Below are 72089 nucleotides of genomic sequence, written 5' to 3' on the forward strand. Positions count from 1 at the left end.
TGAAAACTGGCTACAAGGGCGAGTTCAGAGGGTGGTGATAAATGGGGATTACTCGGAATGGTCAGGGGTTGGAAGTGGGGTTCCCCAGGGTTCTGTGCTGGGACCAATCCTATTTAATTTGTTCATAAATGACCTGGAGGATGAGGTAAAGATCTCAATCTCTGTATTTGCAGATGACACTAAACTATGCAGGGCAATAACTTCTCCGCAGGATGTGGAAACCTTGCAAGAATATCTGAACAAATGAATGGGGTAGACAACTACATGGCAAATGAGATTTAATGTAGAAAAATGTAAAATAATGCATTTGGGTGGCAAAAATATGAATGCAATCTTCTCACTAGTGGGTGAACCTAGGATGGAAAAGGACTTGGGAGTCCTAGTAGATGATAGGCTGCTGCTAACAAAGCAAACAGAATATTGGCATGTATTAAAAAGGGGATTAACTCCAGGGATAAAGCGATAATTCTAATACTCTACAAGACTTTGGTCTGGCCTCCCTGGAGTATGCTGTCCAGTTCTGGGCACCAGTCTTCACGTAGGATGTACTGGAAATGGAGCAAGTACAAAGAAGGGCAACAAAGCTAATAAAGGGTCTGGAGGACATTAGTTATGAAGAAAGGTTGCGAGCACTGAACTTATTCTCCCTGGAGAAGAGACACTTGAGAGGGGATATTATTTCAATTTACAAATATTATACTGGTGACCCCACAATAGGGATAAAACTTTTTTGCGGAAAGGAGTTTAATAAGACAGACACATGGCCACTCACTAAAATTAGAAGAAAAGAGGTTTAACCTTAAACTGCGTAGAGGGCTCTTTACTGTACATCGATAATTTAAAAAAACTATTAGATAAGCACTTGATATACCACAACATACAGGGATATACAATGTAATACTGACATAGAATCACACACTGAGCAACACATTCACTCTACACCAATGTAAATGCCCTTTGTGGGGTCTCCAGTAATGGTTGTAAAACTCTATTATGAATGTACAGATCGATCATTATCAATATGTCCTTGTTGAACTGTATATCTGTTTGTGTTTGTTTACTTCACTAAATAAATTGAATGACATTTTAAGAATTTTGTATATTATATTCTGGTACCGTAATAGTCCCTAGTGTCCTGTGTGCTCTAAGGGTACCTTCTGGAGTAACCCTGTTTTTTGAGCCTCCTTCTCTTCTCATATACTATTCTGGGATGATGGTACCTTTTTCTATTTCTGCTTAATATTTTTTGAGGCGATACTTTTCGTAACAGAATCACACACATAGGTTGGACTTGATGCACTTTTTTCAATCTCACCTACTATTTAACTGTGTAACCCCCGCAGTGTGTCAGACAATTCTCATATATTGATTATTCTAATTGTGTCCCCACTGTCTAGGCTGCCTGGGACACCCTGGAAATGTAATGCCTTCTGGCTAAAGCTATTTTTATCTCACAAGGGGATGGAGCGGAGCATACATGAGTTTTTTGTTAATCAGGATTCAGCTGACTCCCCTTTAGTCCAATGGGAAGCATTCAAGGCATATTTGAAGGGACTTCTTATCACAGAAATTGATAAGGTTAAGCAAAATTCATCTGGGCTTAGGGAGGAGCTGGAGAAACAGGTGTATGCATTGGAGGTGCAGTATGTACAGGACCCTACTAATTCGGCCAGGGAGGCTTGGCAGTCTGCTCAGTCTGCTTAAGAGTGGCTGCTGTCCTCCACGGCAGAGAAAAAGCGGTTCTTCTTCAAGCTTGCATTCTTTGAGGAGGGTGAGAGCACGGGTCGCCTTCTGGCTAGGATTGCTAATTCTCAGCAGTGTTCCCCTGCTATTGGAGCTATTAGAACAGGAGGCAAACTGGTGCACTCCCCGCATCAAATCTTGCAGGAATTAGCAGCTTTCTATGTAAACCCGTATTTTCCTACTGGTGAGTGCACCCTAGAAGATTTAGCAGGGTATTTCAATGGCATCAACTCCCCGCAACTCACAGTTGACCAGAGGAGGGCCCTAGACACTCCACACACTTTGGAAGAGCTGCAAACAGCACTTTCTGAATTCCCTAACTGTTAGGCCCCTGGTGTGAACTGTCTGCCCATGAAAAATTACAAGCAGGATGCGGAGTACTTTTACCTAAGTTACTGCTGGTGTTAATATTAAAACTTGGGAAGGATCCAGTAGATCCGGGTTTGTATAGACCCATATCCTTGTTACAGAATGACATTCAACTCCTAGCCAAAAGTTTGGCACTTAGATTGAATGGGGTAATTACACCTATTGTGCACCCAGACCAAGCTGGATTGATGCCCAATAAATCCACTGCGGTGAACCTAAGGAGACTTTTTCTGAATATGCAATCCCCGGCTGATAATGTGGGACAGAGGGCGCTGCTTTCACTGGATGCTATGAAGGCCTTTGATAGCATTGAGTGGATGTATCTGTGGGGGGTTCTCCAGAAATTTGGCTTTGGGAAAACATATATTTCATGGGTCTGCTTACTTTATCGTCACCTGCAGGCAGCTATTCAGGCATCGGGTAGTATGTCACATACTTTTGTCCTGGGCAGGGGGACAACACAAGGATGTCCATTGTTACTCTTGCTCTTTGCACTAGCCATTAAACCCCCGGCAATTAAAATCAGAGACCACCCGGGGATTGACAGCTTCCGTTATGGAGACAGACAGGAAAAAGTGATGCTCTATGCGGATGATACAATGATCCTGCTTGAAGATTTTGAAGGTTCCCTTAAGAAAACTATGTCCGCCATGACAGAATTTGGTACATATTCAGGGAAAAGTCCTCCCCAATGCTCATTGATGCGGGGGTGCACCTTCCAATGCTAGCTCCATACCACTTGCTAAATCCTTCAGGTACTTGGGGGTCCAGGTGATGCCCAGTAACCAAGATTAAGGGAGGTTGAATATTTCCCCACTGCTACAAAGATTCCGGGATTGGATTAAAACATGGAATTCACTCTGCCTGTCGTAGCTGGTAGCGTGAACCTGATTAAGATGATCCTTATGCCCCAGCTACTCTACATACTGCACAACTCACTGGTGGTGGTCCCCCTTAAGACATTTAGCATAGTTAACTCCCTATTCTGCATGCTAATATGGAAGAACTGTCCCCATAGAATTAAACTTGAACATCTGCAGCACCCTAAGGACAATGGAGTTCTAGCTTTGCCAAATCCATTGCACCTATAGGAGCAATGAGTGGGGGTACGGAGCGGGAGGGCGCCAATGGCAGCTCTTCTGAGGATGTGATGTTGCATACAGTAAAGGGCGAGTCAGATCCAGTGGCCCTTGAAGCTCTGGCCTTCGGTAAACCACATAAGATATACCTGACTTATAATCTTATTCAAAAAATATGGAATAAAATCAAATATCTGCAGGGAGTGACTGGATACACGGAATTTAGCCAAATCTGGTCTAATGGAATCTACCTTGAAATTGTAACATGGGAACAAACACTTGCAAGAGCCTGGAAATCCCCTTTATTGATTGTGGATGAGGTAGTGAATGGGATGAACAACACTATTACGCAAGCCAAAATGGCAGCTCTTGAAGCTGACACGCTTATCAAATTTGAAAAAGTATGGCATCCGTGGATAAAAAAATTATTTACCATCAAATTTTAACAAAGAAGTTCTGTTACCACGGTAGCTGACCCATGGGTAAGTGATTACAGTATATGGATTCTGAGTGATATGGCGGCCCTCAACTCGACCCTGTGGACCTCTCTTCTTCCCTTCCTAGTTTCTTCCTTCCTATCTTTCCTTTCTTCTCTATCTATCTATCTGACTGTCTCATCTGAGAATCTCTTCTCTCATCCTACAGGTATGTGCGAACTGAACCATCTCCACCCAAAATATGAAACACTGCTATCTGCTTTTATGTGTGTCTTTAAAAATACTGGTATGTGCTAACTGAACCATCTCCACCCAAAATCTGAAACACTGCTATCTGCTTTTATGTGTGTCTTTAAAAATGCTGGTTTGTGCTAACTGAACCATCTCCACCCAAAATCTGAAACACTGCTATCTGCTTTTATGTGTGTCTTTAAAAATGCTGGTTTGTGCTAACTGAACCATCTCCACCCAAAATCTGAAACACTGCTATCTGCTTTTATGTGTGTTTTTAAAAATGCTGGTATGTTACTTTTGCTCAACAGTCTGTAGCCCTATCCACCTTACAATGCTTTATTATCTCCCTTGTCTTACCCAAAATTATGGCCCGCCTAACTTTAGGGCCCTCTTGCAGTTGCTAGTCTGTTTCTGAAGTTAGAATTTTGCCCTGTTAACCAGCCAAGCTTTATTACCTCCTGAGTGATAATTGAAATTCACCCACACCCCACCCTTATCAGTATAAAGATAAGCTTCTTTTTGGGGGAAGCTATTGCAGGGGGCACATTTGCAACTGGGGCTCTTTCTCAAAGTGGCGATTTCTATAAGTAGAAGCACTTCTGACTCTGCACTTCAGCGAATGCACAAAGCGAAGGGACACAAGAAAATACTTTGAAAAACACCACACAGACACCAGGAGACCTTGTTTTACACTTTAGCTCTTTCTCCTTGTAACATAAACTCTCTACCACTCCTTTTGACAGCTCTGTCCTCTATACTAAAATTATCTCTCCTCCACCCCTCTCCCCCCCCCCCCCCCACAGCATATATATATATATATATATATATATATATATATATATATATATATCACCCTCACTTCTGTCCTTTCCTTATTAGTGCACCCACCAACACCTCCTAATTCTAAATCCACACACACTAAAAATCTCCAATACCCTGGGGCATGTCCCTTCATATAAATCCCACTCCCATATTACCTCCCTCACCCTCCTGCTTCTCCTAACCTCTGGAGATATATCCCCAAACCCTGGGCCTCTATCATTAAACTGTACCCATCACCCTGCACCCTCTGGCAGCAGCCACAATCAACACAATTTAGTTCCCATTTCTATTCTTTCCAAAACCAGACTACCTTTCTCTTGTGCCCTTTGGAACTCCCACTCTGCCTGCTACAAACTCACATATCTCCATGACATCTTTATCGCCAACTCATTTAACCTACTCGCCATCACCGAAACCTGGCTCCACTAATCCTACGCTGCGTATTCTGCTGCCCTATCCCATGGTGGTCTTCTTTGGACTCACTCCCCCAGATCCAATGAACGTAAGTGAGGAGGTGTCGGAATCCTTCTAGCCCCACATAGCCCCTTTCAGGTACTTCAGCCACCTCCCTTTCTGTCACTCTCCTCTTTCAAAGAACACTGCATTCGTCTTTTCACTCCAATTTCTCTAAGGATAGCCGTGATCTACAGGTCCCCTGGACCAGTATCAACATTTCTTGATGACTTCTCTGCCTGGTTACCCTACTTTCTTTCTTCTGAAATCCCCACAATCATTCTCGGGGACTTCAACATCCCTATTAATACTAATGCTGCGTACACACGGTCGAACTGTTTGACGTACTTAGTCCGTCATACAATCCGACCACACACGGATACACAAACAGTCCGACGAAAGCTTGCGCGATGACGTACAGCACGTACGACGGGACTAGAAATAGGAAGTCCAAGACACAGTAAAGCCCTGTAAATCCTTTCTGGGCATGCGCCATTCTTAGTCTGTCGGACTAGCATACTGACGACCGTATTGTCCGCTGAAACCAAAGTACAACGGACAGATTTCTGGAAAAACCGAAATTCTTAGTACTCCGGACTGCACGCTGAAAAAGTCCGCTGAAGCCCACACACAAGCGGATTGTCCGCTGAAATGTGTTTCAACTGACTAAGTACGTCAAACAGTTCGACCGTGTGTACGCGGCATTACACTTCTGCCCTTTCCAAACTTCTCAGCCTAACCTCCTCCTTTGACCTGAAGCAGTGGATACATGCTCCTACTCACTCCGAAGGCAATATCCTTGACCTCGTTTTCTGTTACCTTTGCACTCCATGCAACCTCTCTAACTATCCATTCCCTTCACTCTGATCACCACCTTATTAGTTTCACTCTCTCCCTCTCCTTCATCTCCTCTCCCTCCAACCGCCTTAAAGTTACCCGCAGAAACCCACGTTATCTCAACCCTTCTCTTCTCTACTCTGCTATCGACAACCTCTACGACAAAATCTCACCCCTATCCTGCACCAACCTAGCCACTTCTGTCTACAACGCTTCACTTATAGCCTCACTGGACTCACTGGCCCCCCTCACTACACACAGAATCAAGCCCTGACCCCTTCAACCTTGGCAAACAGATTTCACTAGAAGTCTGAAAAAACATAGTAGTGCTCATGAGCGCCTGTAGCGCAAGACCAAGTCTCAGAGAGATTTCAACCAATATAAATCTGCCCTCCAAAAATACAATTCCAGCCTCCTCTCTGCCAAGCAGCACTATTTTATCACTCTCATCAGCAACCTATCATCCCGTCCCCGTCAACTCTTCTCTACATTCAACTCTCTACTTCGTCCTCGACCGCCTCCACCCGCCAACTCACTCACTGCCCAGGAGATTGCCAATCACTTCAAACAGAAGATTGATACAATTCGCACAGAGATCTCTACTGTTCTGATACCCTCCACGCTTTACACGTCATGCCCACGGGCACAACCATTACTTCCCTCTTTCAACCCCACCACTGTAGATGAAGTTGCTAAACTACTTTGTAATGTCCACCTTACCACCTGCCCACTGGATCCTGTTCCCTCACAAATGCTACGTTCACCCTCTGGCTCTATGCTACACTCTCTAACCCACATGTCCAATCTCTCCCTCTCTTCTGGTATCTTCCCTAACTCTCTAAAACATGCACTTGTCAGAACCATACTTAAAAAAACCCTCACTGGACCCATCCAATCCTAACAACCTACGCCCCATCTCCTTGCTCCCCTTCTTATCCAAACTCCTTGAACGTCTGGTCTACAGCCGACTAAGCGTCCACCTCGCTGATAATAGCCTTCATGATCCCCTTCAGTCTGGATTTCGTCCTCAACACTCCACAGAAACTGCTCTCCGAAAACTAACAAACGATCTACTAACGGCCAAAACCAATCAACATTATTCTGTACTCCTCCTCTCCTGGACCTCTCTGCTGCCTTTGATACGGTTGACCACCCCCTCCTCCTCAAAAAACTCCACACCTTTGGTCTCCATGACTGTACTCTTTGATGGTTCTCTTCCTACTTATCCAACCGCACCTTTAGCGTTTATTACAACTCTACTTCCTCCTCTCCTCTTCCTTTCTCTGTTGGGGTCCCCCAAGGTTCTGTTCTTGGACCGCTCCTATTTTCAATCTACACTTCCTCCCTGGGTCAACTGATAGCCTCCCATGGCTTCCAATACCACCTTTATGCTGACGACACCCAAATCTATTTCTCTACCCTTCAGCTCACTCCCTCTGTCTCCTCAGGTATCACTAATTTACTATCAGATATATCAGTCTGGATGTCGCATCACTTCCTCAAACTCAATCTATCCAAAACCGAACTTATAATTTCTCCTCCCCCATATGCCCCTTCCCCTGATCTCACTGTCAAAATCGATGGCACAACCATAAGCCCATCCTCACACGCCAAGGTTCTAGGTGTAGTCCTGGACTCTGAACTCTCCTTCAAGCACCACATCCAATCACTGTCCAAATCCTGCTGCCTCAACCTCCGCAACATCTCTAAAATACGCCCCTTTCTAACCAATGACACAGCAAAGCTCTTAATTCACTCGCTGGTCATCTCCCGCCTCGACTACTGCAACTCCCTTCTCATTGGCTTACCTCTACATAGTCTATCACCTCTTCAATCTATCATGAACGCTGCTGCCAGACTCATCCACCTTACCAATCGCTCTGTGTCTGCTACTCCTCTCTGTCAATCCCTCCACTGGCTTCTGCTCAGCCAAAGAATTAAATTCAAAATACTAACAACTACGTACAACGACATCCACAACTCTGCCCCCAGCTACATCACTAGCTTAGTCTCTAAATACCAACCTACTCATTCTCTTCGTTCCTCTCAAGACCTCCTGCTCTCTAGCTCCCTCATCACCTCCTCCCATACTCGCCTCCAGGACTTTTCCAAAGCCTCTCCAATCCTATCGAATGCCCTACCCCAATCTGTCTGCCAATCTCCTACTTTATTAGCTTTTAGACAATCCCTGAAAACCCTTCTATTCAGAGAAGCCTACCCACACCTAACAACTGTATTTTCATTTTCTCCATCAGCTCATCCCCCATAGTTATTACCTTTTGTTTCAACTTGACCCTCCCTTCTAGATTGTAAGCTCTAACGAGCAGGGGCCTCTGATCCCTCCTGTATTGATTTGTATTGTAAGTGTACTGTCTGCCCTCATATTGTAAAGCGCTGCACAAACTGTTGGCGCTATATAAATCGTGAATAATAATAATAATAATAATCTATTCCTATTATGATTTTGAAGCTCTTTCCTGCTCCAGAAGCTAATTCCTCTAATAAACCATACCATTAATATGCGTTATTGTTATAGTAGTAATTATAGTTGAATATATAATTTACATTGTATTGAATATATAACTCTGAGCTTCATTACTTCTGTTCTATATTATATATTTAACCTATTGTCAAATACTCTATTGTATGTTCAATAAAATCTTTTTGACAAGGAAATTGTAACACGGGGCCTTATGGAAGAGTTAAGGGGTGCTATATATTAGACAAATTTTCCACAACAGAGTACTGTTTCATTTGAAGCTTTGCAGGGCATGCCTTCCATTAATTTTTATTATATGCAATTTAAGGCATGCTGACACCTTTGTTTAACTTGATCAAGAGAACCTCTACCGCCAAGGTTTTTTTAAAATCACAATGTTATAGTATGCTATTGCAGAATCTTCTGAAGAAACACCCTCTGTGAATGCTGGATAAATGGATGGAGATTAATGGGAGGATGCTCTCCAGGTGGTGGTGCAGATTTATTCACTGAATTTTTTGCAGAGACTAACACAACTGTATATCATAATGAGGGTGCATTACGGGTCTCGTGCCCACCCCGATGTGCACTAGATGCAAACGAGACCATGGAGACCTGATTCATCTACTGTGGAGGTGCCAAAAATTACATTCCTATTGGAAGGGAGTGGTGGACACCATTAACAGGATTTTTCAGATCTCTATTTCTCTAGATCCCAAACCCTGTTTGCTCAATTTGCTGGAGGAGTTTGAATGAGAAGAGTGTACTAGAGTACCAGTTGTTAGAACCCTATTTTTGGCACGTAAGTTAATAATGATACATTGGAAGTCAGAGAACCCTCCTACGATTAATGAATGGATCACTGCAGTGGGAAATATGCTCCAGATGGAGAAAGTTATATACCAACACAGGGGATGCACTCAAAAGTTATGGACAGGTTACAAGGTATGAATGCCGGTTGAAACTGATTTCAATACTTGGAATGGGAAGCATTGGTTATGAAGTTGTCACGGTCAGGAGCGAGGCCGAGATGCTGAGAGGGCTCCCCTTGCGGCCGAGTGCAGCACAACCCTGAAGTTGACACAGGGATGCAGTGCCCACAGTAGCACAGGTTGCCAGGTAGCAGCAGCAGAGGTCAGGTGCCGGGTAAACAAGTCTCTAAGGGCAACCGTGCTAGGAAGTCCAAGAGTGGGCAGCAGAAGTCCAGAGAGTGGTCAAGACAAGCCGGGATCGGGTGCAGGGAGCAGACCAGGAACGTTGGGTACAAGCCAGGAGTCAGAGCCAGGAGAATAACAGGAGTAGGTCGAGCAAGCCGGGTCGGTACACAGGAGATCGGATAGCAGGAAACACGGGTACAGGTTCACAGGAGAGCTGACAATAATCCAGCGATGCAGCACTGTCAGGTGAACGTTTAAATAGGCGAGGTACCCAGGTCACGTCGTGAGCGCGTCGGGGCGATCGTACGGCTATGTCGAGTACGTTGTGTGTTCGTAACATCACCGCGTATGCCCGCCTGGTTAGACATAGCGTCGGCCGTTCGTCTTGAAACTACCTTGCGCTTCCGTAGGCGCCGACGCGCGATAACACAAACGTACCTCGTGAGATTGCGCCTATTTCCCTGACAGTGCCTCCCCCCAAGGGGCAGCCTCCGGATGCCCAACCGAGCCCATTTTTCAGGATAGCGGCTGCGGAACCCGTGTATAAGCTTAGGAGCATGTACGTGACTGGCAGGTTCCCAAGAGTTCTCTTCAGCAGAATACCCCTTCCATTTGATTAAAAATTGGTTAGTCCTACCTCTCCGACGACAGTCAAGGATAGACTCAACTTCGTATTCGGTTTCTTCACCAACCTGAACTGGAGGCGGGGGCACTTCTTCTCTTCCTGAAAACGGACTAAAGCCCCGTACACACGAGCGGACTTTTCAACATCCAAAGTCCGTCAGACCGAGTCCGTCAGACTATCCGATCGTGTGTGGGCTGCAACGGACTTTAGCTTCGCAAAAGTCTGACGGACTTTAGAAATGAAGCATGCTTCAAATTTTCCCGACGGAACTCCGCCGGACCCGGTCCCCTTCGAAAAATCCGCTTGTGTGTATGCTACTCCGACGGACTAAAACCGACGCTAGGGCAGCTATTGGCTACTGGCTATGAACTTCCTTATTCGAATCCAGTCGTACGTCATCACGTTCGACTCCGTCGGAGTTTGGTGTGATGGTGTGTGTCCAAGTCCGTTCGGTCGAAAAGTCCGCCAGAACTCCGCCAGAACTCCGTCGGAACTCCGGCGGAACTCCTTTGGAGGTCTGTCGGACATAAGTCCTCTCGTGTGTACGGGGCTTAAAGGTAACACGTTTAAGAAGGGAAACATGAAATACAGGATGGATCTTAAACGATTCAGGCAAAACAAGTTCAAAAGCTACGGGATTAATCTCCCGTTTAATCTCAAAAGGACCCAGGAATTTAGGTCCCAATTTCCGGGATGGACATGGCAGTTTAAGATTTGATGCTGAAGACCACACCTTATCTCCTGCCTTGAAGGTAGGGTTAACTCTCTTCCTCTTATTGTACTGTTTTTTGTACTCCTCCTGAGCCCTCTTTATGGTATCTTGAAGTATTTGGTAGTTTACACAGTTCTTTCCAAAATTTGGAGGTGAATTGTACCCCTCTGTCCGATACAATGCTGTCAGGTACCCCGTGTAATCGGACAATTTCTTTTATAAAAGTTTTTGCTGTATCCAGGGCAGAGGGAGTCCCTCTTAACGGCAAAAAATGCGCCATCTTGGACAGGCGGTCTAATACCACCAAAATGGTCGTAAACCCTTCAGAGGGAGGTAGTTCTACAATAAAATCCATGGAAATTTATTTCCATGGTTTCTCCGGGACTGGCAGTGGCCTTAACAGACCCCAGGGTCTGGTGTTAGATCCCTTGTTACATTGGCAGATGGTACAGGAGTCAACGTATACTTTACAGTCAGCCCTTAAAGTAGGCCACCATAGGGACCGCTGTACAAGGTCAGTCGTCTTTCGGACTCCAAAGTGGCCTGCAAGTTGGTGGTCATGGAAAGTCTTTAATACCAGTAACCTGGCTTGCCGGGGAACAAAAATCTTGTCCCGATGCCATAGAAGCCCTCCTTGGCTTCTCAGGGAAGAAACTTCAGTTTCCGTACACTGCCTAGTGGCCAGCTCGATTGAAGACCTTAGATCCGGTTGGATCAGTAAGAAATTTTGGGGAGACAAAATTGTACTGGGTGGGACTCCTTCCGGGGTATCAAGAAACATCCGGGATAAAGCATCCGCTTTGCTGTTCTTAGATCCTGGGCGATAGGTTATGTGGAAATTGAATCTTGAAAAGAACAAAGCCCATCGGGCCTGTCGGGGTCTCAGACGTTTGGCTGTGCGGAGATACTCTAAGTTCTTATGGTCAGTAAAAATTAGAATGGGGTGAGCGGCACCTTCCAGGAGATACCTCCATTCTTCAAGAGCGGTTTTGATCGCTAGAAGTTCCCGATCCCCTACATCGTAGTTCCTCTCTGGGGAACTCATCTTTTGAGAGAAAAAGGCTACAGGATGCAGTAAAGCTTTGGAACCTTGACGTTGGGATAAGATCGCCCCTGTGGCCACCTCCGAGGCATCAACTTCTAGCACGTAGGGCAAGGCGGGATCTGGATGCTGCAGGATGGGCGCAGTGGTAAAGAGGGTCTTGAGCTGGTCAAAGGCGGACTGAGCTGCTGGGGACCAGTGGAACTTGGTGTGTTGGCGAGTGGTCTGAGTGATGGGGGCTACAATGGTGGAGAAGCCCCTTATGAATCTTCGGTAAAAGTTTGCGAACCCGATGAATCTCTGTACACTCCTTTTGTCAGAAGGAGCGGGCCAATCCAGGATAGATTTCACTTTCTGCGGGTCCATGGCAATTCCACCTGTGGTAATGATGAGTCCCAAGAAATGAATGGATTCCTTCTCGAAATCACACTTCTCGGCTTTGACATATAACCCATGTGTTCTAAGAATACATAGTACCTTTTTAACATGTACCCTGTGAAGCTCTAGCGAAGTTGAAAAAATCAGAATGTCGTCAAGGTAAGCGACAACAAAGTGGTCTAAATGCTCCCGGAAGATGTCATTAATGAAATGCTGAAAGGTTGCCGGGGCATTACATAGTCCAAAGGGCATGACTAAGTACTCGAAATGCCCAAATCTTGTTCTGAAGGCGGTCTTCCACTCGTCCCCCTCCCGGATACGGACAAGGTTGTAAGCCCCACGTAGATCGAGTTTGGTAAAGATACGTGAGGTGTGGAATCTTTGGAAGAGTTCAGGGATGAGCGGAAGTGGGTAGCGGTTTTTAAGGGTAATATTATTTAATTCCCTATAGTCCACACATGGTCTTAGAGTCTTGTCTTTTTTTTCCACAAAAAAGATGCCTGCACCGGCAGGGGATGAAGAGGGACGAATTAATCCTTTGGCCAGGTTCTCGTCAATGTATTGTCTCAGAGCCTCAAGTTCAGTCTCAGAAAGGGGAAATATCCGGCCAAAAGGAATGGGGGCCCCGGGTAATAATTCAATGGGGCAGTCATAGGGGCAGTGTGGAGGTAGGGTATCGGCTTTCTTCTTATCAAACACATCTCTAAATTCCTGGTAAACTGCTGGTATGTGAGGAACTGGACTGGGTACGGGTTGTACAGTCAGACAACTGGGCAAGTTATGGGGTACGGAATCTAAGCAATGCTGTTGGCAATAGGCAGATGTGAAGGATACCACCTTTTTGGGCCAATCGATCCGGGGATTGTGAGCCTGTAGCCAAGGAATCCCTAGGATAACGGGGAACATCGGAGAACTCAGAACATCAAATTTAAGGAATTTCCGATGACCTGAATCGGTGATCGCCAGGATAGGAATAGTCTCCTTGGTGACATGGCCAGAACTGGGTAAGGAGCCGTCGGCCAAATGGACAGTCAATCTCCGTTCCTTGAGGTTAAGTGGGAGAGCCAGACTCTTAGTCAGGGTTAAGTCCAGGAAGCAGCTACAGGCTCCGGAGTCAATTATCGCCTGTAGAGGAACCCCTCTACCTGCCACCTTCAATGTGACCGGAAGAGTGATGTGGGCGGAAGCTGACTTCGCTACCTGAAGATGAAATGGAGTGCATAGGACTGGTTTACTCGGTCTTGTGGGGCAGTTGTTAATGAAATGTCCCGATTCCCCACAATAAAAACAAAGGTGTGCCTGTCGGCGATGAAGTCTCTCTTCGGAGGTTAAAGCGGGACGGGGCATGCCCCTCAGAACGGGAGCTACTGCTGGGCGAGCTGAAGGTGGAGCCTGGGTAGAACAAGAAGTCCGAGCGCGTTCAGACTGGCGCTCCCGTAGACGCCTGTCGAGCTGGATAGTGAGTAAGATGAGATCCTCAAGGGTAGTGGGAATCTCTAATCTGGCTAACTCGTCTTTGAGAGCTTCAGACAACCCCACCCGATATTGATATTTTAGTGCTGCTTCGTTCCAGCCGGAATCAGAGCTCCAGGTACGGAATTCTACTGTATAGTCCTCTGCAGGTCGCTCACCCTGGCGAAGGGCGTACAAGGTTGCTTCAGCTGTAGCTGTCCGAAAAGGGTCATCATTAGACATGTGCAGAGTAAAATATTTTGTTTCGGAATTTAGTTTTCGTCTGAAAACTTAATTTATTTAGTTACTCCCGAAATTCGTTTTTATTTATTTCGTTTTTCGTTCAAAAATTGCATTCGTCCGAAAATCCACATGAATCACGGTCGAATCTGTCTTTGAAGGCTTATGGTGTCTGTCGAATGTATAAAGAAGATTCGACGGAGCTAGTATATAGCATACTTTAGAACCCTATTAAAGTCTATGGGACTCCAACGTTCAAAATCTAAAGTGCTCCTTTTAAAGGCTAATTTGCAAGTTACTGTCCTAAAAAGTGTTTGGGGACCTGGGTCCTGCCCCAGGGGACATGGATCAATGCAAAAAAAAGTTTTAAAAACGGCCGTTTTTTCGGGAGCAGTGATTTTAATAATGATTAAAGTGAAACAATAAAAGTGTAATATTCCTTTAAATTTCGTAGGGGGGGGGGGGTTGTCTATAGTATGCCTGTGAAGGGGCGCATGTTTCCCGTGCTTAGAATTGTCCCTGCACAAAGTGTCATTTATGCAGGAAAAAAAGTCCTTTAAAATCACTCGCAGCTATTATGAATTGTCGGCTCCCGTAATACAGAGAACACTCATTGAAAGTCATTGATAAAAAAATAAATAAATAAATTTAAAAAAAAAGCGTGGGGGTCCCCCAAATTCAATTACCAGGCCCTTCAGGTCTGGTATGGATATTAAGGGGAACCCTGCCTCAAATTTAAGAAAAAATTTGACGTGGGGTTCCCCCTAAATATCCATAACCAGACCCTTCAGGTCTGGTATGGATATTAAGGGGAACCCCACGTCAAATTTTAAAAAAAAATGACGTGGGGTTCCCCCTAAAAATCCATACCAGACCCTTTATCCGAGCACGCAACCTGGCAGGCCGCAGGAAAAGAGGGGGGGACGAGAGAGCGGCCCCCCCTCCCTCCTGAACCGTACCAGGCCACATGCCCTCAACATTGGGAGGATGCTTTGGGGGTCTGTGACCCCTCAAAGCACCTTGTCCCCATGTTGATGAGGACAAGGGCCTCATCCCCACAACCCTGGCCGGTGGTTGTGGAGGTCTGCGGGCGGGGGGCTTATCAGAATCTGGAAGCCCCCTTTAACAAGGGGACCCCCAGATCCCGGCCCCCCCTGTTTGAAATGGTAAGGGGGTACAAAAGTACCCCTACCATTTCACAAAGAAAGTGTAAAAAATGGTTAAATAAAACAAACACACTTTTGAAAAATTCCTTTATTAAAAATAAAAAAATAAAAAAAAGATTCCAGCGGCGGTAATCCACTCTTGCTATCCAGCGACGGACGGTCATCTCTCCAGCGATGTCTCATCTCATCCAGCGCATCGAATCCTCCGTCCTTCTTCTGTCTCCGTGGAGGAGACACTGCAAGGATTCCGGCGGCTGACGTTTCTTATATACGGAGGGCGGGGCCACCCGTCACCTGACCCCGCCCCCCTCTGACGCAAGGGGAAACCTGGGTTCCCTGTGACGTAGGGGTGACCCGCACCCCTCTGATGTAACATAGGCAGGTTTCCGTTACATCAGAGGGGGGCGGGGTCACCTATACATCACGGGGAACCCCGGGTTTCCCCTTGCGTCAGAGGGGGGCGGGGTCAGGTGACGGGTGGCCCCGGCCTCCGTATATAAGAAACGTCAGCCGCCGGAATCCTTGCAGTGTCTCCTCCACGGAGACAGAAGAAGGATGGATCGCTGCACTGGATGAGATGAGACATCGCTGGAGAGATGACCGTCCGTCGCTGGATAGCAAGAGTGGATTACCGCCGCTGGAATCTTTTTTTTATTTTTTTATTTTTAATAAAGGAATTTTTCAAAAGTGTGTTTGTTTTATTTAACCATTTTTTACACTTTCTTTGTGAAATGGTAGGGGTACTTTTGTACCCCCTTACCATTTCAAACAGGGGGGGGCCGGGATCTGGGGGTCCCCTTGTTAAAGGGGGCTTCCAGATTCTGATAAGCCCCCCGCCCGCAGACCTCCACAACCACCGGCCAGGGTTGTGGGGATGAGGCCCTTGTCTTCATCAACATGGGGACAAGGTGCTTTGAGGGGTCACAGACCCCCAAAGCATCCTCCCAATGTTGAGGGCATGTGGCCTGGTACGGTTCAGGAGGGAGGGGGGGCCGCTCTCTCGTCCCCCCCTCTTTTCCTGCGGCCTGCCAGGTTGCGTGCTCGGATAAAGGGTCTGGTATGGATTTTTAGGGGGAACCCCACGTCAATTTTTTTTTAAATTTGACGCGGGGTTCCCCTTAATATCCATACCAGACCTGAAGGGTCTGGTTATGGATATTTAGGGGGAACCCCACGTCAAATTTTTTCTTAAATTTGAGGCAGGGTTCCCCTTAATATCCATACCAGACCTGAAGGGCCTGGTAATTGAATTTGGGGGACCCCCACGCTTTTTTTTTAAATTTATTTATTTATTTTTTTATCAATGACTTTCAATGAGTGTTCTCTGTATTACGGAGCCGACAATTCATTATAGCTGCGAGTGATTTTAAAGGACTTTTTTTCCTGCATAAATGACACTTTGTGCAGGGACAATTCTAAGCACGGGAAACATGCACCCCTTCACAGGCATACTATAGACAACCCCCCCCCTACGAAATTTAAAGGAATATTACACTTTTATTGTTTCACTTTAATCATTAAAATCACTGCTCCCGAAAAAACGGCCGTTTTTAAAACTTTTTTTTGCATTGATCCATGTCCCCTGGGGCAGGACCCGGGTCCCCAAACACTTTTTAGGACAGTATCTTGCAGAATCTTTTCTCTCTGTCAAATCTTTTTTCTCTGTCGAATATTTTCTCTATATAATCTTGGACTAATAGAGGTAAGGTTAGGCACATTCGAACACAGGTTCTATAGACACAGATTGTTGTCAGAGTCATGTTGAATCTCCTATTCTATATCGAACTGTTGTAACAATGAAAACGAAAATAAAGCATTTATTTATGTCGGATCTTTCGTTTTTCGGATTTTGTGCTTTCGTTATCGTTTGTCAAAACGAAAACGAAAATAGCTGAAATTCGGACGAAAATGCATTCGGACGAAAACGAATGCACATGTCTAGTCATCATACAAGCGTGCCATGGCCTTGAAGAACAGATCCAAAGTATCCACGTAAGGGCTGCATTGTTCCAGCAGGCCATGGGCCCACGTCTGGGGATCGTCCCTCAGCAGTGAAATGGTGAACCCCACCTTGGTCGCTTCTGAAGAAAAGGTCTGAGGTTGCAGGGAGAAATAGAGAAAACATGAATTTTTGAAGGATCTGAATTTCCTTCGGTCCCCAAAAAAGCGTTCCGGGGCTGGGACTCGTGGTTCTGGAGCGGCTGAGGTTGTAAAAGCAGGAACTTGACCAGAGGAGGTGGGCGGTTCAGGAGGGTGTTGCAGGCGTTCCTTCAGCCAGTGATATCTCTCTTGGAGCTCCTGAATAGCTGGAGTAAGGGTCGTAAGTTCTTGTAAAATGGCCTCCATTGGGGAGTCACCTCTGTCGACCTCTGACATGGCTGGATTATACTGTCACGGTCAGGAGCGAGGCCGAGATGCTGAGAGGGCTCCCCTTGCGGCCGAGTGCAGCACAACCCTGAAGTTGACACAGGGATGCAGTGCCCACAGTAGCACAGGTTGCCAGGTAGCAGCAGCAGAGGTCAGGTGCCGGGTAAACAAGTCTCTAAGGGCAACCGTGCTAGGAAGTCCAAGAGTGGGCAGCAGAAGTCCAGAGAGTGGTCAAGACAAGCCGGGATCGGGTGCAGGGAGCAGACCAGGAACGTCGGGTACAAGCCAGGAGTCAGAGCCAGGAGAATAACAGGAGTAGGTCGAGCAAGCCGGGTCGGTACACAGGAGATCGGATAGCAGGAAACACGGGTACAGGTTCACAGGAGAGCTGACGATAATCCAGCGATGCAGCACTGTCAGGCGAACGTTTAAATAGGCGAGGTACCCAGGTCACGTCGTGAGCGCGTCGGGGCGATCGTACGGCTACGTCGAGTACGTTGTGTGTTCGTAAAAACATCACCGCGTATGCCCGCCTGGTTAGACGTAGCGTCGGCCGTTCGTCTTGAAACTACCTTGCGCTTCCGTAGGCGCCGACGCGCACTAACACGAACGTACCTCGTGAGATTGCGCCTATTTCCCTGACAGAAGTATAATAGGGCTGTAAGAAGGAAAACTCGGATAGGGGGATAATCTCTTTTTGAAACATATGTTCATTTTGAAGTGTGATTCTGTTTACTATGCTTTATAATTGGTTAATTGTGAAACCTTGGATTGTATTTATTTGTTTACATTAATAAACTTTTTTCTTTGGATAAAAAAAAATAACTCGTCAAGCTGCTTATGTGGACCAGTTTTGTAAAAACAGGAATCTTCTCTGTATTACAGATGCAAACTTTACCTGGGTACAACACATGTATGTGGTTAATAATATGTTTTTGTTTAACCTTTCAATAATAAATTGTGATGTATTTCTATTTTTTTGGGTTTTGCTCACTACATGTATGCCATTTTACAACCCCTTTGCTATAACATGCATTCGGTCTTGTCTAAAAAGTAGTGCTTTTATAAAAAAAACTGAAATCTATCACATACAACTTCAAAATGTATTATTCAAAGATTAAAAAAGACAAAAAGGGGGTTGGGGGGGGGGGGTTCCCTTCATAACCCAACCAACTGAAGCCAGGGAGATTGTCACTGGTAGGGAGGCAGGCATGTGGCATCAGTGGTTACCAAATTAGTGTTGCATTAGAATACATTGAAATGACGGTACAGATACAGTCTCTTGCCATTTTGCAATATATCTACAAAAGTATGAAACTGAGATTTTTTTTTATTATTAGACTAAAATTATACTTTAATTAGGTCCCTTTTACTAGCAAGCAGGCTACTGGTGAAGTCACTATTTTATAATATTCATACCCATTAGGTTAAATGACTGGTAATTATTTTAACACTATATTAACAGGCCTAGTTGTAAGGCCAAACACACCAAGGCATTTGTTAACAAAGTTACCAAGCTGCGAAAACATTTCATTACTTTCAACCTTTTTCACTTTGCCAAACTCATTCTTATAAAATAAATATGATCTTATTCTTATTGTTCTTAAACTACACTAGTTGAGAGCACTGGTAGATGACACATATATATAACATGAGACATTTTGTTCTTTTAACAACAATTTTCTTCTCTAAAGAAGGTTAATACATCTGTACAAAGTAGCGTTTCAATACATAAACCCAATTTAATAGCTTCTATAAAGACAGCAGTAATATAATTGTAATAAACTGCTGTCATGTCTTTTAAATATAAATGATAGCACCCATTGCAAATGTGTTCTAAACCTTGGACTACCAACAGCATCAATAACAGAAAGAAGAGAAGCTTTGTTAAGTCTGGCTTCAGTTATGAGCAAGCAAAAGTTCCCAAAGTGGGTTTAATGCTGTTCAAAAGTGGTGTTAATGTACTCTAAAAGGTACTCTAATGAAAGCTCTCGACAAGATGAGCCTCCTGGGCAATGCCGTACTCTGGAAATATATCTCTAATGTTATATAAATTGTGGGAGGAAAGAGAAACCCATGTACAATTTCAGAATCATTATTTTCCACACTGATAAACTGAACAATCAGTCCTACTTAATAAATGGATGGACTATCAGACCTAAATAGAAAAATAACATATTAGAAAATGTGATGTTCTCCTTGAATTTTCATTTCTAACAGAATAAAAAAAAAAAACGTAATGAGCTTACAAAAACTTTTGCCAAAATGTACTCCATTTGGGGTGTTCCCTTTCTAAATAATGTGCACCCACCCTTTTAAGAAAAAGAAATGATTTTGACTTGTGGACTTTGTCAGGAGAACCTGATGATGGACACAGGTTAAAGACATTATTCATTTACTCTGTGGTGTGGCACTTAATAAGTTTACAAACTTTAACAAAATGTCAACCCAGAGTTCACAAAAACACCTTAATACCACAAACCCATCTTCCATAAATGAGGCAGTTGTTATGCCAAACCATAAAAAAAAAAAAAAATACAGTGCCATGTTTCAGAGACTATAGTCATACATTTGGTATCGTGGCTGGAGAGTATGTAAGCAGTTTGATTGGGGCCTAGGGTAGCAATGAAAGAGGGAGAGGTACTTTTTTTTGTTTTTTTTTTCAAGAAATAACAGCATATATATCAAAGACAGCAGCCATAAATATTGTATAGACACATTTTGCAAGTTTTTGTACTTACCACTACTTTAGAGGAAGAGATCAGGCATATTTTATGTTAAAAAAAAGTTAGTTTATATTATAATGTTATAACCAAGAATCAGAAGTATTTCACAGGACACGCTGAACACTTTGTAATTGTTTTTTCTATTGGAAGATGGAAAGACCAGCCAGGTTTTATCATTACATAAAAATAAGAGTGTGCCTTTTCAGAGCCACAAGCCAGAAAATCTGATCTGTTGGAAAGTAGTGATGAGCCAAATGTACCTGGGTTTGGCTGGAGGCAGGTTTGGCGAACATTACTAAAGTGTGGATGTGGAATTCAAACCCCACTGAAGTCAATGGGAGCCAAATGTTGAAAAACAGTAATGACCATTTTCTAGGGAAATTGGTAAGGGAATGTCAAACAAATAGCATGGGGACTGGGAACTGCCCTTGGGGAAATGTACCAAAGCTAATCATGTTTTAAAACATTCCATTTGGTGGGAGACGGTGATTTTAGTAATGCTTAAAGTGAAACATTACATTGCAAAACTCCATTAAATAACATGTCCCGAGGAAGGGTTTGGGGGGCATCTGTGCAATGTATACAAACTATTACAGTAGTATGCTACTATACTACTAAAACTGACATTTACACATTTACAAAGCTACAGTTTTTTTGTTAAGTTTTGTTATGTTTTGGACAGTTAGGAAGTATAAACGGATTCATGATACCCACCTTATGCACATCAATTAAACTTCAGATCTGGCTCTCCCAGTGCAATACAAATGGTGATTTAATGTATGTGACATGATTAAAAAGCATTAAAAGTCATACAAATAATACCAGAATGGTATAGCATTTACTAAAGCCTCTAATGTTTTGGCATAAATACCACTTCCTCCAAAGCCTGCCTGAACAAAGCCACCTGCCAAAATCTATACCAATCTATGTTTGTGAGAGCTTCTTCTGGGGTTGCAAGTAAAGCATAACCTGGAATGGATGCCATGCATACCGTGATTCTAGTAAAGCATGTCATGTATAAACCAGAAGTAATTTTGCACTAATACCTCTTTTGCTCTTACATGTTGAAAGGTACAAATAATAAACAGTAATGTAGAGAAAGACTATACCGACCTCAATATTGTATGTACAGTATCATTCATGACACATGCATATTCAAATTATTAATCTGTGGTCTCATAATTCCTGTAGTAAAACCAGACACTTGCTGCAAGAGGCCTATGCTCTGCCAAAAATGTCCCTCTTATTAATAAGAAGAAGATTCTCTAATTTCATATTTATAGATGAAATCTTCCTGGTCTGTCTCTCGGTACATCCAAATAATTTTATTACCAGGGGATGCAATTTAGTAAAATTGGTTTGTCTAAAATGTAAAAGAGAATGAAAGAAATCTGTTATATAAGAGGAGAGAGTCCCCACATTCCCCCTTACAAGATGCCAAAGAACAATGTCAACTCCCACATATTTTTCATATATATATATATATATATATATATATATATATATATATATATATATATATATATATATATTTTTTTTTTTATATATATATATATATATATATATATATATATATTTATTTTTATTTTATTTTTTATTTCAGAGTTTTAATTGTACAAAAAGTATTTAAAACCACATGTATGATAACATATATAAGTAACACCTCATTGGATAATATATGATCGTTCAAGGCAGACAATGCGTAAGTAGTTACTGGATCATGGATAAACGCGATTTGCCCACAATGAAAGAGATGGCTTCTTCAGGATACAGTTTGCAAAAATGGCAATATATGGTGATCAAAATGCCCATATCAGCAGTTTGCTATGCCTGACCTGGGAGAATTTAGTCAAAGATGTGTGTCCAAGATTATATTCGTAAAAGGTAAAGAACAATGCGGATTCGCTCACATATGTGCATCATTACTATTATAAAGGTAATAGGACTCAAATGGATAGAGAGCCTGTGTAATGGACTGAAGAAACATTTGTCCAAAAATAATCAAAATATTACAGATTATAAAGCCCAAATCCACAAATTGGAAGCAGGGAGGGGAGCCATACAAGTGGGTGATCCCATATTCTAGACATGCACATAGGATGATCATAACGCCATGCTAGCGGGTTGCATATTTGTTATTAAACCTGTATATGTTACCTTTTCTGTCTGGGAAAAAAAAAACAATTGTTTATTCTAAAAATCAATAAGCTTTCTCTCTGGTTCACATATAACAGCCTGCACAATAATTCATTCAGTCATGGAAAAAATACAATTTCTTATTTCTATTTGCAACCTCAGATATAGCAGCCTATCAGAAAAAGATTAAACGCTGTGCAACTAATCTGTGAAATGTGTCCTTCAGTTTTTGAAAAAGAAACCCAATTTTTTTATTGCAAAATGTAATCAGCTTACTCTCTTCCTCATAAATTGCTGTTTTCCCAAGGCTAGCCTTGATGGTATAGCCCCGACCTCTGATCCTCCGCTGACGTCACTTCTGCCCGTGCGTTCCACACTGATCAGCATTAGACTTCCTACTGCTGCACAGCGTTCCTGTCTCCTTCCATCCACTGCCAGCGATCCGCACCCAGCCGGCGGAGCCTGCAGGATGGTTTTACATCCTGGGCTGCATACTCAATTAAGAACATCTTTTATCTTTTGCACCCTAAGTGTTTTTAATCATGCGATATTAAAATCTTACTTTAACACTATACTCAGTTGGCGCCTCCCTCCCCCTTTCCTTCAAACCTGTATAATGTTTATATTTTCAATAAAAAACAAAAATCCAATATGCACGCTCAATCACTCTGAAATTGTGGGCTGTTCATACAGGTTACATGGCTGTGGTGCAAAATTGTTACATTTTTCCACAGTCAGTCACTGAATCAAGACACAATTTTCTGCATTTCCAAATATGTTCACGTGTTTAGAAATTGCAGCATGTCCAAAAAGGCTTAACTGTGGTACCAAATAGAGGATTTGTTATGTTTCCAATTTTTAAACAAAAAAAACCCACAAACGTTTAATTTCCAGATACAATATGCTAACTCAATCACTATGAAATTGTGATCTGGACCAAAAGATCTAATAGCTGTGGTGTGATCAACATCTACAGTATCAATAAAAAGATTTTTATTTATTTTTCAATTCCAGAATCAATCTGCTTTCTCTTTCCCTCAAATATTTTTATCTATGCAATAAAGACTTAATTCTTTCACTGCCAGAGCATATTTGCATTTTAAACATATGTTAAAATGCGCATTTTAGACCTGAAGATTAGTTAAAACCCTCAAACTTTAGATATTTTCTGAAATCAGCAACCATAAAGAATAAAATGGTGGTAGCAGTGGTGTAACTAGAACCCCCAGGGCCCCGATGCAAGAAACCATGGAGGGCCCCGTACAGGGCTCTTTTCTCTGAGCCTGATGGCAGAACACCAGGGCCCGTCACAAGTGGGTGGCTGCATATAAAGGAACCGATTTCTCCATTTCCCCCAGCTTTTCTTCCTCTCCCTCCCACAGGCATTCAGCAGCTGCAGAAGGAAAATGGAGAGATTGGTTTCCTCTGTGTCAGTGTTTCACAATCTTTTTCCAGTCAGGGCACCCTTGAAGTATACCCCTAGGTGAATGAGGCTGCACTGCAACCACCCTGCAACTGTGTGCATTGCTTGCAGTTGTAACATAGTGATGATGCATTTAAGGGGTTAAAACAGGTGGTCAGTAGGCAACATGTTGCCTCTTTACTGGCTGTCAAATTCCTCTGAAAAACAATCTGAGCATGGATCGCTTTTTGGAAGAACAGCATTTTTTTGCTGGTACTATGAACAGGCAAAAAATAAATAAAAAAATCGGTTCTGATTGTACACATATAGGGGGTCAGGATTAAAAGAGAATACATAAAATGTGCATACATACACATACACACACACATAATATGCATACACATAATATGCATACACATACTATATATATATATATATATATATATATATATATATATATATATATATATATATATATATATATATTTATACATACACACACATATATAAATGCACATATGCTCGCACATATAAACCAGTGGTGGCTGGTGCTCAAAAATTTTAGGGGGGTGCAAGCAAACTGAAAAATTCTGAAAAAAAACATCAATTGCAGCCACTGTGCCATCAAATACCACCACTGTGTCCATCAAATGCTGCCACTGTGCCCATCAAATGCCGCCAGTGTACCCATCAAACGCTGTCACTGTGCCCATACGCTGCCACTGTGCCCATCAAAGTCTGCCACAGTGCCATCAAATGCTGCCACTGTGCCCATCAAGCTTGGCCCCTGTGCCATGAAAATGCCGCCACTGTGCCATCAAATGCCAACACTGTGCCCATCAAATGCTGCCACTGTGCCCATTAAATGCTGCCAGTGTGCCATCAAATGCTGCCACTGTGAATCCCCCTGCCCGCTAGCCATCTGCCTGGCACTTACCCTGTCTTGGTGGGGCAGCGGGAGATGGTAACAAGCGAGATCCACCATGCGTCTCCTGCCGTCCTCATCTCCCGCCCTCCCCTCCTGTTAGACGTCCAATAGCTGTGCCTATCATTTCAGCCAATCAGGTGATGGGTAATGGACCCCCACACCTGTGTGGTGGAGAGGCAGTTCAGTGTTAGGAAAGTGAATATTGATTCACTTTTCTAACACACCTGAGTGGACTGCGAGCGTCAAGCATGGCACTTTCAATTCACCTATTTTGAAGCCTATTGGAGCCTATGGCTCTAATCAAAATCACCCCTAATTCAGGCGCGCGGCACACACACACACACACACACACACACACACACACACACACACACACACACATGCATGCACACACACATATAAATACACATACAGTAGATATATAGTCTTATAAAAAATAGCAGTCTTTTACCTTAGCTTCATGCTGGGTATTGCACTGTAGGGGGAGGCAAAGAGCACAAAACACACTGCTTTGACTTTAGGTTAATGTGACAATCTCCCTGCACAGTGCCGATTACAGTTCGGAATTGGCTGACGATCGGGGAGCTCGTCTCAGCCGCCCCTGATGTTTCCTCCTATTGAAGAGTACAGGGGGCCCTCAAGGGGCCCGTCGCCATGGCGATCTCAGCAACCCCTATAATTCCACCACTGGGTGGTAGTTGCAATTGTTTATGTCACATGATATTAGTGCAATGATTTAAAAAACATATATTTTCAGTAACAAATACAATAAAGTAATTTTTAATGTACACAAAAGCAATATTTGTTTAAATTTGTCAAATTGTTTTACTTTTTCTTTACTTACTTTTATTTTCACTACATAGGGCACCAATAGCCATCATGTGATAGCATTTTTACAGTGACAGGTTCTCTATAATGAGACATTAGGGGTCTACTCAGCCCATACTGTCTCCCTTGCACTCCACTGAAGCTAATGATGCAGGGAGTAAAAAGAGCAGCACCAATCTAAGTGCAGTAGATGTCAAAAAGGAGGGGAAAGGGGACTGGGACTTTGCATGAAGCACGTAGGTATAAAGAATTCAGTTTATTATATAAATTAACATACAAATGCATAATCATCAATTAGTGTATATCCAATACAATTCAAATAACTGGTACAATTCATAAAAATGTATATCTATATATACACTATAGACAGGTTGCCACATGATTATTAACGATTAATATCAAAAAATTATAGGCTGACAGATATCAATGGAATCATAGGGACATGACATATAATAGCCCTATGCATTTCGTAGATTGATCCACTCTTCAGGAGCATGCACATGAATTCAATAAAAAATATAATCAAAGGAGTTGCTGTATGGTCTGATCCTATCCAAGGGAAAAAGAAAATTAATAAAAAATTAAATAAAAGAAAACTAAGTATAAAAACCCACTCTCTACCATATTTACAAGGTTGACTATATAGTAAAAGTGTGGCATTGTAGATCAGGGACCCCGAAAGGGGGGCATCTCCACCGGGAGCTGAGGTGTTGTGAGTGGCCTGCTATCCAGCAAGTAAGTCATCCAGGGGAGACAGATATCCAGAAATTGAAGCAGTCAGAGTGACCAAAAGTGCAGAGACCATCAATGAAGGACTTCTGAAAAAATAAATATATATTTTATATATTTATATATAGTATAACACGTGCAAGGTGTACTGTGCTCAGTAAAGAACAGGGGGATTGAAGTACTAAAGGGTATTGGTGGTAGCCAATGTGTATGAAGTGAAAAGTGATAAGAATATAAACACATCCCCAAGAAAGGTTGAATAAAACAATCTAGCAGTGCAGTGCAACTAGAGGTGAATTCTAATTACCAGTTAGACAGTGATTAATTCATAGGGTCCAAGGATCCAAGGTGATTCATGTAGTGAACCAAAGTGAGCGACAACATACCAAAGGGAATCTGATGTCCCTGGGTGAAGCCTATAAGGGCACGGCCATCACACGCAGACCAACATCATGTGGACTTGCACTGCAGGAGGGATGCAATCCTTGGCTGAGTATATATACAATATATATATATACAGTGGTGTGAAAAAGTGTTTGCCCCCTTCCTCATTTCCTGTTCCTTTGCATGTTTGTCACACTTAAGTGTTTCGGAACATCAAACCAATTTAAACAATAGTCAAGGACAACACAAGTAAACATAAAATGCAATTTGTAAATGAAGGTGTTTATTATTAAAGGTGAAAAAAAATCCAAACCATCATGGCCCTGTGTGAAAAAGTGATTGCCCCCTAAACCTAATCACTGGTTGGGCCACCCTTAGCAGCAACAACTGCAACCAAGCGTTTGCGATAACGTGCAATGAGGCTTTTACAGCGTCCTGGAGGAATTTTGGCCCACTCATCTTTGCAGAATTGTCCTAATTCAGTTACATTAGAGGGTTTTCGAGCATGAACGGCCTTTTTAAGGTCATACCACAACATCTCAATAGGATTCAGGTCAGGACTTTGGCTCGGCCACTCCAAAGTCTTCATTTTGTTTTTCTTCAGCCATTCGGTGGTGGACTTGCTGGTGTGTTTAGGATCATTGTCCTGCTGCAGAACCCAAGTTCGTTTCAGCTTGAGTACACGAACAGATGGTCGGACATTCTCCTTCAGGATCTCTTGGTAGACAGCAGAATTCATAGTTCCTTTTATCACGGCAAGTCTTCCAGGTCCTGAAGCAGCAAAACAGCCCCAGACCATCACACTACCACCACCATATTTTACTGTTGGTATAATGTTCTTTTTATGAAATGCAGTGTTCCTTCTACGCCAGATATACTTGGACACACACCTTCCAAAGAGTTCCACTTTTGTCTCATCGGTCCACAGAATGTTGTCCCAAAAGTCTTGGGGATCATCAAGATGTGTTGTGGAGAAATTGAGACGAGCTTTAATGTTCTTTTTGTTCAGCAGTGGTTTTCTCCTTGGAACTCTGCCATGCAGGCCATTTTTGCCCAGTCTTTTCCTGATGGTGGAGGCATGAACGCTGACCTTAACTGAGGCAAGTGAGGCCTGCAGTTCCTTGGACGTTGTTGTGGGGTCTTTTGTGACCTCTTGGATGAGTCGTCGCTGGGGTAATTTTGGGCGGCCGGCCACTCCTGGGAAGGTTCACCACTGTTCCATGTCTTCGCCATTTGTGGATAATGGCTCTCACTGTGGTTCGCTGGATTCCCAAAGCTTTGGAAATGGCTTTATAACCCTTTCCAGACTGATAGATCTCAATTACTTTCTTTCTCAATTGTTCCTGAATTTCTTTGGGTCTCGGCATGATGTGTAGCTTTTAAGGATCTTCTGGTGGACCTTACTGTGTCAAGCAGCTCCTATTTAAGTGATGCCTTGATTGTGAACAGGTGTGGCAATAATCAGGCCTGGGTGTGGCTAGAGAAATTGAACTCAGGTGTGGACAACCACAGTTATAGTATGTTTTAACAAGGGGGGCAATCACTTTTTCACACAGGGCCATGATGGTTTGGATTTTTTTTCACCTTTAATAATAAACACCTTCATTTACAAATTGCATTTTGTGTTTACTTGTGTTGTCCTTGACTATTGTTTAAATTGGTTTGATGTTCCGAAACACTTAAGTGTGACAAACATGCAAAGGAACAGGAAATGAGGAAGGGGGCAAACACTTTTTCACACCACTGTATATATATATATATATATATATATATATATATATATATATATATATATATATATATATATATATATGTATGTATATATATATTTATATATATATACTCTGCATCCAGTGTAGCCTAAATCTACAGTGCATCCCACAGTGTACTGTTTCTAATAAACTTCAGGTGGTTTATTAATATATATATATATATATATATATATACAGTCTCGTGTATATAAAGCCTAAATCTACAGTGCATTCGGTGGTGTACTTTTTCTAATACACTTCAGGCGGTGTACACAGTATCTAATACAGTGTGTACAGTTTCTACTGCACATCTGGAGGTGTACACAGTACACAACACAGTGCAACCGTAGTACAGTTTCTACTACTTTTCTGGTGCTGTACACAGTATCTAATACAGTGCGTACAGTTTCTACTACACTTCTGGTGGTGTACATAGTACACAATATAGTGCAGCTGTAGTACAATTTCTAATACAGTGCAAGCAGTGTACACGGTATCTAATACAGTGCGTACAGTTTTTTACTACTCTTCTGTTGGTGTACACAGTACACAATGCAGTACACCCGTAGTACAGTTTCTAATATAGTGCAGGCGGTGTACACAGTATCTAATACAGTGTGTACAGTTTCTACCTGTAATAAAGTCAATATAGCTGTGAAAAAACTCTTCTGCCTTTCCTAGATGATTGTGAGACAAATTTCTTAGTTCTATGACTGAGTCAGCTTGAATCAAATAGTGTGATTTAATTTCCACACAAAAGTTACAAAAATACTTACAAAAGTTGCAGATTAAAATACAAAATAAATGTAGGTTCGAATAAGATCAAAGATTATAAGATAAAATTTGTTTCAAAAATATAAGTTCAAGACATGTGCTTAAGATGGCTGTTAGATATGTTAGAATTGAACAGAAGCAGAAGAAGAAGAAGAAGAGTGACTCTATCCACGTGTCTTTCTTTCAACTCAACTTAACTTTCTTGTTGAAAGCGTGCCTAAAAATAACCACTCCCATGTTACTCCCATTATAATCTCCCCTCCACTCCCCACACTGGTTTGGGGCCAGGAGTGAGAATTCCATTCGGCCAGCATGAATAATTAAAGACAGAGCAGGAAGTGAGTTTGGGAGACAGCTTGCTTCAGAGTGATTATATAAACACCCAATTTCTCAAACAAGATATCAGTGATATAGGAATACCTTTAAAAACATAAAACTAAAAATCATCAATCAATATATCTTCACAGTCATTTGAAATTGAGAACTCAGTTCAAATGTCAACATCTGTAAGTCATTAGCTCAAAAGACCCTCCTTGCATATGTCATTACAGGGGATTTCATAACCTCAGTTATATACTTAAAGGACCGAATTAAAATGTAGATATAAATAATATAACATTCCCCTCTGAAATATGAATAATAATCATATTTCCTTTATATCATTCACACTTCCATCCATATCACAAATATTTGGGCTTTGATCTAATAATTCCAAACGTTTTGTCATTTGTAACTGAGTTTGCAACTCCAGAACCCATTCTTCTTTTAAGCATATTTTGCAACAGATCATCAACTTTCCTGATTTCATTTCTAATTCTAAAATGTATTTTTTCCATTATAAACATTAACCATAATTGAAATGTAATGCATAACATAAAAATAATACAAATAATAACTATAAAATGCGATAAAATATTTCCTGCTGCAGAAGTAATTGAAGTTTCCCCCCAAATTGATATAATATTGCTGATATTTTTCCACCAATTATTACCTGAGAACTCTGACCATTGATGAGCTATTTCTTGTAAATTTCCTTGTTCATGTTTAAACAATATTTCTGCATTCTGGAGTTCCTTAACTAAAGCTAACTACTAAACTTCCTTAACTAAAGCTATTACTAAACCTTTACCCTTTTGAATTACATTTGCCCATTGATCCCAAGGAAATTCACCTATCTGAGATATATTGTAGTGTGAGGGAAGAGCACTTATATTTTTCATAAACATATTTGTTATATTTGTTCTCAACCCATTAACACGTATTGCTACAATGTCTCCTTCTATACAATACAAACCTTGATTTAGGTTTTCTGTATTTGTACAAGAGGAGAAGAAAGTTTAACCCCTTCTGTGTCTGTCATGATTTGGAAACAAACCTTTTTATCTACGAATGTAATTATTTCAGAAGTAGTTTCAACTTGTTCTATTCTTGCTGAACATAATGTATGATTATGATAACAAGAATGAAATATACTTTTGTCTTCATTAGGTAAACAAATAACTTTAGACTGGAATTGTAAACATGATGACAGATCTAATTGTTCTATTTCAAAATTGTCACTGTTAAATGTAAAATCTGTATATTGTAATTTATGATATAATAATTGTGTATTGCTGACCCGTAATCCCAAAACAGTAATTAGAACCAATATTTATTCTTTCCCTGCTATTGGAATCATAGAAGAACTATAACATACATTCTGATTGCATCCTATCCATTTATATACCCATAGATCTGTATGATTTATTGCATATACATATTCTCTGGGTAAATTCTGTAAAATGCCAAGAGGAGTTATTTTACCCTGAAATGCTTGCGCAAATATTTTAAAATTAGTGTTAGTTGTTCCCTTGCCATTAAATACTAGTTTGACAATGTAATATAGATGGACATAAGCTGTTTTAATAACCATATCTTCTAATATCTGATTTAAATTTATTTTTACATTAATACTTTTACTTCCCACTAAACCAGCTGTCTCAAGATCAGACTTTAAAGTGTTAATATCCATACTATTTGTTATACTTCCAATAGTACCGACTCCTCCTAAAATACCTTAAACAATACCACGCTTATTTCTGTTATGATTCCTAATATTGATTCCAAACCATCTTTCAATACCTAATTCCATGTTAATCAAATGTCCTTGAAATTGTGGAAACCTTGTAGAAATTTTCCATTCTGAAATATTAAAATTCCAAAATATGACAAACTTTCCCTCTCTCAAGGGAGCTCTGGATTGGAAATGGTTATTCTGGAAAGGATTACCGGGAACACTTTTCTTGTCAATACATGGAGTTTTCTTTGGAGACATTACAACACTTTAATTAGCACATTTCAATGGATAATCTATTGATATACAGAACTCATATATACCAATATCATTTAAAGATACACCGATTTGATGATAAATACATTTATCATTAATCCAATTCACACTACCAAAAATTCCTTTATGAATTGTATTAGTAGTACTGTGAAGAAAACTACCCAAAAATTCACCATTCCTTTTCCAAGTTAACAATGAACTTTGAGGAAAATATATCTGTGTGCTACATCCCAAATGCAAACTATTTTCATCTTCAATGATTTTTAAAGACTGTGGAGACACTTTTATTTCTGGAACAATCATATCTACGACAGTAATACTCATTGTAACATTATTTGAGCTAATTTTCTTGTTACTTTAACCCTTTCCCACCGAGCGTACGCACATCTGCGTACTCGGCTTCCGGGGGTTATACCGGGATGATGCCCGCACCTGCAGGCATCATCCCGGTACCGTTTTTTACAGCAGGCGATTGGCTATCCAGGCATAACAACCGATGCGGCTAAAAGCCGCTCGGCTGTTATGCCGGAGGAGCGGGAGGGGACGTCCCCCCCTCCCGCCGCCTCTCGCCGCTGTTACCGGTGCTCCCGCTCGATCGGGAGCACCGATTAAACATCCGTCGGCTCTGGCTGCTGGGGAGGAACTGGAACGAAGCCGTAATCGGCTTCGTTCCAGTCTCCTCATCGTAAACACGGAAGCGACGTCATGACGTCACTTCCCGTTTACTCGGCTGCCAATGGCGCCGGTTTTAAAAAAATATCCGGTATTCAGAATCGCCGTTTTCGGCGATCTGAATACATTGAAGTGTAAAGGAGGGGTGGGGGGTCTTTTAGACCCCCGATCCCTCCATAAAGAGTACCTGTCACCACCTATTACTGTCACAAGGGATGTTTACATTCCTTGTGACAGCAATAAAAGTGATCAAATTTATTTTATTTTTTTTAAACAATTTAGTCATTTAAAAATAAATAAAATAAATAAAAAAAAAAAAAAAATTTTTCAAAGCGCCCGCCGTCCCCGCGAGCTCGCGAAGCAAAGAAAACGCATACGGAAGTCGCGCCCGCGTACGTAAACGGTGTTCAAGTCACACATGTGAGGTATCGCCGCGATCGTCAGAGCGAGAGCAATAACGCTAACCTGGTAACCGTAAATTTTTTTTAAAGCGTCGCCTATTGAGATTTTTAGGTACCGTACTTTGTCGTCAATCTACAAGTGCGCGCAATTATAAAGTGTGACATGTTTGGTATCTATTTACTCGGCGTAACATTATCTTTCACATTTCGCAAAAAAATTGGGCTAATTTTACTGTTTTGTTTTTTTTTTATTCATGAAAGTGTCCCTTTTCCCAAAAAGTTGCGTTTAAAACACCACTGCGCAAATACCGTGTGACATAAAATATTGCAACAATCGCCGTTTTATTCTCTAGAGCCTCTGCTAAAAAAATATATATAATGTTTGGGGGTTCCAAGTAATTTCCTAGCAAAAAATATGGATTTTAACTTGTAAACACCAAATTCCAAAAATAGGCTTAGTCATGAAAGGGTTAAAATACCATATTTTTGCAATGCCCCCTTTTCCATTTCCCATTATATTTAAATCTTCTGGATCTAGTATTTTTACAAAACTTAGGCAATAAAACTGTAATTCTGGGTAAAGTAATTTCCCAGACCTTATCATATTATTAGTAATATCTCCAGACTAAATTGTTGATTCATTACCTTTTACAAATACTGACCAGAAACCCCTTTCCACTATAATACATTCAAAGGTTTCGGTTATGTTATTTAGTTTATAAGATCCCTGCATTTGAACACATTTTGTTTTAGATTCTGTTTTAACATTGACTTCAACATCATTACTATGAATGAAATGCAATTCCATACAGCACATATATCCTTGTCCTATATATACATATCCAAACAAATCTTCAGCTGTATTGATATCAGTGTATCTAAATGTATCTCTTTTGTCATCTATATTGATATCATTGTCTTTATTACTTTTATCATCTGTATTGATATCAATATCTTGTTCGCTTTTGTTATCTATATTGCTATCAATGTCTACATCTCTTTTGTTTCTGAATAATGTAATGTCTTTGTTGTGTAAATCTTCAATCATGTTAGCCTCTGCATTGCTGGAACAGTTTGTGATATATTTTACCACAGATAAAATTGTCACTAGAGAAAATGATGATTCCTGTGATGATGATGATAAGTCTGCTCTCTTTAAAACTTTTCTTTTGTTGTCATGTTTCCTTCTTTTTGGAATCCATGATTCCACGAGGTCAGATTTTTAGAAATCATTCCTGAAAAAATTCATTGTGTACCCACATTTTTTTTTATCTACGTGCATTTTTTACTGAATTGAGAGGTCTTTGGACTTGCACCATTACACCTCGAACATCCAAGATGTCAAATGGACCTTCCCAATTTCTTTGCCACAGTTCATTTTTCCTGAAAAATGTTATCATAAGTTGCCCGCCTTTCTCAAACTTAAAAATATGTGGAGGAACGATTTTTTTGCATACAAGTAGCTGCGTGTGGCAAAATATTGTCCTGTAACATCTGTAACCATTTTGTTTTCTCTATTGCCTCTCTTTGTGGAGTAAACAAAAAAGGTTCATTGGGAAACACAAGCAGAATTTTCCTTCCTGTTATTAATTCAAAAGGAGAATACTGTGTTGCTGAAGATGCTGTGCTTCTGACACTCATCAGAACAAATGGTATAGCATCAATCCAAGTATTTCCATTGTCTAACATTTTTTCAATTCTTGATTTGATAGTCCTATTCATTCTGGATGATATGGTACATGAAATCTCTGTTCTATTCCCACGATTTTACAGTTTGCCTGCATGATTTTACCTGTAAAGTGGGGTCCTCTGTCACTACTGAGGTTTGTTGGTATACCCCAAACTGGAAAAATATGATTAATTAGAATCCTAGCAGTTGTTAAAGCATCATCTTTTCGAACTAGTAAGATCTCGATCCACGTTGAGAAAATGTCAGCCAAAACTCAAAGAAAATCTAAATCCTTTTTTTCCTGATAGTAATGGTCCTATATAATCTATTTGTATAGTAGACAAAGGTCCATCTGCTGTAGGAATTCTTTGTAAAGGAGGTTTCTGACCCTTTGGTGTAGGATGCACGAATTAGACAAGATTTAATTACACCATCTACAGTCTCTTACATTTTGTCCCAATAAAACTTCTCTTTAAGAAGTTTAATAAATTTGCGCTTACCAATGTGGTCTAAACTTTCATGATTGAATTTAGTGAATTCCACCTGTAGGTGTTGTGGTATAACAAGGTGCAGAAGCCCATCTAAGTCATCACTCAAGATCCCGCTTTCACAAACAAAGGAAGATTTTGGGTCACCCAGAGAAGAAGAAAAAAGAGAAGCATCGCTTTTCTGTTCCTCTGTAAATGAGGGAATCTGTGTGTCTGTTTTCTAACTGGGACCAATTCAGGTTGAATCACTAATTCTCCATGCAAAGCTTCTTCCTTTGCTAAAGTTTCTGCTATTTGATTACCTACAGTTAACTCACTATTGTCTTTTTTATGTGATGGAATTTTTACAATAGCATATGCAAGAGGATTTTTCTCTGCAAGTTCAAAAACTGACTCAAGTGTCTCTTTCTGCACAAGGGTCTTATTGAATGAATCTACAACCTCTACGTTTCCAAATAGGTAGCTAGTCAGTTAGAGAACAAACAATATATGAACTATCAAGATAGATCAATAGTGGACTTCTATTGTCTTCCTTTTAAATTGTCAATACTGTTTTTACTGCTTCAAGTTCTGCTCATTAAGCTGAAAAATGTCCTGGCAACTTGTGTTGTGTGGCAAGATTGCGCTCTGGATACCAAATTGAATACCCTCTGGTTGTTCGCCATCGGAGGTGGAACGCACACCAGTCATCACTCCGATAGCAGACATCATTCATCTTCTTACATGCCATGCAGCCTTAGTTCCGGCGATGGCACTTTTAATGTAAGCAGCCACTTGGCCTTTATTTTTTTATTAATTTTAAAATAAATAGTATTACACTATTTTTGTTTCCTCCACATTTCTTTCACATATCCCGTATGAGACTCCAAATTGGGGTGAGGTACAGATCCAGTCTACGATCTCCACCATTGCAGCAAGCAATATCTTGCTATGGCCTAATTTGACCTTTTTTCACTAATAAAGTCAACATCATCTAGTAAGCAGACATCTATCCATAGAGCACTTTTGTTTATTTTTCAAGTCAGTGAAGGTGGCCTATTTATCTTCAACATTGGAAGAGAAAATATTTGTACATCACCTTGGACTTTCTATTATCATTTGTTGTGGTTTTTGTGTTTGATCACTCAAGGCTTTTGTTATTACGTTCACCATTTAGTATTGTTTAATCACTGTTTTTGGTCATGCACAATGGTTGATATCTACAATATCTAATGGCATTTTTTGAGCAGGGCGCACAATTTTTTTTTGTAAGGTGGTCCCAAGTCTCTTTGGCTAATATGCACTTATCAGGAAACCTTGGATGCCAAACAATTTGTTTTAATAATTAATTTTAGCACTAATTTATCACCACACTATTCACGTTAACGCCCCCTATCCACTCATTTCCATTTTGCACTAGTGATATACTCATCTAGTTTGGGGATAGCAGCTATTTCTATTTAACCTTTGGATTTTTATAATTGGCGCAAGGTATTTTTTATATATTTATCTGGTGGTAATTTGTATGGCTTGACAAATGGGTGATCTTTACCTTGAATGCTCACTTCAATACCTTTAAATACCTTTAAATAAACCAACCTCGTTCTTTTTCTGACTTCAAAGTTTTTTTGTGTGACTGTACCACTTGTTTTAACTTCAAATTATCTCCTGTATCATCCCATTTGTAATCAGTTTCAACCACTTCTGTCAAACAAATACTTCCGACTTCTGAATAATCAGTTGGATCAATTACCACAGGCTTACGATTAGCTGAACCTTCCCAAATTACTCCATTGCTTGAATCAATTATCCACCCTCTTTGAAACAAAATATCAGTACCGGTTATATTCTCTGTTCCCTGGCAAAACCACATCTATTTCAGTTTGCAAACAACCTGGCATTTCAGAAGAAACATTTTTACAAATTTTAACCTGAGAATCACCTGTTCCATTAAACCCAGCAATTGTACAAATTGCTGCATTTGATAAAACAGGCAATTTCAATCCAGTGACACTGATCTGGGTTCCTGTATCCAATAACGTTCTCACTTTTTGTCCATTCATTTTAGCTTTTAAAAAAGGACGTCCACTCATGTCTAGAAATATAGGAGCTACATAATCTAGATTGTGAAATACTAATTATTTTTCCTCTATTTGTCATGAGGAAGCCAATAATGGCTGTCTCCCATTCATTTCACTGGCATTCATATTCAAACCAATCGCTCTTTCCTCAGAGGAGTGTAAGGAGAAAAAGTCTTGATTTGTTCTGCTGAAGGTGGGGCAGAAGGTTGAATGGATATCAGTCCATTTTCTTTCCCAATGATTTTCAACTCAATATCCCTTAAATATTTCATACACTGAGATTTATAATGACCTACTCATTGGCAATAGAAACAAGTAAGTGGCTTTTTATGATCAAACTGTATTACCCTGTCATTCCTGAAGGAGGCAGCATCACCTGCTTTAAACCTAGTCTGGGTGTCCCTTTTAAAATTGCTATTCTGAATTACAGATGTCTAGGTTTTTAAATTATTGTGTTTTAATTGTCTTCTTACAATATATATAACTGTAGTAACTTTAAAATAAATTATGATAAATCTGAATTAATGAATATTACATTAGAAGAAAAAATGTTTTACAAAAGGATTTTCCATTTAAATGGAAGCAAGATGCCATGAAATATTTTGGAGTATATATTCCAAGAGATTTAAAACTCATGCAAGATATGAACTATAACTTGGCAGTTCATAAGGTAAAGAAACTTTTAGATAAATATGATAAAATAACTCATTCATGGTTTGGGAGAATAAATATTGTAAAGATGGTGATTTTACCAATTATGCTGTATATTTTTCAAACGGTACCCATTATACTATCAAAAAAGATTATGAATGATCTAAGAGAAATGGTAGAAAGTTTTGTATGGTCGCATAAGACTCCCAGAAGTACTAACTAGAATGAAAAATAATGGAGGATTAGCAATGCCCGATTTTCTTAAATATCTTCAAGCAGCCTCTTTAATGAGAATAATAGATTGGCAGCATAATGCAAAAGATAAGCAATGGATAAAATTAGAAGAAGATATATTAGGGGTTAAAATAAAACATCAACCATGGATAAAACCTAAGTTAAGACCAGAGGAGAAGGAAATGCCTATTTTCGTAAGAACAACTTTAAAAATTTGGGATGATATGATAAAAAAAGGAAAACTGTCATCCTCAATAGGCCCTATGACTCCATTATTTGCTAATCCCGAATTTATGCCAGCTCTAAAAGATAACAAATTTTTGAAATGGAACATGGAGGAACATGAACGGATAATACAAATCCTGAATGATGGAAATATGCCAACACTTCAGGAATTGGGGCAAGAATATAAAAATAAATGGTTTTAGTATTTTCAACTGAAAGCATATATTGATCCAATAGTGACAATGATTAATAGACCATTAACTATATTTGAACAAATAGCAATGAATAAGGATAAAGCAAATAAAAAATTAGCTAAGATATACAACCTATTACTTCCACCTGGGGATATTAAAAAAATAATAGGAGTAAGAAAATGGGAGGAAGAAATAGGGCAGGAGCTGACAGAGAAAGAATGGGAAGAGATATTTGTAAGAATATATAAAATACCCTTAGCTATTAAATATCAGGAAAAAAATTATAAAATTATATTAAGATGGTATAGAAGCTCAGTGGTTATGAACAGAATAAATAAAGAGAACTCTGAAACCTGTTGGAGGTGCAAGATTGAAAAGGGTACTTTAGAGCATATTTGGTATAGTTGTTGGAAGATAAAAATATTTCAGGGTAAGATAATAGAACTATATCAGAAGGTGACAGGTATAAGAATAAAAACTGATATAAAGACAGTATTGTTCTCCCACACATCTGAAAAATTAAAACAAAAGGAGATAGAATTTCTGTATCAAATGATTACAGTAGCTAAAACCGTAATAGCACGTAAATGGAAAAAAGAAGAGGCTCCAACAATAATAGAGTGGAAATGTGAGATGAGCGAAATGTTTTTCATGGAGAAACAAATTAGACAAGAGGGATATGTAGAGAAACAAATCTCAAATTATTGGAAAAAATGTGAGAAATTGAGTACTTCGGGGAAATTGTGGGAATTCATGTAAGAGAGGGGAAGGGGGGTTGAATGGAGTGGAGCTGATATTTAATGTGTGTTTTTTTTGTGTTTTTTTGCGGTTGTTGTGTATGGGGAAATGTTGTAATGAGGTAAATGTTGAATGTATATTTTAAAATATAAAATAAAGATAAATTTGAAACAAACAATATATATAACTGAAGCTGCCTCATTTAAATCATATTTTTGACTAGCCAACACCATTGATGCTTGATCTAAATATGTACATTTTCGAACATATGCCCTTATTAAAGCTGGATTCTCATCCTCCTACGCATATAACATCTTGAAGGCCTTAGCAAATTTCTCTCCAAAATGAAAAGGGTGATCATGTATTGTAACTCTTATGGAGTCCAATATATCAACCATCAGCATTTACTCCTCCATAATACACAGTAATAACTGGAGCAGTCTCTCAGAGGCATCACTATGGACTTTAGCACCATTATTATCAAGATATCGTGATTTGATTAAAAGCTGTGCCATAAAGTTAGGGACCCATAAACAGAAAATTCTATTCCATTGATCATCACTCAAGTTGAAATGACCACAAAAACTTTCAAAGGCATCCCCGTTGTGAAATGCATCTGCTCTTAAATCGGGTGTGGGATATCTTTCAAAATTTTCATCAACTGATCATGTATTTGCAACCTAAGCTTAGATGCTCTATCTAATATCTTTTGCTTGCATATTTCTGTTTTTGACGCATCGTCTAATTCCAAAGGAAAATCTGGTATATAAGAGGCCTTAGCCGTTTCTGACTGAGTTTTGATATTCCACGTCATAACCACCGAGATATGTTTGTTTTTTGAAATGGTAACATCCTGCATTTCCATTTCACTCTCCAAATGCTCAATATAGTTACAAAAAAAATCACAGTTTGAACAACTGGGTTCAATAGATAAATTCTCATGTGTGTGTAATTTCTGAAACATTTTCACCTCCTGATTTGTTCACTACACAAATCACATGTTTTTGCGGCACATCATAAACCATTTTTCTTTGTTTTAGCTAATGAAAATCTAGCCTTATCAATTTCAACATTTGCCTGTAAACATCGTTCATACATTGATTTCCACGAAATAGTGTAAGACACATGATTTGCTAAACCTTTAAATTCCAATTTGCTTTCATTAGCTAGACAATCAACACATTCCATGATTTCTACTCCAAATATAAGACTTTTTCCTTTACGTGCTGATGTCAAATAACCGTCTTTCAGTATTTCTGATTTCCACACAAAATTTGTAGGTCTTCGCAATCATCAATCAATCAATTTTTCTTCTGGGTTCATTCAATAGTTCCGAAGTTTAATTTCAGTACATCACTTCTCCTCTCTTTTTTTTTTTTTTTTTTTTTTTTTTTAAGCCTACGGCACCTGGTATTCCCAGGCGGTCTCCCATCCAGTTACTAACCAGGCCAAACCCTGCTTAGCATCCGAGATCAGACGAGATCGAGCGCATTCAGGGTGATGTTCTCCTCTCTGATCAAGGAAGTGGAAAAAAAAACTTCCGCAAAATTGATACTGGCTGGCATGCGCCAATGAAATATCAAATAGTGTGATTTCATTTCCACACAAAAGTTACAAAAATACTTACAAAAGTTGCAGATTAAAATACAAAATAAATGTAGGTCCAAATAAGATCAAAGATAAAGTTGTTTGTTTCAAAAATATAAGTTCAAGACATGTGCTTAAGATGGCTGAAATCTCCTTTGTTCTGAGAGCAGCTGTGTGTTTGCAGATTTCTCTAGATATGTTAGAATTGAAGAGAAGAAGAAGAAGAGTGCCATGTGTCTTTCTTTTAATAAACTAATTTTCTTGTTGAAAGCCCGCCTAAAAATAACCACTCCCATGTTAATACCATTATAACCTCCCCTCCACTCCCCACAAGGGTGGGGGCTAGGAGTAAGAATGCCATTAGTCCAGAATGATTAATTAAAGACAGAACAGGAAGAGAGTTTGCGAGACAGCTTTACTCAGAGTAATTGTATAAACACCCAATTTCTCAAACAAGATATCAGTGACATATATGTTGACAGCCTCTTGAAATTGAGAGCTCAGTTCAAATGTCAACATCTGTAAGTCATCAACCCAAAAGACCTTCCTTGCACACTTAATTACAAGGAATTTCATAACCTCAGTTATATACTTATAGGACAGAATTACAATTTAGATATTAAGAATATAACACTACTACACTTCTTGTGGTGTACACAGCACACAATACAGTGCAGCCATAGTACAGTTTCTAATACAGTGCAGGTGGTGTACACAGTATTTAGTACAGTTTCTACTACACTTCTGCTGGTTCAATGCGTTTCATCATTAAGACGTCATCTGGAGATAATTTGTTTTACATTTTTTAGTGGGAGTATAATATAGGGATACACACATTTTCACACGGGGGCATGCACTTTTTTCACCCTAGAACAGCGCCACACCTACCTTTTCTTATTTACCACTTGCACAGATAACGCTTATTAGCTACACCAAGAAATTACAGCTCTGAACCAGGTAGTTATGTAACACCTGACAGCTGATTGGAAGGAAGGGACAATCATCACTTCATACAGAACACAGGAACACAGCTGAGGCTGTCAACCAGCTGGAATTCCCTAATCTGTCACCATTTTTCTTTTGGAGTCAGGTAAATTTGTCAGAAGTGATTCATACTGCTAATAGAGGAACAAAGCAGCAGATAAAAATGACACTCAATGCTCCTAATTGGAACAAGCACACACTATAGAAGTCAGGGGTCAAGTTCTGGGGAAAAAAGTGTGGGAACTCCCACCCAAGATCCACTCGCCCACTTCCCTCCTGGCATTAAACTTTGCCAGGTATTGTGCTCAGCTTACCACCCCCAAACTGATGTTCCTCCCTCAGCTCACCTCTCTCCCTGCATGTCCTGTGAGCAGAATAGCTGTGCTCCTCCTCTGGATTCTCTCATCATATGGCACTGAAGATAGAGGAGAGGGGGATTCAGCGGGACACACAGAGCAAGTATGCAGGAGACTGGGGGGGGGGATGAGGAGACAGAAAATCAGGAGAGGACGGCGGGAGGAGTGCATCATGAGAAGTCTGACTAAATACAATCTCTTAGCAGCAGGGACCTGATCTACCCGTCAACTAGCTGTGATTGACAGGTAGATGGAAGCGGTAGCTGTCATGGGGCCCCCTACTGGCAATACCTGAATGGTCAGGTGTGCGGAACTTGCTATTGTGAGCTGTGTCAGCAGCTGCTGGTGTAGCACCTGCCACACAGCTCGCATACTTCAAAGTCTTGCAGGGCATGGCTGCTAACCGGGACTCCGTTCCCATGCGTTCCCGCAGGACTTGAGCCTGAAGGATATGCTTTGTTCATATTTCATGTCTGAATTTACAACCACTTTAAATCAGTACATTTTTTCAGTCTTCAGTCTTATAAAGTAGACAAAAATTGATTGTTATATACATGAAATTTGCCCTCTTTCTCCTCTGAAATAGTGAACTATCAAATAGGCTTGACAAAATCGTCTGTAAATGTGTACAATTTTCTCCAAATTTAGAAAAAAAGACACTGTTATTTGTGTAGTCCAAATCAAATCTGCCTGCTCTCTCACTCAGACATTGCATCTTATTAAAAAAAGAGTACATCCTTTCAGTCCGAATGCTGTTTTTTTAAACAATGTTTCTTGCTTAGCGGAAGAGGCAGCTGGTTGTCAGAGTAAGAATCAGCTCTGTAGATAGTTCTAGAAGAAAAAGAGCAGTGCTAATCTAAGTGCAGGAGATTATATACCAGCCTTGAGGCCTGATGAAGGACTATGCATGCTCTGAACGTGCACCATTGCTACACCTCCAGCATTCCTCCCAGTGACATCTCAGCTGCCTGCTCGTCCATCGATCTTAGAGCTCTGGAGCCCACCGGTGCGGCTGGTGATTCCTGGCCATGTAGGTGAATAGGACTGGTGATATAAATGATTGGTAAGAACTCAGCGGTGCTTACATCCTCTGGTATCCTTAACAACCATTGACCACGGAAAGCTATCATGTATAACAGCAGCAGTAATGTTTGCAGCCATGTTGAGGCCATGTGACCTGGTATAGTTTGGGTGGGGCATATGCTTGTCCCACCTCTTTACTTACCCGCCAGGCTGCATGCTTGGGTTAAAGGTCTGGTATGGTTTTTTGGGGGTCATGCTTTCTTTCTCTTGATTTTTGCAGGCGTCTTCCTTACAATTCATACCAGGTAAGAATTGGGTATAAAGCCCAGTCTGTTTTCTTTTTTTGTTGTGGGGGTACCCTATTAACATCTATACTAGACCCTCATCTAGGATAAGGGTCTGGTATAGATGAAGAGAATTTTTGACTGCTTTATTTACAAGCAGCTGGGAGCTGGAAATTTGCGTACCTTGCCAAAGTCAGTGGAAAGTTGGCTTATAATGGGAGTGCCAAATATGCAACTTGTCAAGTAAGTATTCCTGCGCTGTATCAAAAAGGAAAACTACAGTTAAATAACTGCTGCAAAGCACTGAGAGGTCATTCCATAACCACAAAGAAAATTAACAATGAAACATAGTGCTGCACTGTTAGAGTGATGATATACTGTGAATAATATGTGGCAAATTACCTAATATATCCACATGTACAATTGTCAATGACTAATAATCAATCAATATGTGCCACACATGTACCATATATAAATAAATGAATGATGAATTAATTTCCTATACTTATAAACAATTAGCAAATGACCAAAAAGTGAAAAAAAATAATAATCGCAGAAGTACTTTGAAAAGCGATTCACAGTCCTCTGAAGAGTGATTCACAATCTTCCAAAAAATGATTAGCTAGTGAAGTGCTCCTGAAGTAAACAAAGAAGTAAAAGATAAATTGACTTCCTTTCTTTTGTGCAAACACCATATAAAATGCAGTGTGCTTTTCTTTACTGGAAAGGCAGTCTGCTTCTTTTCTAGTGCCACTTATCTTATTACACACAAATGTGTAACTCCCGCAGTACAGGTAAATGTAAGATGGAAAGGGGAGGGAAAGAGGGGGATCCCAAGATAGTGTAGTATATTGTGAAACAACATTTATTTAGTAAAAATGGTGGTTACAGGTACTCGCATTCAGAAAGTAAATTACAGTCATTAAACCATGAGCGCAGAGCTCGCCTGTGTCACTTCTGGTGACTCTACGTCCCTACATGTATCGTCACGGTCACGTGACTTCATCAGGGGATGTGTAGGGGTGCTGGAAGTGTCCTTAAATATGTTCAGTTAGGGAGCTAATTGAACAGCCATTTTCTTGTTGCCAGATAAAGGAAGTGTTATGGAGACCATTTTCCCATAGATGTTAACATGGGAAATCAATAGCGCCCATTTCTGTGTAGCCTGGCGTTTTCCATATAACATGGCAGCCATTTTCTCTGTGGTACTTCGGTATATTGTACCTGCCAGGTACTTATCAGGAAAAGGGGATATGAAACATTAATTAAATATCATAAGATATAAATAAAAACCTAAGATTACAGAACCAAAGGAAAAAGGAAAGGATTAAAAGTAATAAAAGGAGGCCACCAACATATACTAGTGGACGGAAGATCACCACTAAAATGGTGTCACCGAATCCTCTTGTGATGAATGTTAATGTGGGGGACACCATGAATGGCCATATCAAAATCTATAAAAATATATATAAGATCAAAAAATAAACAATAAAAACTATAAAATAATAATCTCTCTGCTCCGGAAATGATGTGGACAATAAAATGTAACATGAATTAATACATACAATACAAATTAAAGTGATAATAAAGGTTCCTTTTTTTAAAAAGAATTAACAAACATATCATACTTACTTCCACTGTGCAGCTCGTTTTGCACAGAGTGGCCCTGAACCTGCTCTTCTGGGGTCTCTTGGTGGCTCTCTTGGCTCCTCCTTACATCAGATAACCCCCTGGGAGAAGCGTTTTCCTGGGGGGGTTACCTTGCGGGCATGCTCCCGAGTCCAGCATTCAGTGTCCATAGACACAGAATGCAGGACTCTGCCCCGTCCCCCAGCGGCCGTGTCATTGGATTTGATTGACAGCAATGGGAGGCAATGGCTGCGCTGCTATGAATCTATCCAATCAACAGCCGAGAACCACCTAGCACGACGGGCCCCGTGGAACAAGTTTGAGGATTCAGGTAAGTAAAATGGGGGGGGGACCTGGATGCATTGAGGTTTACAACCCCTTTAATGATAAAATCGGTAAATGTAAAATTATTGTGTTGAAGAGACCAGGTATATGCAGATAAGGGAGAATTAAAGGGCCATTAGCAATTGACTAGAAAATGAACAATTATACAAAATTATTGTATTACAGAGACTAGGTATAAGCAGATCAGGGAGGATCTGCATATACCTAGTGGGATCTAAACAGCTATCTACCGCTAGGAAGCTGCCATCACAAGAATGGGTTATATAACATCCCAAAGGGTCAATTACATAGTTAGTCAGGTTGAAAAAAGACACAAGTCCATCCAGTCCAACCTTAAAAACAATAAATAAATAAAATAAAAAATATTGTACAATCCAATATACCCAATTTTATACCCACAGCTGTTCCAGAGGAAGGCAAAAAACCCCAGCAGAGCATGCTCCAATTTGCTACAGCAGGAGAAACAAATTCCTTCCTGATCCCCCAAGAGGCAATCGGATTTTCCCTGGATCACCTTTACTTATGAATGTTAGTACCCAGTTATAGTATGTACATTCAGGAAAGTATCCAGGCCTTTCTTAAAGCAATCTACTGAGCTGGCCAGAACCACCTCTGGTGGGAGTCTATTCCACATTTTCACAGCTCTTATTGTGAAGAAACCTTTCTGTATTTGAAGATGAAATCTCTTTTCCTCTAGATGTAAAGAGTGGCCCCGTGTCCTCTGGGTTGACCGTAAAGAGAATAACTCAACACCAAGTTCACTATATGGACCCCTTATATATTTGAACACGTTGATCATATCCCCCCTTATTCTCTTCCCAAGAGAGAATAAATTCAGTTCCTCTAATCTTTCCTCATAGCTGAGCTCTCTATGCCTCTTATTGGTTTGTTTGCCCTTCTCTGCACTTTCTCCAGTTCCCCAATATCCTTTTTGATAACTGGTGCCCAAACCTGAACTACATATTCCAGGTGAGGTCTTACTAATGTTTTGAACAGGGGCAAAATTATATCTCTCTCTCTGGGGTCCATACCTCTCTTAATACAAGAAAGGACTTTGCTCTGGAAACAGCAGCTTGGCATTGCATGCTATTATTGAGCTTATGATCTACCAAAACCCCCAGATCCTTCTCCACCATGTATTGATGCGCCTCAGGCGGAACTGCACCCACAAAGATACATTCATGGACCAAGCGGAAAACATGAGACGGAAATTCATTGAAAAAGGCTATGATGACAAATTCATCAAGGAAAAAATATCAGAAGTAGCATAAATGGACCAAAATATTTTTTATCAAAGATAAGAAGACACAGGAATTGGTTTTCGATAAGGTACCAATTATATTGGACTACAGTATTCAATAGAAAAAAATAGAAAAAAATCATTAAGCAACACTGGTGTATCTTCCGAGCTGACAGACATTTCCAATTTTGTATACAGGAGAGTCCCCACAATCCGTGACAAACTAGGAAGAGCATTCCAGACCCACCCACCAGAGGTTTCATGTTCTTTTACGGGGTAAGATTTTTACCCATGTAAGCAGTATTTTTCGCGCACTAAAACTAAACACCCTAATGAGAAAAAAATCTGTTTCACTTCTACCAGCACCTATGAAGTGAAACAATTTATATGCTGAAACACTGAAGGGGCAGTATACATATTAGAATGTAAATGTGAACTTCAATATGTAGGGCGCACTAAAGGACCAATAAAAGTACGTATCAAAGAACACGTACAGAATATCATAAAAGGATTTGACAAACATAAACACTTCGCTGTATGCCATAAAAAAGACCCCACACATCTCAAATTTTGGGGAGTAGAATCCTACATCAGACACTAGTGGGGTAGCCATATAGTTAGAACGCTAAGTCAATTGGAATCCAAATGGATTTTCACATTGGATACTTAAGCACCACGAGGACTGAATGTAGTGTTTGATTTAAACTGCTTCCTTAGTGATTTTTAACTATTTTTTAATTTTTTAACTACTAATAGCCCTTTAATCCTCCCTGATCTGCATAAACCTAGTCTCTTTAATACAATAATTTTGTATAATTGTTAATTTTCTAGTCAATTGCTAATGGCCCTTTAATTCTTCCTGATCTGCATATACCTAGTCTCCTCAACACAATAATTTTACATTTAGTGATTTTATCATTAATTTGCATTGTATGTATTAATTCATGTTACATTTTATCATCCGCGTCATTTCTGGAGCAGACAGATTATTATTTTATAGTTTTTATTTATTTTTTGATCTTATATATATTTTTATAGATGCCAATTTCCAGTTGAATGTTCCGCCTACAAACTATAGTAGAATTCTAATGTTGTATGACACTAGTAATAATTATATTTATTAATTATTATTACTAGTCAACCAACTTTAGAATTCTTCTATAGCCTATGGATGGAGCATTTGAACATAAATGTCCACTCGAGACAACTGCTTCGTCGAATTTCCATGTCGAATCTTTTCTCTCTATGTCGAATAATCTTGGACTAATAGAGTTAGGTTAGGCACATTCAACCTTTTTTGCTATTGTCTCTATAATTTCAAATCTTTTCTCTCTATGTAGAACAATCTTGAACTAATAGAGCTAAGGTTGGGCAAATTCAACCACAGTTTCGATTGACAGTATGGGTACATTCTCCTATCTATATCGAACTGTTGCAATGAAAATGAAAATAAAGCATTTGTTTATGTCGGATCTTTTGGTTTTCGGATTATGCACGTTCATTATCGTTTGTTAAAACTATAACAAAAATACCCAAAATTCGGACGAAAATGCATTTGGATGAAAATTAATGTGCATGTGTAATTAAAACATACATGCTGTTATCTCACAGCCTTGAGGCAAGAGGCCATCCATTATCATAGTGTCACCAGTAAAGAAAAGCACACTGCCCTTTATATGGTGTTTGCACAGAAGAAAAGAAGTCACTATATTTTATTTGTTTGTTTACTTCACGGACCACTTTACTATCTAGTAATTTTTTGGAAGATTATGAATCACTCTTCAGAGAACTGTAAATCACTTTTCAGAGGACGTTTGCCTTTTTTTTCTTCATTTTTTCACTTTTTTGTTGTTTACTAATTGTTTATAATTATAGAACATTAACTCATCATTAATTTATTTATATATGGTACATGTGTGGCACATATTAATTGATTATTAGTCATTGTCCATTGTCCATATCAGGTAATTTACCACATATTTTTCACAGTGTATCATCACTCTAACAGCGCAGCACTATGTTTCATTGTTAAATATGCAACTTGATTGGTGGGAAAGTGCACAGGTTGGGAACCATAAATCTGCCCATATTCACTAACTGTCCAAAACACAGACAGGAGGTGGAGCAAGAAAATTAGATCTTATACAGGTATTTTAGTTGCGTATTTTTGCTTCCCGGCTAACTGCAAAATATGTAGTGTCACTCTTTATACACTGCAGTTCTATAGCACAATATTAGTGTATGGTTAAAAAAAAAGTACCGTATATACTCGAGTATAGGCCGACCCGAATATAAGCCGAGGCCCCCAATTTACCCCCAAAAAAACTGGCAAACTTATTGACTCGTGTATAAGCCGAGGGTGAGACATGCCTGTCCATCCCTGTGTGTGTGTCCGTCCCTGTGTGTCCGTCCATCCCTGTGTGTCCGTCCATCCCTGTGTGTGTGTGTGTCCATCCATCCATCCATCCCTGTGTGTGTGTGTGTCCATCCATCCATCCATCCCTGTGTGTGTGTGTCTCCATCCATCCATCCATCCCTGTGTGTGTGTGTCTCCATCCATCCATCCATCCATCCCTGTGTGTGTGTGTCTCCATCCATCCATCCATCCCTGTGTGTGTGTGTCTCCATCCATCCATCCATCCCTGTGTGTGTGTGTCTCCATCCATCCATCCCTGTGTGTGTGTGTCCATGTGTGTGTGTGTGTGTGTGTGTGTGTGTGTGTGTGTGTGTGTGTCCAGCCTACCTGTGTCCCGAGCCTGTGTCCCGAGCCTCCGTCCCGTGCCTTGCCTCCTTGCCTCCGTCCCGTGCCGTGCCTTGCCTCCTTGCCTCCGTCCCGTGCCGTGCCTTGCCTCCTTGCCTCCGTCCCGTGTCGTGCCTTGCCTCCGTCCCGTCCCGTGCCGTGCCTTGCCTTGCCTCCGTCCCGTGCCTTGCCAGGATCGCCGCTCTTCGTCGGCGCCTCGGCGGCCATTCTAAAATTCAAAAGCCGCGCCTTCGCCTGTGATAGGCGGAACACTGAATTTCCCAGCAGCCTGTGTTCCGCCTATCACGGACATCGTCTCATCCTCGTACTACGGACGAGGATGAGACGATGTCCGTGATAGGCGGAACACAGGCTGCTGGGAAATTCAGTGTTCCGCCTATCACAGGCGGAGGCGCGGCTTTCGAATTGTAGTATGTCCGCCGTCTGTCTGCTCGATACGCTGATCGAGCAGTCAGACGGCGATGACTCGAGTATAAGCCGAGGGGGGCACTTTCAGCCTCAAAAAAGAGGCTGAAAATCTCGGCTTATACTCGAGTATATACGGTATATGCACCTCAATTTTTGGGGGAAAAATGTTTATAGCATAAGTGTTTTAATCATATGTTTAGCTGTTTGCCTGCACTTTGATCCGAATTTTGCTTTTGATCTTGCTACTTTAAGCAGAGCGCATGGAGTGCTTAGCAGTCCTTGTGGAAGTCCAGTTATTATTGTGCTATATAACAACTTCATTATTTTCTATTAAAACACTTGCATCTTGGTTACTCTGGCATACATCTCCAAGAGACTGAGGATAAAAACAGAGGCCTTTGTAGATCAGCTCCTTGTTATGCTCAGTTAACAGAAAAGGGCGCAACAATATTGTGCATTATCCCAGGGTAATTTATTAATTTTAAAAAAAAGCTTCTTTGGCTCTGAGGAAGAAAGTACGCCTTTGAAACATGTCAGCCAGCAGTGGCTCTGAGGTCCCCCACTCTGCTTTCTGGAGACTGCTGGCTCTATGATTGATTGCCACATCCAAGTGGTCTTCACAAGCTTTTTATTCATCACATGTTTGTGAGTAGTATTTTAAAGATTTTTTTATTAATAAATTATCTTGGGATAATGCACAATGCTGGTGTGTCCTTTACTTTTTATCTTTTCTGTGACTACTAGGATATCCCCTATCCAGGAGGGCATCAAGGCCAAAGACATTATCCCTTGAGTCAACAATCACCCGGCCATCACGCTAATATGAAAGAGTGTTTGCTTGTTATGCTCAGTTAATCATGACTTTCTGTGAATGAGTGGAAGAACTTCTAGTGCTACCTATAATGAGTGAAGAAAATTAACAGGGTGATTATGGATTGTGGAGGGAGAAAATGCTGAATTCATAATGCCATAGGAGATCCCTTAAAGTGATAATAATATAATACTTACCTGCTCTGGGCAGTGGTTTTGCACAGACCAGCCCTGATCCTCCTCTTCTCGGGTTCGCTGCTGGTGCCCCTGGCTCCTCCCCCTTTACCAGTCCCCTAATAGCAAGCTGCTTGCTATAGAGCACTGGTGTGTGCTCGCTCTTGAGCCCTGTGTCTGTTAGACAAATAGAACTACGGCTCGGCCCCGCCCCCTGCTCTCTCCTCATCGACTCACTGGCTGTGATTGACAGCAGTGGGAGCCACCGACTCTCGACGCTGTGTCTCAGCCAATGAGGAGAGAGTGACCCAGGAAAACTGAGGCTCCCATGCACATTGCTGGATCAATAGGAGGCTCAGGTGAGTATTGGGGGGCTGTGGGGGTAGTAGCACACAAACTTTTGTTTACCTTCATGTATAGAATTAAATAGAAAGCTATATATTATTCAGGATGTTATGTCATGTTTCAAAATTCATATGTGCCCTTTTTACATTATAGCAGGGATAACATTTGTGTAGCTTAGGCCTTGGGCTATTTAACTCATGGGCCCCCAGCCTTTCCACCAACTAAAGCCCAAATGAAGTGAGAATTAGCCTCTTTGATAATTAGGACTGATCTGCTCTCTGTTCTATGCCATATCTGTAACAGACACAACACAGAAGAGTACACCCAGAGCTTCATGGTCTGGATTCCCTTGCCTATTCCAACCCCAAGCTCAGATGAGATATGGAGGGAGGAGGAAGACTGTAAAGGCTCTTCTCGTATAAGAAGAGAGAGGGATGTGAGCTGTCTACTGACAGCCCACGTCCTGTACCCCTTGCTCAACCTGGTGGGGATTTGTGGTAGTTTTCTATATTTAAAACTCCCACAATCCCTCTTTTATTTAGCTTCAGAACCTACACTAATTTATTTTTCACTCTGAAATAGAAACTGGCACAGGTGGCAAAGATAGACCTAAAATAAGCCCATCTAATTAGTTATTGTTTTCTGGGTTTTAACAGATCACTGGACTTTAAAGGGGTTGTAAACCCTCATGTCTTTCACTGACCGGCCCCCTAGCCCCCCCGTTTTACTCACTTGAGTCCTGCAATTCACGAGCTGGGGACACGCTCTTCACCTCTGCCCATTGTCTCAGCTCTTGATCGGATAGATTGATAGCAGCGCAGCCATTAGCTCCCACTGCTGTCAGTCAAAGCCAATGATGCGGGCGCCAGGGGGTGGGGCCGAGTCCAGCATTCTGCGTCTATAGACACAAGCGCTGGACTCGGGAGCATGCCTGCAAGTTAACCCCCTGGGAGAGCGTGTATTGGTACACATAGTATTGATGGATAAGGATTATGTGTCACTTTATATTCATGCATGATGGTATTTATATGATGGTACATATGAATTTGTAGTAGATATTTGGGGTTTTATTTATTTATTTATTTATTGGTTAGTTGTAAGCTTAGCACCAATCTGATATTAATTTAGATTGCACCCTTTGATGAGGGGAATAATCACAGTGAAGGCAGCTACATAGATTTAGCTCTGTTGAACCATAGCACGGAATTTATATATATATTTTTTAATAAAATAATTTCTTTACGGAATAAAAAGACTATAACTCTTGCTGGACTCAGACACCCTGTTTGACCATGCACATTCTTGGATGACAAGTTTGACCATACACTGAAACATAGGGAGATCACACCCTTCCCTAAGACACTAAAACTAAAAACATCCAACATTTAACAAAGCTTACTGTGCCGACTCCTACACTCTTTTATGACTCAACGTCAATGATTGTTACTGAACCCACTAGATTTCCATCACTAGAAATACTATGAGAACGCTAACCCCTTGCTATCCCACGCCAGTCTATATACATGTGCAGATAAAGATGTTCTATTATTCTAATCAATTTCAGATTTTTTTTTTAATTATTGGAACATTTTTTGTTTTTTTTCTACATTCAACCATATAAACTATAAATTAAAGCACTATATAATTAAAGATATGCTCCCACACTAACTAAAATGCTCATTCATTAGTTTATACTGGAGGAATTCAATAATAATGTCATTGTAGGAAGCCACACAGTTTGATTTTTGTAATATACATTTACTATTGCATTTGAGTTGATTGTTAAATGTTACCCTCTGGAAGTCTGACAGAACATTGTGCCTATTAAAAATGTAAAGTGTAAGGTTAGATAGTGGTTAAAAGTTAGAACATCTGTTCTAATTTGGGAGAATTCCCCTCACTTCTTGTTCAAGAGATCACTGTTTCTGGGACAAATTAATGTTTAGGGAAAAAATGTAATGGGCTGCCAACATTCTAAGATACTGTATATGAAGAAATGTGCATCAAGTGCATTGGGAAGAACCCCCTTGAAGGCAGAGAGTTGTAATTAAAGGTAAATGTAGTTTAAAAGGCAGTGACGCCACTTTTATGAATACAAAACATGATCAAAAGGGCAATCATAGCCCTATACAGGTTAAAACAATGTATAGAAAATATTTAGAAAATGGTTGCAGACAATATAAATTTGAATGATATACTCAAACCCAGTGATATCAAGTGTACCCATATACTGCCAGTCATGCTAAGGTCAGTCCGTATAGGTTTCTTGAAAATCCCAACAAGTTTCAAAATTATTTACTTATATCCCCTTTTCAGAAGAACTTAAATTCTGAGTGATTGTTTTTCTCCTTTCTGAAATACAAACATAGTTGCTAAGGCCTTTTTTTTACTGTGCTAAAATACGGCCCATTAATTGTAATGTACCTATGCACACAAAACCTTCTCCCTGCTGACAGCTTGGTTAGCCTCAGGATCTCGTGGTTCCGTTATGGACGTTCAATATTCGCCAGTAAAAGAAATAAAAGAAAACAAGCCTGTAAAGATAATACAGTTCATTAGAAATGCCAAGTTGCCTCTTACATTTAAAAAGATAACAACAAGCTTATCTGTGTGTATCCATGTGTCAAACACGCATCACTTCCTGTCTCTCAGACTCCAAATCGGATTGGCTGGAAGTCTGAGAGACAGGAAGTGATGCAATGAGAGTGTTCCTCCAATCAGCTATCAGACCTCTCCTCACTGATGTAACTTCAGCTCTCCACTAGGGATGAGCTTCGTGTTCGAGTCGAACATACGTTCGACTCGAACATCGGCTGTTCGCCCGTTCGGCGAATTCCGAACGTTATGGGCCGTTCGCGCCAAATTCGTGTGGCGCTCACGGCCCACAATGCACTGCGTCATCGCAGTGCATTGCTGGCTCATGATTGGCCAAGCATGCACTGTGACCCCGCATGCTTGGCCAATCACAGCGCCAGCAGCGAGGAGAGCCATGATTGGCCACAGGCAGGATGCCTGTGGCCAATCATAGCTCAGGCTGTGTAGTACACGCCCCACACTATATAAGGCCGCCAGCGCGGCGGCCTAGTGTAGTATGTTGGCGTCTGAAGCAGTTAGTGGGTGTTCTGTGTACCTTCAACACAGTACACAACGATCGTTTTCGGCCGATTTTCGATCTTGCTGTTGTGTAGTGGTTGTTGTCTGTGTGCCCTGACCGCAGTATACACCGCTATATTCACCTCACCTATATAGCTAGTGATCTATCTTTTATAATAGAGCTTGCAGTCAGTAGTGTTAGGAGCTTGTGCGTGCTGTCTGCGTGCTCTGTACCCAGTACACACCGCTATATCCCCCTACATAGCTCTTCTCTATTTGAGCCCACTTGCCATCTGCAGGAGTTATTGGAAGTTGTGTGTGCCTCCAGCACAGCACAGTATACATCTGTATATACCCCTTTATCTCTGGTGTTCTATAAAAAAGGCATCTGCAGGAGTTAGTGGGTTTTTTGTGCCTCCAGCTCAATATACACCTGTATCTACCCTTTATTGCTGTTCTCTAATAGAGCCATCTGCGGGGCTTAGTGGGTGTTGTGTGACTCAATTACAGTATACCCCTTTATCTCTGGTGTTCTATAATAAAGGCATCTGCAGGAGTTAGTGGGTGTTGTATGACTCCAGCACAATATACATCTGTATCTACCGTTTATTGCTGTTCTCTAATAGAGCCATCTGCAGGGCTTAGTGGGTGTTGTGTGACTCCATTACACTGCTGTTTTACCCCACTCCCTTCAGGCCATTACCATGTCTGGAAGGCCAGCAAGGAGAGGCAGACAGGCGCGAGCCGATAAAAGAGGGCAAGCAGGCTCTGTGTCTAGAGACAACAGTGCTGGTCGTGGACGCGGTGCATTGTCATCAGCACGTGGCCATGGGACACGCTTGTCCTTCTTTTCGGCAGCTGGACATGTTGAACCGCAACATGCCAACGACTTGGTAGAGTGGATGACCAAGCCCTCTTCATCCTCCTCATCCTCTCTCACCCAGTCTCAGGGTACTAGCAAAGCAGCTGCCAACGCATCGTCTTCCCTCCTCTCAATGTCATCATCAGTGACTCCTTCCCTAGACCCACCACGTCCTCCTGAGGAGTCTCCTGAACTCTTTGAGCACAGTGTTGGGTACATGCTCCAGGAGGATGCCCAGTGTTTTGTGGGCTCTGATGATGACACTCAGCTAGAGGAAGGCAGTAGCGTGAGCGCAGAGAAAGGGGATGCTCAAGAAGGACAGCAATCTGGCAGTCATGTTCCACAAGCTGCAGCATACTGCCAGGTTTGCTACAGCGATGAAGAGGGAGGGGATGATGAGGGCACTGACTCCACGTGGGTGCCTGGAAGGAGAGAGGAGGAGGAGGAGGAGGGGGCACATGTCCAATGAGGCAGGATGCCCTCCGGGGGCCAGCTTAGGGGCAGCACACCGACTGAATCACACCGCAGAGCTCCGTCTGTGCAGGGCGCTGCCTCTATGTGTTATTCTAAAAGCTCTTTGGTGTGGGCCTTTTTTGAGACGAGTGCATCAGATCACACCGCTGCTATTTGCAACATATGTCTCAAGCGTATCTCGCGTGGCCAAAACATCAGCCGCTTGGGCACCACATGCTTGACCAGACATATGTTGACCTGCCATGCAGCTCGTTGGCAAGCGTACCTCAAAGACCCACACCAAAGAACAAAGCGGACCTCTCCTTGCTCCTCATCAGCTGGCATCTCCAACCCCACTAGACCTTCAGTCCTCTCTGAAACCTGCTCTGAGAGGAATGAAGGTGTAGAATTAGGTGTGTCACAGCCAAGTGCTTCCGGGCACTCTGATAGCAGTACACCGACGTCCGATTATAGCAGGCAAATGTCCCTGCCCCAGCTGCTGGACCGGCAAAAGAAGTTCACTCCCAGCCATCCACATGCCCAGCGGTTGAATGCTAGCTTGGCTAAATTGCTACCACTTCAACTGCTGTCTTTTCAGTTGGTAGACTCGGTAGACTTCCGTGAGTTTGTACAATGTGCGGTTCCTCAGTGGCAGGTCCTCAAACGCCACTTTTTCTCACGGAAGGCGATTCCGGCTCTCTACCGGCATGTGGAAGGCAATGTCCTTGCCTCGCTGGACAGGGCGGTCAGCGGTAAGGTGCATATTACCGCTGACTCATGGTCCAGCAGGCATGGACAGGGACGTTACCTGTCTTTCACGGCGCATTGGGTCACTCTTCTGGCAGCTGGGAAGGATGCAGGACAAGGTGCAGTAGTGTTGGAGGTTATTCCGCCACCACGCCTCCAAAATGCTACTATTGGTTGTGACACACCTCTCTCCTCCACCCCCTCCTCTTCTTCTTCCTCCATGGCCTCTTCCAGTGCTCTGTCCTCAGAACCAGTGGTGCTTCGTAGGCGTTCCAGGGGCTACGCAAGTACGCAGGCAAAACGATGCCATGCCGTGCTTGCGCTGGTTTGTTTGGGGGACAGGAGCCACACTGGGGGTGGATGTTTTGTCAGCTCTGCAGGGGCAGGCCGAGAGGTGGTTGACGCCACGCCAGCTTAAGCCAGGAATGGTGGTTTGTGACAATGGCACCAACCTCCTCTCCGCCCTCTGACAGGGACAACTGACCCATGTGCCCTGTGTAGCTCACGTCCTTAACCTGGTGGTGCAGCGGTTCTTGGCCAGGTACCCCAGCTTACAGGATGTCCTGAAGCAGGCCAGGAAAGTCTGTGTGCATTTCCGCCGATCATTTAATGCCTGTGCTCGGCTGGCTGAGCTCCAAAAGGAGTTGAACCTGCCCAAGAACCGCCTTATATGTTACATGCCCACCAGATGGAACTCAACGTTGGCCATGCTGCAGCGGCTGCACACGCAGCAGAGGGCCATCAATGAGTACCTGTGCGACTACGGCACCAGGACAGGGTCAGGGGAGCTCGGTTTTTTCTCACCACGCCAGTGGGGCATGATCAGGGATGCATGCACTGTCCTGTCACCGTTTGAGGAGGCCACAAGGATGGTGAGCAGTGACAGTGCATGCATCAGTGACACTGTACCTCTTGTCCACCTCTTGGAGCATACGCTGCGTGGAATAATGGACAGGGCACTTGAGGCAGAACAGAGGCAGGAAGAGGAGGACTTCCTTGCCTCTCAAGGCCCCCTTTATCCAGACAGTGTTCCTGCTGTGCCACCCATCACACAGGAAGAGGATGAGGAGGAGGAAGAGGAGGAGGAGGAGGATGATTGTGTCAGCATGGAGGTGGAGGCTGGCACTCAGCATCAGCAGCAGCAGCAGTCTTGTAGGGATGATTTACAGTCCCAAGAAACACGTGGACTTGTACGTGGCTGGGAGGAGGTAGCTGCGGATCATGTTGTCCTTCCTTAGTGACCCAGAGGACTCCGGACCGAATGCCTCAGCTAACCTACGCTGCATGGCCTCCCTGATCCTGCAAAGCCTGCGGAAGGATCCTCGTATTCTTCGGATCAAGGAGAGGGACCATTACTGGCTGGCCACTCTCCTTGATCCACGGTACAAGGGTAAGGTTGCCGACCTTATCTTGCCATCGCAGAGGGAGCAGAGGATGAGACATCTCCGGGAGGCCTTGCAGAAAGGTCTGTGCAACGCGTTCCCAGAGACTGGGAGGTTAAAAACTCCTGGTCCTGGACAACGTGTTGCTGAGGCATCGGTCAGAAGGAGCGGTGGAGAAGGTGGCCGTCTGACTGATGCTTTCAGACAATTTTTTAGTCCGCAGCCCCAAGGTATGATCGGTTCCAGCACCCATCGCCAGCGTCTGATTTACATGGTGCAGGAATACCTAGGGGCAAGGTCAGACTTGGACACCTTTCCCACCGAAAATCCTCTGGCTTACTGGGTCTTGAGGATGGATCACTGGCCAGAGCTTGCACAGTATGCAATTGAGCTACTGGCCTGTCCTGCATCCAGCGTTCTTTCGGAACGCACCTTCAGTGCTGCTGGTGGCTTTGTTACCGATCACAGGGTGCGTCTGTCCACCGAATCAGTTGATCGACTGACCTTCATCAAGATGAATCAGTCTTGGATCACCCACAGCTACCAAGCACCTGCAGCTGATGTAACAGAATAATTTTTTTTGAAATATCACATCCCTTCAAGAATGCCTATGGTGATGCTGAGTGACTGTCCTGTTATGTTGATTGTCTATCCTCTTCCTCCTCCGCTGATATGTTGGAAGAACATTTCTGGTTCTGGGTGATGCCATCAGCCCAATTTTTCTGCCCCTGTTTAACAGGGGCGTTTAAGTACAATTTTTGATGCAATGCTTTGCAGCAGGACTAATTCCTGCAATCAAACAAGAGTATATGGGAGAGGTTGCGGTGTCGTGGCACCAGCACCAGTGCCTAAGGCCCAATTTTTCTGCCCCTGTTTAACAGGGGCGTTTAAGTACAATTTTTGATGCAATGTTTTGCAGCAGGGCTAATTCCTGCAATAAAACAAGAGTATATGGCAGAGGTTGCAGTGTTGTGGCACCAGCACCAGTGCCTAAGGCCCAATTTTTCTGCCCCTGTTTAACAGGGGCGTTTAATTACAATTTTTGATGCAATGCTTTGCAGCAGGGCTAATTCCTGAAATAAAACTAGAGTATATGGAAGAGGTTGCAGTGTGGTGGCACCAGCACCAGTGCCTAAGGCCAAATTTTTCTGCCCCTGTTTAACAGGGGCATTTAAGTACAATTGTTGATGCAATGCTTTGCAGCAGGGCTAATTCCTGCAATAAAACTAGAGTATATGGCAGAGTTTGCAGTGTGATGGCACCAGCACCAGTGCCTAAGGCCCAATTTTTCTGCCCCTGTTTAACAGGGGCGTTTAATTACAATTTTTGATGCAATGCTTTGCAGCAGGGCTAATTCCTGCAATAAAACTAGAGTATATGGGAGAGGTTGCAGTGTGGTGGCACCAGCACCAGTGCCTAAGGCCAAATTTTTCTGCCCCTGTTTAACAGGGGCGTTTAAGTACAATTTTTGATGCAATGTTTTGCAGCAGGGCTAATTCCTGCAATAAAACAAGAGTATATGGCAGAGGTTGCAGTGTTGTGGCACCAGCACCAGTGCCTAAGGCCCAATTTTTCTGCCCCTGTTTAACAGGGGCGTTTAATTACAATTTTTGATGCAATGCTTTGCAGCAGGGCTAATTCCTGCAATAAAACTAGAGTATATGGAAGAGGTTGCAGTGTGGTGGCACCAGCACCAGTGCCTAAGGCCAAATTTTTCTGCCCCTGTTTAACAGGGGCATTTAAGTACAATTGTACATGTAACAGGGACATGTAATTACAATTCTTGATATAATATTTCACAGGAGGGCCCCTTCCTGTGCCCACCCAGAGTAACGGTGAGGACTTATAGTGTTGTGGCACCAGCACCACAACCACCAAAGGTCAATTTTTCTACCACTTTTCAACAATGGCATGTAATTAAAATTCTTGATATAATCGTTCACAGCAGGGCGCTTCAGCGCCCACCAAGAGTCACTTTGAGGGCTTACAATGTTGTGGCAAAACCAACACCTTGTTCCGCCATTTCTGCAGAGCATATAGGGCAGGCCCCTACTTTCAAATATCCAACTTACAAACATCTCCTACTTGCAAACGGAAGGAGACAACAGCAAGTGAGATGAAAAAAGATGGACGACAAAACAAATTATACAGGGATGATAACCCTTCCCTATGTTTTCCAAAAAGCTTAAAAATAGTTTTTTGGACTGGAGCTACACTTTAAAAATGTACCAGTTAAAAATTACAAACAGATTCAACTTAACACAACAAACCTACACAGTCCCTGTCTTGTTTGCACCGCCTGTATACTGCTGTTCTGAGTATATAGGGCCTGGGGGCCACACACATTTCCTTTTTTTAATATGGGTACAGGGTTCCCCTTAATATGCATACAAGACCCAAATAGGCTGGTAATGGGCAGGGAGGGCTACCCATGCCATTTTTCTCAATGATTTTCAACCATATTGCAGGAACCAGATATAAGATTAAAACCGCAAGCAGTTTTAAATGGTGTTATTTCCGTTTAATGTCATTTTTGTGCAGGGACTGTTCTAAACACGGGAAACACGTGGCACTTCACAGGCATACTACAGACACCCCCCAGGCACCATATTTAAAGGAATATTTCACTTTTTTTTTTCACTTTAATCGTCATTAAAATCAGTACTCCCGCCAAAACAGCCATTTTTAAAAACATTTTAGGCATTGACCCATGTCCCCTGGGGCAGGAGCCAGGTCCCCAAACCTTTTTTAGGACAGTATCTTGCATATTAGCCATTAAAATTAGCACTTTTAATTTCGAACGTTCGAGTCCCATAGACTTCAATGGGGTTCTAACGTTCGTACGAATTTGGGGTCCGTTCGAAAGTTCTGGTGCGAACCGAATCGGGGGGTGTTCGGCTCATCCCTACTCTCCACCTACTGCTTGTCATTGCTGAGAACTCCTGTGTAAAATTCCCACTTTGAACAGTGGCGGCCCGTCCATTAAGGAGGCCCAGGTGCCACCCTCTTTCTCCAGACCACCCCCTATATGCAATGGGAAGATCCATGTGTAGCACTGACCCCCGAAGGAGCTGCTGGTTTTATTGGGCTTACCGTTACCTTCTTAACTGCTTCTCTGTCTAGGGGTTCCCATGGTAGATGGCCCAAAGAAATGTAGAAACTGACACTGAATCAATGTTCTTTTGGGTTATTTATTTGAAACAGAAACAGAGTCTCTCAGTTTAGGGTAGAGGTTTAGGAGTAAGTTCAGGTACTTTAGACTGCAAAAATGGAAAGTCTCTTATAGGAAAAATCCAGAGGATAGCAACCGTTTCACAACTGGATTTTACAACCCCCGGATAGTCCTTCCCTCACTAGGCCTAGCAGCTGGTAGGGTATTTGAGAAAAAGTCTCTGCCACAGACTTGAGCGTAGAATATTTGAGAAAAGTCTCTGCCATAGACTTCAACGTAGCTGAGGGACATAGACAAATTTAAAGAGCTATCATACGGTACCAGTATCTCTCAGCCGATCTGGCGATACCGTATGAGTGTAGATCCATGTAGTGTCCTTCAACTAAGCCTCCAGGCTTCTTCAGAGAAGCCAGCCTTGCGCATGGCCTTCTCCTGAACAGTCCTCCCCTGGGATTTCTCCTGTTGCTGGGCCTCTCCCTTAGATGAGGCGGCACCGGACCACCTTTGGATCAATAGGCCCCGAAATCCACTCAAGCCTGTCCCTGCAGTTGCGTTGCCTCGGGCTAGCCAGCCCCGAGACTCGAAATACATGGTTCCGCACCCCAGGCCAGGAGGGCCATGGGGCTGGGTCAGGAGGACCTCCCGAACCGACCAGGCGGAAAATATCCTTCAGAACAGAACAGCGAAGCACGTGATGTCCATACCTTAAATACCACCTCCCAGAATGCACAGCAACACTCCCACTGGGCTGGTTCCGAAAGAACAGTGGAATTCAATACACCCAGCTAGACTGCGTTCTTACTCTTCCCAGCTGTGACAGTGACACTGCAGTCAAGGAGAATCCAGTGCAACCCAGCTAGACTGGCGCTGAAACTAGAAATTTAGAAAATTAGCCCCAAAACCCAACTGTGGTTTCAGGAAAATTAACTTTGAAAAACATATAGTGCCTGCTTGTCAGGAGCCAGCTCTACACAGGCATTTCATGAATCCATGGCCACCCTGCCACCCCCTGTTCATGTGTCCGGCCCCACTATTCTGCTCTAATAGGCTTAAAAATAGGGTAGGCTTGGGTCGCAAAGGATGTGACTGGAGCCCACCCAGGTGTGTTACAACAGCCAATGAATATTTTTGTTGAAACACTACTCCTCAATCCAGCCAATCAGAAGCGGGTGTGAGACCTGTTTTCCGATTTGCCGAAAAGAGAAGACTCCTAATTGGCTGCCGAGGAGAAGGGAGGAAAGGGAAGCCACCACCGCCTTCACTGTGATGACCCATGGAGAGCAGAAGGGGAGGCTGCTGCTGCTGCTGAGCAGGGGAAGCCACCAGTGATGGGGTAAGTGCTACCGACCGACCGCCACTGACTTTGAATGAATGTAGGGGAAAGATCGCTGTAAATAAACAGGTACAACTTATGTAGGAGGATTTGTTTCATCTCTGTGTATCACCTGAGGCGAGTCACTTCACTGAGTATATGTGAAGATTTACAACCACTTCAAGTCCAAGACATATATTTGTTTTAAAGTGGTTGTTAAGGCTAAAGTTTTTTTTTTTTACCTTAATACATTCTCTACATTATGGTTGAAAAACCTTCCACTGTGTGTTCCCCCTCCTCCTCTGTAACACCTACCTGAGTTATTTATCGATCTAGCTCTGTGCCCGGCTGCAAGTCATCTCTCCTTGTTTTCTTGGTCTCCTAGGCTTTGCTGAGAACAGCGGGAGCCATCGCACAGGGCAGGTGAGTATTAGTATGTTTATTATTTACATTTTAAAAAATAGACTTTACAGTCAGTTTAGGGGATCTTTCAGATGTACGGCTAGGGGGTGGTAAAAGTGGACAGCTAAACCATGGTTTTACCACCCTCCAGCCGCCCACCTGAACTGTCACAATACAATTGGGCAGGGCTGTACACATGCCACGGCTGCAATGCTTTGTTTCACAACCACAACATTGTCACGTCACACTGCAACCGCGTGCAGTGCATGCAATGGCAGCATTGTAGTCCGGCAATACAGGGTTAAATCAAGAAATGGGGCGGCAAAATAATGCCTCCTCACTGCCTATCAAATGCCCTCTAAAAATCTATCTGAATATAGAACATAGAGGGTACCACAAATAAAAAAAAGCCCTAAGAGGTTTGCAGATCACTTCACTGCTGTGTACTGTGCCGGTGAACCTTTGATCATCCAAATACATAAGACCCCTTTCACACTGAGGCAGTTTTCAGGCATTTTAGCGCTAAAAATAGCGCCTGTAAAGCACCTGAAAACTGCCTCTCATGCCTCCCTAGTGTAGTGCTTTCACATTGGGACAGTGCACTTGTGGGATGGGAAAAAAAGTCTATCTTTGAGGCGGTGTAAGAGCACTGTATACAACACTCCTACACCTCCCCTGCCCATTGGAATGAATGGACAGCGCATTGGAAGTGCCTGAAAAGTGCTTCGGACTCTTCCGCAACACGGACATTATTAACCCCCTCTTCGGCCGCTAGTGGGAGTTAAAAGCTTACCTCTAGTGGCTGAAAAGCACCGCTTAAACAACAGTAAAGCACTGCAAACAGTCCAGCCACCCCATTGTGAAAGCAGCCTAAAACTATACAGAATTATTGTGTATGTATATGCTTGAACTACAATGCCAGATTTCACCAGTAGAGGGATCTGCAGATGAAATCTGTAAAAGCTTACTGTGGTTCTTTTAACTATGCCAAGTAGTAAGAAAAAAGGGGGCTTTAAGTATTCTTAGAAATTTCTTTACATATATAAAAGTCTCAGTACTGCCACTTTTTAATATACAATGTGCATATGCTTTATGTTTAGAGCAAAAGAAATAAGTTAAAAATTAATTACTCAAAAAGGGCTCTTTTTTTAATTTTTAACTGCTATCTCTGGATCTAACCTTTTCAGCTCTGCCTCTGTTGTAGTAGCAAGGAAGCTTCTAAAGTTATAAAGGTGACTTTTACTTAATGCTTACCGTTCCCTAAGAATCTTCAACACATTATAATAGCACATATACCATTTTGCTATCTTGTAGTTCCAAGTGCTTGTAGAACAAGCTTCGGAGGTAAAGTAAAGGCTAAAGTAAATGATAACATGAAAACCTGAATTGTTCAAGAATTGGCACATCTATCGTCTGATGCTGTGTATACACGATCGGAATTCAGCCCAGAAAAGGACTGATGAGAGCTTTTCATCGGAAAATGCGACCGTGTGTATGCTCCTTCTGAATTTAGCTGTCCGAATTTCCGCCAGCCAAACATTGATAGCATGTTTTCAATTTTCCAGACAGTAAAACTTTCTATCAGAAATTCTGATCGTGTGTATGCAATTCTTACATGCCAAAAATCACGCATGCTCAGATTCAACTACGAGATGGAAGCTATTGGTTACTGACTATTGAACTTCTTTTTTCTAGTCCCGTCATACGTCTTGTACGTCACCGCGTTTTAAACGATCGGAATTTGGTGTGACCGTGTGTAGGCAAGACAGCTTGAGCGGAATTCCATCGTGAAGAGATGGGGAGCTTTTTCCGACGAGAATTCCGATCTTGTGTAGGTGGCATAACTGTCAAGAGGTAAAAAACAAGATTATATAATTCTTATACAAAAATTAGAAACGTTTTTTAATATTTTCCTATATGTATTGTATCTGACAGGTCTTCTTTATAGTAAAAATAGGAAGGTCCTGTTGCGCAACACCTCGCTAGGAGAACTGGGTATAAACTATAGAAAGCTGCTCACATATAAAAGTGTTCTCTCCACTCAAAATAGAAATACAGGCGGTGTTTATGTGGCGCTAACTAAAATATTACTAAAATATGTTATTACCAAGATAATAAATATACAAATAAAAATTATATAAATGTAAATTCATACAGTGCATACAAATGTGCAAAAAAGTAGAAAAAAACTGATAACCGGCAATAAAGTGCATAAAATATCAATATGACATAAATAATGAAGTGCATCAAAATGACAATATAATAAAAATAAATCAATCAAAAAGTCCATGCAGCAGTGCAAATAGTGCAAAATCACATAACGTATTTCTGCAAACACTCCAAAAAGTTAAAAATAAAAATAAATATCCGGTGCAAAGTGAAAAATGTGTAAACAGTCCACTCAAAAAAATGTGCAATCTGTTCAGCAAATGATGATAATCATGCAATGTGAGCAATCAGTGTAATATACACTCTTCCTTCAACCTTCAGTGCTTTACGTGCACCCCTTGTTTCCCCCAGCCTCTCACCTCTAATCAAGGTCCCTAAGGACCGGGTCAAGCTTGAGGGGTGGTTAGTAAGCAATCTTCCCCCACTTATCAATATAACCTCTGGGACATCAGCTAGTTCCTCCAATATCCATAATCCGGGTAATATATAAGAGAGTAAGGGGGCCTCCAATGAGTAGTAACGTAAAAACACTTTATTCAAATAAAAATATCCACACTTACATTACAATAAAAGAATTCACGAATGTAAACAGCGGTGCTTCCGGTCTCGGCCGCGACCGGAAGTAACGAACGACACCTCAACTCCTCCCTGACGCGTTGCGTCACATACCACGTGACTTTCTCAAAAAAATTAAAAAAAGCTTAAGGTTAAGGTTATATGTATGAATTTACATTTATATAATTTTTATTTGTATATTTATTATCTTGGTAATAACATATTTTAGTAATATTTTAGTTAGCGCCACATAAACACCCCCTGTATCCTCTTTATAGTAAGTCTTTTTGATTAAAAAAACAGTCCAGGACATTTATACACAATGTAAGCATATTAGCAAACTTAATTTTAGACTTTTGCCCCATTGATAATGATGTATACCTTTGAGTGTGAAGGAGAAGTATTTGCATACCATAGTCACATGACCAATCCCGGTATTGTTATAGAAAGCACTGAATTCTCATAGATCTCAGGATTCTGGAGTGGAGCAGAACAGGGTAATGTTGTAATGGTTACAAAAAAAAATAATTGAGAAAACATTTGAATCCATTTTTTTTAAACGAAAGTAGGGTTTTCTATTAAAGCTGAAGTTAAATCTGCTTATCCTTTTCTTTCCGTGGTTCCTCCTTTACCCCTTCATCAACATGCTAATGATATTTTTAAACATATTTTAGACTCAGTGACATCATCACTGGGTCTCTGTGGTTCATGAGGCAGATCATGGCTGATGGGAGGGGCCAACAGGGAGCTGTACATCACTTTCTGAAACATCACATCACCCTGGCTTAGTATTTCTCACATGAGCTCTCAGCACTGATGCAGGCAATTGGCTGACTATTGGGAGGAGACAGTTATGCAAATATCAAAATACCTTAATAAGTGGATGTCAGTCTGGAGGAGTGGACATTCCTAGGAAGACTGCATTTGCATGTGGCCCTCCCAAGACAATGGCGACGTGTGATGCTTAGCCTTCTTCATTGAAATCCAATGAATGATTGTCATGGGCCAGGTAAAGTAAAGCTGGAGATGATGCTTGATGTTTTTCACACCAGAATGAGGCAGGCTCCTTTGTGGGAGGTGCAGCGTAGTACGGCTTCAGTAAACACTCATAATCCAGTTGCAGAAAACAGAATTTGTATTAAAGTTTGGCAACTCACAACAAGCCTGGCAGGAAGGCACTCACAGAATGTAACAGAAATGTGTAGCAGAGCAGGCCTTGAATGTGCCGCCGCCTGGCCAGTCTCCAAGAAGGATGCCGTGGCCCTATCCATTCCCTACTCATGTGGAACCTCTCCCTGCTGCTAGTCACTGTCCCTGTCAGACAGGTGACCTGTCCCTAGACTACCCACATGCCAAATGCAGGGAGACAGGGCCTTAAATAGGCTCTGCCTGACCGAAGATGGCTGCTAAATTCACATGGTGTGGCAGCATCCAATCGAATAGCTTCCCCAGTGATCCAGAACATCACAGAGGAATCATGTTCCTCTTGACTTCCTATTCAACTGCAATGCAGCTGCAGTAGCGCGCCACCTACAGTGGAGAAAATAGACTGCACCTGCCTACAACTTGTTGTAGCTTTATAAAGCACCCTGGCATTGATTTACTAACACTGGAGATTGCAAAATCTAGTGAAGCTCTGCATAGAAAACAACCAGTTTTCCACTTTTTTGGTCAAACATTAATTGAACAAGTTGCAGTTAGAAGCTGATTGGCTACCTTGTACATCTGCATCAGATTTTGCACTCTTCAGTTTTAGTAAATCAACCCCACTGTGAGAAGGCCACAGTGTGCAGCGAAATCAGAGTAAGAAATACAAATATTTACAACTATGCAAGACTGAAGGTAAGAGTAGAGTTCAGCTTTAAGTGTAAACCCAACAATAGCTGGTGTTTGCCATTCCATGTAGATACCTTTGATAAATGTTAATGTCAAACTGTGGCCTTACTTGCTCTTTGGTTTCTTCCAGCTTTGATCCTCATGTCTAGTTTATTTTCATTGTTGATACCAATGATATGTAACATTTGCGTTTAAATAGATACATTTGTATAGGAAATAACCTTCAGTTGTTCAATTAAAAACTTTTGATTTTGTATTTCTCTGTCCGATGGGATAATTATTTTCATATTTATTCAGTTTGGATGTTTTTTACCATAAACACGTTTCACATTAAAATTCCAAACACACAGCTTATTATGACCTTGCTGAGGTTTTCTGCTCTCCACAGAGCGATAATTAAATTTCAGTGTTAATTGAGTTTCTCTTTTATATAAGTATTTACATGTGATTCATTAGGCTGAGATAAGCTTAAAAAATAAATTGGCTCTGAAAAAACAGATATGTGACACCTGCTGCTGGCTTTTGTTGCAGCTGTAGTCTAGCATTGCATGTTATGTTTATAGAAAACTGGAACTTGTTAACTGGAACTAGAATTTGTTAAAACTGGGGAAAAGCAAAGTGTCTAGGGGCAGATGTGCATGGTTCTACATGGCGGATGTGCCTTGCTAGACCTTCATTCCTGTACCACCCAACATGGTGCATACTGATACCTATGGCAAGATGAAATCAAAGAAGTATTGGCCAGCACCTTGATTAAAATGGTGACTAAGACTCTTCCTCCATGCTCACCTGCCTATGACAGTTTCTGCAGTGGAGACAATGAGGATTTCCTTCGGCAAATCAAAAAGATGCTGTAGAAAACTACAACACTACATCTAAACAAATTACTGAGAGACTCTCCGGGACAATCTAAGATCTAGGCCTACAAAGGTCAAAGGACATAAGCAGGATACTAACTCCTTTTTAAGCAAACAAGACCTTACTAATTCACTTTGAAGGTGTGGAGAATTGCTCCCACCAAACCAAGCTGAAAATAAGAGGCATCCCCAAGAGTGGCCTTGACCTGCAGTCAACAGTCACTGCTCAATTCTAAGTGTTCCCTCAATCCCCTTTGACTGGCTTGAAATGTATTGTGTAAATTGAGCTCTCATAAGACACCAAGCAGAGGGTTCTCTGAGAGACATTATTGCCAAGATGCATTTCTACTGCAGTAAAGAGCAGTTGCTACACGCAACAAGGAAGAAGAGCACTCTCAGATTCCAGGGTAATGATTACCAACTATTTGCTGATCTTGCCCGCTCACCATATCTAAATGCAGGGTAATAAAACTCCAGCTAGAGATCTTCATCCGTCATACCAAATGAAACACTGGTGGGGCTCTCCCTTCACTCTGTACTTCACTTTTCAAGGGAAGCAATATCCAGCCAGACCTCAGAGGACCCGCAAAACATGTTAGAAAACCTAAACTTTTCAATTTCAGAACACAGAAAAAACAGATCTCCACTGGGATGTTTCCCAGATGCTCACCTTAGCTCTATGTTTTTCCAATCTGCCAAGAGCACCGAGATGCTTTTTCTCTCAGCCACCACAGTCAGCCTCAACTGCATCATTCACTCTCTCCTTCTACCAGAACTAGCCCCAATAGATAACCTTCATGTGTGGACACCAGAATTATTGGTCGGCTCCTAGCCAAATAAGTCTACCACTTTTTCAGTTTGGCTTGTTAGGTTTTTTGCACATTTCTGACTTATGCCATGACCTACCTCGGTCTTACGCTGTGGGCCAGTGCCCATTGACCACCTTGACACTTTTTTCAACCCATCCTTGATTTTTAATTGATAGTAAAATGGAACCCAAAGCATTTCACTTGCTTTCCGCTCACCAGTTATATTAGATTAAATATTTAAAATCACTTTTCTTTCTCCTAAGGGTTTGCTATTTGTTTTTCATAGATTACTTTCATTTGATGTTGTAAATGCTGTGTTAATATTTTCCATGTGCACTTGTCCCACTGGGTGTAAAGACCTCCAAATCACTATAATACTACAGGTGGATCCCTGTTCTGTGAGTATCTCACTTGCCCAAACTTAATATCAGGTGGGTACAAAGATCATCTAGCCAATTATCTCAACTACATTTTCAATGGCGATGCACCACCCCACACCACATATTTAAAGAGCTAATTACCCCAACTCCACTCAGTTCAACCAATTCCCTTCATGCTAATACCATTATTATTAATCCTTTGTGCTGCTTATTTGACTAATGCTGACCACTTCATGGAAGAAATCTCTTTACCCTCCCCAGTTTGTTCTTCAGAGAGTCCCCTTTTGCGAGCTTTACAAACGAGAACTTTTTTCCTGGGTTTCAATACCCAGACACCAAAAACATTCCTAGGTATGTTTATATTGTCATAGTTAAAGATCAATCTTTGCGCTCCCTACCACTCCCCATTTTGTTTCCTCTCATCCTGCCCTTGTCCCTTTTACCCCCCTTGCTTTTAGTTTATCGTGCACAGGGTCCACTATTCGGCTAATGTACTGCTTCTCTTATCTCCACACCAGTAGCTCCCTTGAATTTATTGCTTCTTAATGTTAAAGGACTAAAAGGACTCAACTTTCCCAACAAAAGCAAAAAAGCATTTTGATTATTTGCAGCCCACAAGGCAGACGTGGTCTGTCTCCAGGAAACACATTACTCTGCTTTTGCAGTCCCAAAATATTTAAGCCCACTTAACCCTGAATTATTTCTCTCCTGCCCCCAAATGCAGCAAAGGGGAGTATTGACATTCAGCTCCTTTCATTTTATTATCGAAAATGAAAGGTGCAGAGGAAAGATACCTAATATTAGTGGGCCTTTTACATGACAGAGGTCATGCTGGTTTCATACTACATCCCTTATGCCACTCCTACCCTTGATTTCTCTACCACCTTTTTTAGACTGTTGTTCCACAAAAGAAAGGGACACTTATAATCCGTGGAGATTTCAACCAAGACTCCCCCAACACCTCAAATTCCATCAAATACAATCAGGTGCACCACTCACACCCTTATAAAAAGTTTATCCAGGATTGACCATATTAATGCCACATGCCTCTCCCCCATTACTTCTAGAATCCCAAATCAAACCAGTCTTTTGAAAATATCATGGTCTGGTTATGAGCACTTTACCCTCCCTTCTATATAGGATCTCCAATACCACATGGGTCTTGAGTGACTCCATCCTCTCTAATGGGTCCTTTTGTCTTGACATGTGTACACTAAACATATAATATTTGGATGATGGTACTTTCTTTTATTTCTAGCCCAAGGCTGTAATATCTGAGGCTACACTCAAAAAATCAGTTACACTCAACATTCAACTGTTCTCCTAAAGTATACTGTGCTCTATGAGGCACACAAACCTGTCATTCGAGATATGTGTATACAACTCTCCTCCCAGATCAATAAAGACAGATGTGTACATTTATGGCAACTGAAAAATGAATTTCAGACCCATCACTCCAACTTCCAAGCCCATCCTACCCCAGCCTTCAGTTGGATAAATCCCACAATAAATTAGATCTCTTAATACTGGAATCTGCTGAAAATCTAATATGTGGATCCAAACATTCTGTCAAAGCTAATATTACCCTAAACTTTGCACACTCAACCATGACCCTAAACCAATTCTCAACTTTTCAGAGACATATACACTGTCAGCGTGGTAAAAGCACATCAAGAATTCTGTAAACCCCTTTCCAAAATATACTCTGCCACTAGCATTTTTTCCTATTCCAAGGGCCCGCTCATACCTATGCAATCAGAAGCACCTAAGCGTCTCCTAGAGCAGCCCATTACGTCAGACAAAGTCCTTCAAGCTAGAACACTATTAAAACCCCACAAGAGCCCAGGTCCTAATGATCTTTAAGAACCATATTACAAAAGGTTTGCTGTTGTCTTGGCTTTGCTCCTTACAAACTACTTATCAGCTTCCTGGAGCAACATTCTTTCAGACAAGAAACTTTTAAAGCTATAAAAACTGTAATTCCAAAAACCAACTGAGACAACACTACCTGGTCCAACTACAGTCCAATTTCTTTACTCAAGATAAATATTAAACTTTTAGATAAAATCCTTACCTTACAACTTAACCCTCTCTTTGGTTCCCTGATCCATAAAGACCAAGTCGGGTTCATCCCCCACATGAAGAAGCAAGTGATAACATTCACAGGACATCACTTTTATTACTTGCAACCTTACATATGAAAGACATTCAGTTCTATTTCCTGGCTTTAGCTGTTTTACATCTATAGTGCTTACCCCCACAGGAGTCACTGGATATGATGGGCTCTCTGTTTTGCTACAACTCTTTAAACTGCCAAGTCCCCATTGACACACCTGTTTAATTTAAGAGTTAGTATGCTACCACTCTTTAATAATGCACTGAAAATAAGTCACAAGCTACTGGATGGTATATTGAGAGTATGTATTATGACAAGTTAGTTAAACAAAGCATTAAACCACAAACTGGCAATCAAACATGTTTAAAGATGTTCTATTAGACAATGTGAATATTGATCCAAAAGATGGCAATCAACTGAACTGTAGTAATGCTAAACCCAATTATAACTGGTGCAAACAGGTTTAAAAGTATTGGCATTGACTAACCCAAAATAAATGTCCTAGTGTGTACAGTATGCATACAGCCCCAATTGCTGGTGGGTGTATAAGATCCTGACAAATGGGGTACCCCCTAGAGGTGAATACAAATACCTGGCACCAAATTGTTAGTATTAGCTGGCTACTGCTGGGGCCCTTCTGTAAGGTGGTACACAGGAAACCATCCCTTTAATAGTGTGTAATAGATGGCTGATGAGCTGCTGAACAAGGAGCAGCCTCTAGTGCATTAACTGTGTCAGTATAGAGATAAGCACAGACAATTCAGCTCTCCGCTCCTGGCATGCAACAAGTCTGGTCCCATACCCTTGTCTGACTGCTGTCCCAAGGATCAGTCTCCCACAGGTGTAAGCAACAGGTCTCTCCACCTCTGGTCTCCACTTCTCTGTGGCTTGGTTTCCAGGCTCTCTCTCAGGCTCAGTCTCTCTGAATGCAGGCACAGACAGGCAGGAGCAGCAGGTCTGTAGTACAAGAGGCTCTCAGTGGCTCAGTCCTCAGCCTCTATCCCATGCACCAACCCTCCATGGCTGTCTCTTTGGTCTCTGCACCACAGCACAGGTCCGTGCTGCCTATGTCCCTCCACTGTTTTCT

Source organism: Lithobates pipiens, unplaced genomic scaffold (assembly GCF_037356315.1).
Source record: "Lithobates pipiens isolate NorthernLeopardFrog02 unplaced genomic scaffold, aLitPip1_a1.2 Scaffold_19, whole genome shotgun sequence".
Lineage (NCBI taxonomy): Eukaryota > Metazoa > Chordata > Amphibia > Anura > Ranidae > Lithobates > Lithobates pipiens.